At 33.7% G+C, this 72,089-nt stretch overlaps 1 long non-coding RNA gene across 1 annotated transcript; it reads right to left on the bottom strand.

Moving 5' to 3' along the window:
* Positions 1-21,094: 21,094 nt before the first annotated feature.
* LOC134808145 (uncharacterized) lies at positions 21,095-63,425 on the bottom strand. The gene is made up of 3 exons (XR_010150533.1): positions 63,379-63,425; positions 60,725-60,812; positions 21,095-22,622 (listed from the first exon to the last, which is right to left on the bottom strand). It is a non-coding gene; the product is annotated as an uncharacterized LOC134808145 (long non-coding RNA).
* Between the last annotated feature and the right edge of the window lie 8,664 nt (positions 63,426-72,089).

Raw genomic sequence — 72,089 nt, 5'->3', positions numbered from 1 at the left:
TTCTCTGTGTCCTTGCCTTCCAGAATTTCAATTATATGCACATTACACCTTCATTTACAATATGTATTTAATATCATGTTTCTGAATTGTATTTCTTTTATGTTTATATACTTCAGTTTTAGTATATTATAATGACTCTTACTCTCACCAATCCTCTCTTCTGTTATGTCAAATCTCTTATTAAATCAATACATTACATTGTAAATCTTATAATTTCAGTTCTAGATTTTTCATTTGACTCTTTCATATAGATTTTCATTTTCATTGGGACTTCATCATTTCCTATATTTTGTTGAACATGTTGGTATTTTAAAAACCCTTTGATATATCTAAAATTTGGATTACCTTGGTTGCTTTGTTTTTGCTTTGTTTGTTTTAATTATGTTTATTTCTGTGATAATCTATCACTTGGTCATTTCTCGTGATCTTCAATTGACTGCTATAGTTTATATGTGAAAAATTATTAATGCTCAGGTTATAGTAGTATAATAGACTATTAGAAATCCATCTTGATGTGTAACCACCCAATAGGTTCTCCTTGCCCACTGCCTACACAGAGCCAGTTTATCAAGACAGGGGAATTGCAATAGAGAAAGAGTAATTCATGCAGAGTCAGCCACATGGGAGACTGGAGTTTTATTATTACTCAAAGCAGCCTCCCTGAGAATCTGGGGATTGGCGTATTTAAGGATAATTTGGTAGGTAGGGGGCCAGTGAGTAAGGAGTGCTAACCGGTTGGGTCAGAGATGACAGCTTCGACTCCCTGTGATTTCCTCTTGCACGGAGTCAGTTCCTGGGCAGGGGGGCACAAGACCAGATGAGACCATTTATCAATCTGGGTGGTGCCAGCTGATCTATCAAGTACAGACAGGGTCTGCAAAATATTCCATCGCCGATTTTGAGTTTCTCAATGGTGATGTTATCCCCCGGAGCAATTTAGATATTGAGAATTTTGCAGCCTCCAGTCTGGACAGCTGGACAGTCAAGGAATCCAGCTACATGACTCCTAAACCATGATTTCTAATCTCATGGTTAATTTGTTGGTCCGGCAAAGGCAGTCTAGTCCCCAGGCAGAAAGGGTTTTATTTGGGGAAAGGGCTGTAATCATCTTTATTTCAAAGTTAAACTATAAATTAAGTTCCTCCCAAAGTTAGTTTGGCCTAAGCCGAGGAATGAACAAGGACAGCTTGAAGGTTACAAGCAAGATGGAGTTGGTTAGGTTAGAGCTCTTTCACTGTCATGATTTTCTTAGTTATAATTTTTGCAACGATGTTTTCAGGTACAGGTGAGCATGGTTTTTGTACTTTGTTCAGACTTACTTCTGTTGATTTTTTCCTACCTTTGGAAACCTCTATTCTTCTAGAGAATTTTTTCGGTTCTCCTGTGAAAGTAAGTTTCTGGTATTACTAGGATTCCTGCCATTTACTCATACTTGAACTCCAAATTCTGCCTTCTCAGAATGACAAAACTGCTGAAATCTTTGTCGGATTTTAGCCTCCAAGAGGTGTTGGTTAGCTAGCTTTCATAGAGTCTTATTTTACACACCTTTGGCATAGGCACTAGGAAGCCTTGAAAGTAAAATTGCATTCAGAATTTTAGTCATACTTTTCTGGAGTTCTCTCTTCCCCTTTAAGTTTTAGTTTCCTTGGGAGTTCTGAACTCCAACCCATATATCAACTCCCTATGAGATGGCAGCAGGTCTCACCACTTTCTGTTTGTCTTTTATTCACTGAACTACACATTGGAAAAGCCTATGTAAAAAGGATGGAATGGAATGTGGGTCATTGTGGTGCTCAACCATTCTCTCTGAGACTTCTAGACACCAAAGTCATAATGTCCTGCTTTTTCGCTGAAGTCCTCAAAAAGTTGTTTCCCATATTATTGAGGTTTCATAGTAGTTTGGCGTACAATTGTTTATCTAATGCTAGCTCTTTTGTCATAGCTGAAACTAAAATGTCCCAAACCCCAATTTTTGTTACCTGAGACTCTTGAAATTACTGAGAGTTTTCCCCAGATTCTCAGAATCACAAAGCTACTTAGGCTGGGGGCAAATAACAATCATTTGGTCAGAGATTAAGTTAATTTGAGTATCAAGATTATCATTTATAAGACCGGATCCATTTACAGTTGCCGTTACTTTTACCCTTTAGCCTTGTAGATTGCAACTGAAAGCCTAAGTAGCCCACAGACTTACAATTTTTTTTTTTTTTTTTTTGACACAGAGACTCGCATTTTTGCCCAGGCTGGAGTGCAGTGATGCTCTCTCAGCTCACTGCAAGCTCTGGCTCCGAGGTTCACGCCATTCTCCTGCCTCAGTCTCCCGAGTAGCTGGGACTACAGGCACCCGCCATCACACCCGGCTAATTTTTTTTTTTTTTTGTATTTTTACTAGAGACGGGGTTGCACCGTGTTGGCCAGGCTGGTCTCGAACTCCTGATCTCAGATGATCCACTTAACTCAGCCTCCCAAAGTGCTGGGATTAGAGGTGTGAGCCACCACTCCCTGCCCACAGACTCTTGATATTGTTACAAGAATTATGATTTCTGTCTTCCCTGCAAAGCACTGTTATGTTTCTCAGATTCTTTTTTTTTTTTTTGCCTTTATTTATTTTTTTAATTTTTTTATTATGCTTTAAGTTCTAGGGTACATGTGCACAACGTGCAGGTTTGTTACATATATATACATGTGCCATGTTGGTGTGCTGCACCCATTAACTGGTCATTTACACTAGGTATATCTCCTAATGCTATCCCTTCCCCCTTCCCCCTCCCCCCACCCCACAACAGTCCCCGGTGTGTGATGTTCCCCTTCCTGTGTCCAAGTGTTCTCATTGTTCAATTCCCACCTATGAGTGAGAACATGCGGTGTTTGGTTTTTTGTCTGTGCAATAGTTTGCTGAGAATGAAGGTTTCCAGCTTCATCCATGTCCCTACAAAGGACATGCACTCATCATTTTTTATGGCTGCATAGTATTCCATGGTGTATATGTGCCACATTTTCTTAATCCAGTCTATCATTGATGGACATTTGGGCTGGTTCCAAGTCTTTGCTATTGTGAATAGTGCTGCAATAAACAGACGTGTGCATGTGTCTTTATAGCAGCATGATTTATAATCCTTTGGGTATATACCCAGTAATGGGATGGCTGGGTCAAATGGTATTTCTAGTTCTAGATCCTTGAGGAATCGCCACACTGTCTTCCACAATGGTTGAACCAGTTTACAGTCCCACCAACAGTGTAAAAGTGTTCCTGTTTCTCCACATCCTCTCCAGCACCTGTTGTTTCCTGACTTTTTAATGATTGCCATTCTAACTGGTGTGAGATGATATCTCATTGTGGTTTTGATTTGCATTTCTCTGATAGCCAGTGATGATGAGCATTTTTTCATGTGTCTATTGGCTGCATAAATGTCTTCTTTTGAGAAGTGTCTGTTCATATCCTTTGCCCACTTTTTGATGGGGTTGTTTTTTTCTTGTAAATTTGTTTGAGTTCTTTGTAGATTCTGGATATTAGCCCTTTGTCAGATGAGTAGGTTGCAAAAATTTTCTCCCATTCTGTAGGTTGCCTGTTCACTCTGATGGTAGTTTCTTTTGCTGTGCAGAAGCTCTTTAGTTTAATTAGATCCCATTTGTCAATTTTGGCTTTTGTTGCCATTGCTTTTGGTGTTTTAGACATGAAGTCCTTGCCCATGCCTATGTCCTGAATAGTATTGCCTAGGTTTTCTTCTAGGGTTTTTTGGTTTTAGGTGTAACATTTAAGTCTTTAATCCATCTTTAATTAATTTTTGTATAAGGTGTAAGGAAGGGATCCAGTTTCAGCTTTCTACATATGGCTAGCTAGTTTTCCCAGCACCATTTATTAAATAGGGAATCCTTTCCTCATTGCTTGTTTTTATCGGTTTGACAAAGATCAGATAGTTGTAGATGTGTGGTATTATTTCTCAGGGCTCTGTTCGGTTCCATTGGTCTATATCTCTGTTTTGGTAGCAGTACCATGCTGTTTTGGTTACTGTAGCCTTGTAGTATGGTTTGAAGTCAGGTAGCGTGATGCCTCCAGCATTGTTCTTTTGGCTTAGGATTGACTTGGCAATGTGGGCTCTTTTTTGGTTCCATATGAACTTTAAAGTAGTGTTTTCCAATTCTGTGAAGAAAGTCATTGGTAGCTTGATGGGGATGGCATTGAATCTATAAATTACCTTGGGCAGTATGGCCATCTTCATGATATTGATTATCCCTATCCATGAGCATGGAATGTTCTTCCATTTGTTTGTGTCCTCTTTTATTTTGTTGAGCAGTGGTTTGTAGTTCTCCTTGAAGAGGTTCTTCACATCCATTGTAAGTTGGATTCCCAGGTATTTTATTCTCTTTGAAGCAATTGTGAATGGGAGTTCACTCATGATTTGGCTCTCTGTTTGTCTGTTATTGGTGTATAAGAATGCTTGTGATTTTTGCACATTGATTTTGTATCCTGATACATTCCTGAAGTTGCTTATCAGCTTAAGGAGATTTTGGGCTGAGACGATGGGGTTTTCTAGATATACAATCATGTCATCTGCAAACAGGGACGACTTGACTTCTTCTTTTCCTAATTGAATACCCTTTATTTCTGTCTCTTGCCTGATTGCCTGGCCAGAACTTCCAACACTATGTTGAATAGGAGTGGTGTGAGAGGGCGTCCCTGTCTCAGATTCTTGACCACCACTTGTGATTTGCTTCAAGGTGAAAAGCGGTTCTGAATTTAGTGCTTGCCTATTTGTGTTCTATGTAATGATTATCACCTAAAGTTATTGCTTTGTTGGGTTGACAAGGTTGTGTTTTATTTACTAGATAATTATTTTTTAACATAACAAAACAATTGGAGTTGGATTGCTAATATTTTTGTATCCCTACAATCTCCACTTTTATTATTGGTTATCAGTTTTACAAAATAAAAAGAAAAAGTCATTAAAGCAAATGTTTCCATTTACAATTTTATTAAACAATATTTTTCTGTTCATACATCACATTATATTTGTAGCAGATTAAATTCTGAAAAAGGCTCAGAAGAGATAATATGTCTTAAATTAGTTAAAAGATTTTAAGTTAAAAATATATGCATATAATATACAGTATGAGATGTGTGAATTGGAATTATAAAACAAAAACATGTAATTATTTCAGAGAGATTAATTATGAGGCACCTGAAATATTACTTATTTACTAATACTTTAAAATTCATGTCATTTCATTGTATGCTTAAAAATAATGAAATTGTGGGAACTTAAAATTTATACAAACTTCATGAATAACAAACATTACTGCTATGTCAATATTATTTTTCGTTGTCATTATTTAATTTATCATCCAAAACAGAAAATTTGTGAGTATGAAAAGGGGTGCTATTAATAATTTCTGGGGCCACAGACTCAAACCAGGACTATATTGGGAAAATTGAAAAAAATTGCACCCCCTCATCTTATACTATGTTCTACTGCCGAGTGAAGGTTTCAAAGGAAACTATCACTATTAGCCTTAATAAAGAGTAAGATTTGAATATGTTACAAGAAGAAATTTTAAATGGAAGACTATGAAGATTAAAAGATCTGAAACTGAGAAGAACATTAGCGTATTCAGAGAATAGAAGCCATTAGCAAGCCTAAAATTATTCATAGCAATAGAATCAGTGTTGGAGAATAGAAGCTCAATACAGGAAGCTGAAACCTAGCTCCCTTTGATAGTTTTTCTGTGTCTTATTACCCCTTTAGGTACCGTCACAGGTTTCTAATATTCATTTCCCACTCTATGTATCAGTCCCTCAAGTAAAATGCCAGCAGCCTTTTGTCATAGGATGAATACATATTCTATTTAGATATGAAATGTATAGAATTGGTATCAATTTAATATCTATCTATATTATCTATCAAGTTGATATAATGGTCAAGAGTTGATGAGGGGCTAAACAGTCCCAAGTGTGTCCTTGGGACAAGATTTTGAGAAATATTGGTGAACATTTTTGAGAGTGTTCATCCCTAAGTCTTAGGCAAAGGTACACTTTGCGTAACTGTCCCTCTAAATAGCTTTTCTCACAGCTTACAATGACAAGTGATTTGTTAAATCAGTAGGAGGAAAGAAGTAACTGAAAAATGTTGCTTAACAAAAGATAGTGTAAACCAAAATCCTCTTTTTAAAAAAAAAATGTCCTGTTTTGAATTGAATTTGGGGCACTGTAATCACAACTACTGGATTCCTGAGATGAATGAAGTCTCCTAAGGATCCCCCAGTTACAGGAAAAGTGCAGGCTCATCCATATGGGTAGCAGCAACTGTGCCACCCAGAGCCAAAGGAGCATGTTTAATGATCTTTGAGATATTATTTGAAAATTTACCTTTGGGGAAAAATTACAGGGAATCTTGTTCCACATTTGAATTTAAAAAATAAAGTATCAGTGGAATCCTAAGAATTTCTGAGAGCTGTCAGACTACAAAATTATATTTTAGAATATTAATTTTGCTGCAGCACAGTAGATAGATGGAACAGGGAGGGAAGCAGGGAGTCAAAAGAAAAGTGAAAGATTAAGGGCGATTAATAGATTGAGTCATTTTAATAGATTGAGTCATTTTAAACTGTCTTTTCTGAGGATGAACAATTGTCAAATATTGGCAATTTAATATGGTTAAATGTAGTATTTTACAGATAATTGAATTGTGTAATAAAGTGATGTTAGTGAGAGTAAATAACATAAGAGACATAGGTGTAAGAATATTTCCAATTTTTAGAATGTTATTTCAGTGAAGGGACAACATGAACACATTGCTGGCTTTGAAGAATCCTAGGTTTCAACCATACACCCATGGCAATAGTTGATCCTTACTGTTCAAGACAAGCTCAACATTGGTTTAAGTGTCTTACCTGCATAAGCTCCTGGAATTTTTATAATAACCTTTAAGGTAGGAATTATTATACTCACTCAATAGATTAGGAAACAAAGGTAGAAAGAGTTATTTCCAGTTTGCTCAAGATAAACACAGTTAATAAGTCATTCCCTAGTATTTGAATCCTAGGTTAATGTGTAGTTCTTACTTTCAGTGGCTAAACTATAGTTTGGATTAAGTTAATCTCCATATTTACTCCACATACAGCACTAATTCTTATGTGTTTTTCTTAAGGACCTAGTTTAAGTAAAATTGAGAAGTATGCATAATTTGTTTTCTATAGCTAGAAATGATCAAATTTGAGCAACAATATCAAGATTCTAATGTCTTTAATATGTCTTTGGTACATCCACTAACTTCTCCATAGTTATTCTCCAAAATTATTATATTAAAGCTTGCTGTTTCATATTCTTTCTCATTTCAAGCTCAACCACTATGATCAAACATAAATTATTCAAAGGTACTTTCTAAATGATCATAATAGCTTTTATGTTTCTTTATAGAGAACATTTGCTTTTTAACTTGGCTTTGTTGGACTTAACCCAAAGAAGTAACCTATATATTAAGTTCAGAAAATATGAAAGAGGGTCACTTAAAGGCAGGCTATATTACCAAAATTATGGAATCTTGTAATAGAGATGACTGACATTTCCTTATAAAATTCTGCCCTTTTAGTACTGAATTTTCTAATTTATAAAATCAACCGTGATTTTTAAAATCGTGAGTATTTGAGAAGTAGCGTCCATGTGAATGCGGTTGAATAGATCACATGCCTGAGGAATCTCTGCCTTTCTTCACTGTATCTTCTCTCATAAGCACGAAAAAGAGGGGGGCTAACATGTGAATAGGTATATTTTAATAAATCACTTATAATTTATTTTGCAACAGAAAATTTTATTTATAAAAATATCAGGTTTTAACTGTAATTACTAATGTAAACAGTAACATAATTAAGAAATTTCAACTCATAAAAAAGAGATCTTCATTGTGTGTCAATTCTTACTGTCCTGTAGATAACTCCATAAGTTATCCTTGGTATTCTTTCAATTTTAAGTTTTATGGAGAAATCACTATTTGTTTTAATTCAAATCTATGCAACTAATCATTTGTTTAAATACTAACAACTACACTAGACCAGGCATATTCCAATTAGAGTTACAAGAAATCTGATTACAGAAGGATCTTTAAAGTTATCTTCAATAATTGCTAACTGAGGATTTCAACAATTTAGCCCAAGCAATGTCATCTTTGTGTTGTTAGTAATAAACAGCATAATTTTAGGTGTAGATGTTATGACATGTATAAGAACAATCAAGTTACCAACTTTAAGGAGAATTGAAGATAAAAATGTAATTTATTTTTTAGTCTCTTTGCTAAATGATACTTCATAAAACTATTTAGGCAAACTGTCTGAATAAATGCTATTTCACACAGTTAATTTAGCAGCCGCTGCTAATGTGAATGCGTGATTGTAAAAAATATTCAAAGCTATAGTTCTAAGGCTGTTCCACACTTGCTTAATTTTTGCTTTACCAAACAATTACTCATTATATTATTATTAATACATTAATAGTAGTAGTAATAGTAATAATAATAGAACAGACATATTTGTATTGAATGTTATGGCTTATGAAGCATTTTAACTTAGAAATCATATAGCATTTTTTGTAAATAAGAGACAATGATTGACAGTACATACAGAAGGCTCTTACTGGTTCCACTATGGTGCTAGTGACTAGAGAGAAGAAAAACCTCTTTTTTTTTTTTTTTTTTTAGAGAATGTTAACAAAGAAGATGGTGAGACACAGCTGTTTTAGTTGCTAACCATCCTCAGATTTCTACTCTGTATTAGCCTTTCGGTCACTAATTTTCTGCTATTGATAGCCATAAAATTGAAGTCATTATTCATATCTTCCTGGAGAAACGGCAATAGCCGCTGCTTTTTATAGGAAGGCCCAATGTGCCAGCCTGGAAAAGGCAATTCTTCTTTAGACTTTGAGGTAGGGAGTGGATTAGAAAAGAGCTGAGTCAATTAAATTCAACAAGCATTTAATGAACTCTGACTTAATGTGAGACTCCTCATGTCAGGAACCATGCCCCCCAAAAATATGAAAAAGACAGGCTCTTTGGTCCTCAAGCAGAGACGTTTTAGAAGAAGTTAAGAAGTGTTAGTTCTAATCTTTGCTCTGCTACCTAATTATTGCAAAGTAGTTGGAAAGATAAGTATTTGTCTTATTTGTTAAAGGTAGGGGATTGATAATGATTTATTTTGGGTTTTCTGAGAATTAAAGTGAAATATAGCAGTGTCATCCTATTTTAAAAACATCAAAAAACAAATGCAGAAATATTTTTAAAAATATGAACAGAAGGAGAGAAAACAACAGGGAGAGAGGAGGAAGAGTTAAGAAAATCTTAATGCTGGAGATGCAGCTTGTGATTCATGGGTAGAATGTGATGGTAGTAGTGGAGAAAATGTATTCCAAATATAAAAATGTTTAGAGATACAGGAATACACAGCACATCTGAGCAATAAGAAATTAGTCTGGAATGACCCAAGATAGTTTATACTCACAAATCTATGAGTTTATATTAATAAAACTCCTGCATATTCATCCATAACTTTAGAAATTGTTAACTATCTGCATTATGCTAAATGGCTTTCTTTTTGTCATTAAATTATTTCACTTCCTATCCCCGTTGTCTGGTATGCTTTAACTACATTAAACATCTACTTATTATTTATCATATCGCTTATAAGATTTTTCATTACCATCTCAGGCATAATGAGGTAGATTCATTCCATCCTGTTCTACTATAATACTGTGTACCCACACGTATTACGGAAGGCATTATAAGGACTTTAGGAAATAATGGCAAACGAGGCTGATGTAGAAGTGTCCCTTTTCTACTACAAATACACACAGTTATAGAAAATATCCTGAAACTTCAACATATATGTCAAGCACAAAACAAAGAAATGGAAACCTCTGTGGCAAAAAATATAAAAGAACGCTGTGCCACATTAGTAAAAAAAAAAAAAATCTAAGTATTTCTGGACCACAGGAGTATTAGATACAGATATAACTGATTGGAGGTAAACATTAGGATTTTAAAGCCTCCTTGACCTAAGATTTTTAAAACTTATGTAATGGGTGTTAGAGAGCTACAACTAACATACACTGTGTGTAACACTGGAGCACTGACGTATTTTCCAGGGTAAATAAGCGGGTTGGGAGATAAAAGGACAATGGCCAGGACTGCAGCCCAAGGTTTGCTATTTTCCAACTGTCAAGGTAGACAAAAAAAACTACAGAAAATTGAAATCTCAAACCGGTGCAAAGTATAAGGTTGATTTCTGAAATAATATTTTATCTTTGCTACGAGAAAATGCAACTTAACATTTAAAATAAAATATAGCCCAATTAGTGTGTAGCCCTTAATCCCTAACAAAAACATCTTCAAAATTCTTGCATACAGGTGTTTTTGTACCCAAAAGCATATAGGATAAAGTTGAACAAAAAATTAACAATTGGAAAGCACAATTGCAAGTTAGAGAAGAATTATCAGCATAAGTAAATGCAATAATTCGCACTCAAATATACTGAAAGCAAATAGAGCAACATGATACTCGAAAGCATATATTCACATTTAATTGACTAAATGATTACAAAGATAGAAGGTTTATGAAATATAAAAAAAACATATTCAGCAAATATTACTAAATCAAAGGAATTTTAGCAATGTCATTGGGAAGCTGGTGATCCGATGAATGCATTCATGTTCCTCTCAAGTCTTCACTTCTGAAGGCAAGAAGCTGCTACCGTAAACAAGAAGCTAGGTATTCATTTACTGCAAGAGTAATGCCCAGAAGAATGGTCAATTATAAAGGGTTCTTGGGCAGCCGCGGTGGCTCACACCTGTAATTCCAGCATTTTGGGAGGCCAAGGTGGGCAGATCACCTGTGGTCAGGAGTTGGAGACCAACCTGGCCAACATGGCAAAACCCCATCTCTACTAGAAATACAAAAATTAGGCGGGCGCTTGTAATTCCAACTACGCAGGAGGCTGAGGCAGGAGAATTGCTTGAACCTGGGAGGCGGAGGTTGCAGTGAGCCAAGATCGCCCCACTGCACTCCAGCCTGGGCCACAGAGCGAGACTTCATCTCAAAAAAATAAAAATAATAATTAAAAAAAAGGTTTCCATGAAAGTTCATTTCTCTTCCACTCTTCTTATTATCTTCTATTAGAAACCAATGTAAAAAAGGTTTTTTTCTATTTCTTATTTCTAAACCGTTCTTTCATGTTGCATTTTTTTCATGATTTCTTCATGTGAATCTCTCAGTTTACTCACAGAAACGCATTGTGTGTGTGTGTATGTGTGTGTGTGTGTGTGTGTGTGTGTGTGTATGTGTGTATGTGTATTCCTTTGCCCATTTTGAAATTGTTGGGGTTGTTCTTGAGTTTTAGGATTTCTTTATATATTCTGAATGTTAATCCCTTACTAGATACATGATTTGGAAATATTTTCTCCCAAACCATAGGTTGTGTTTACTTTATGCTGTTAGCATCCTTTGATATACAAGAGTTTTAAATTTTGATATAGTCTAATTTATTATTGTTTTATTATGTTGCCTGTGTTCATGGTGTCATATCTAAAAAATAATTGGCAAATTCAATGTCACAAAACTTTTCCCATATTTTCTTCTGAGAATGTTATAGTTTTAGTTTGTATGTTTAGGGCTTTGATGCATGAGTTAGTTTTTATATATGGAGTAACCTGAGTCCAACTTCACTCTTTTGCATATGACTATCCAGTTTTCCCAATACCATTTGTTGAAAATACTGTTTTTTGCACACTGAGTCATCTTGGTACCCTGTTAAAAATCATTTGAACACATATGTGAGGGCTTATTTCTGGGCTATCTTGTTCCATTGGTCTATATGCCTGTCTTTTTATGCTAATATGACACTGTTTTGATATCTGTAGCTTTAAAGTAAGTCTCAAAATCAGAAAACATGATTGTTCTGATTGTCCTTTTTCAAGATTATTTTGTCTATTTGGGGTTGCTTGAGGTTCCACATCAATTTTAGAGTAATTTTTTTTTAAATTTCTGCCAAGAAAGTGCAATTGAGACTGGGGCTGAAAGCAGAATTTAAATAGGGCCTATTATGTAGAAGAAAAAAAAGACAATGTGCAAATGCAGATTAGAGTCTGACAATTATTGCAGGCTTATCTAGCAATTTATAATTGGGATTACAATAGATAATGGACTGAATCTGTAGATTACTTTAGGTAGTATTGATATTTTAACAAATTTGTCTTTCAATCCATAAACATAAGTTGTTTTTTCATTTGTTGATGTCTTCTTTAATTCTTTCAGCAATGTTTTTTAAGTTTTCAGTGTACATTGCCTCCTTCAGTTTATTCCTAAGAAGTTTGTTCTTTTTGATGCCATCGTAAATGGAATTGTTGTTTCAATTACCTTTTTAGAATTATTCATTTTTAGCATATAGAAATGCAACAGATATGAGTGTTATTTTGTATCCTGAAATTTTGCTAATTTTTAAAATTAATTCTGACAAGCTTTTGTGTATTTGTGAGGGGGTATGAAATATATGTATTTTTACAATATATAATATAAAGTAATCTGTGAACAGAAGTAATTTTATTTTTTCCTTTCAAATTTGGAAGGCTTTTTAAAATTGCCTAGTTGTTCTGGATAGGAATTCCAATGCTATGTTGAGTAGAAGGATTTAAGATGGTCAAAATTGTTTCATTTTCAATCTTAGAGAAAAAGCTTCCAGTCTTACGTTATTGAGTATGATGTTGGCTGTGAATTGTCACATACAGCCTTCATCATGTCGACATAGTTTCCTTCTATTCCCAGTTTGTTGAGCGAATTTATGATTCGATTTTGTTGACTTTTATCAAATGTTTTTCTGGATCATTTGAGATGTTCATATGTTGTTATCGTTGCTTCTTCCCTTTACTAAGTTAATGTGGTGTATTCCATGGAATGAGTTTTGTTTCTTGCACAATGATGGCATTTTAGGAATAAATCTGACTTAGCCAACTAATATTGTCTTATAGTCTACAAAATTTTCTGTGTATTTCACACATTGAGTTCCTGCATTCAATTACTAAATGTTTCACTTCACAATATTATATTTTTCTCTTTTTCAAATCTGCTGAGCAAATTTTAATAATTGTTCATTCTTAGTGATAATATTGATATTCTTTTTTACTTCTATCCTTTTCTTTTTATTTGAAATTCTCCAATATTTGTTATATATTCACTCTCTGTGCATCCAGTTTTGTAATTTTCTTTGTACTGACTTAGGTGACATTATTTAAACTTTATTTATGGTAATGTGTAAGAATTGTGTTAAATTCCTACATGCGTTTGGACTTTTCCATACTACCACCTCAAAACTAATTTAAAATATATCTGTTGGGCCTGGCGCAGTGGCTCACACCTGTAATCCCAGCACTTTGGGAGGCCAAGTTGGGTGGGTCACCTAAGGTCAGGAGTTTGAGACAAGCCTTGCCAATATGGTGAAACCCCATCTCTACTAAAAATACAAAAATTAGCTGGGGGTGGTGGCACATGCCTGTAATTTCAGCTACTAGACTTGTGCTAGTTTCAACAACAAGGTTGAAACAGCATAATCACTTGAACCCAGCAGGCAGAGGTTGCAGTGAGCAGAGATTGTGCCTCTGCACTCCAGCCTGGGCAAGAGAGTGAGACTCCATCTCAAAAAACTAAATAAAAAAAAAAAAAATGTATTATATATCATATATAAAATATATTTATTAAATATATTTTATATATGTTATATAATATATATATTAAATATATTTTATATATAATATATTATATATATTTTTTATATATGGCTTTATTGTAGGGGAAGGGGTAATGGTTTGTACGAGCCATCTGAACTCTTTTCCAGTGTCATTCTGCTTTTGTCCCTTTATCTCATCCTTTTTTTTCTTTCTTTTCTTTCCTTCTTTTCCTTCCTCCCTTCTTCCTTCTGTTTTCCTTATCTCTTCCTTCTTTCTATTTCAATCTATGAACAGTCTAGGTTGCAAAAAATAACTGTAACTTTTTCCCTCTGAGAGTCCTGTATTTTCTTTGTATTCACTTAAACTGTTAGGTGAGCCTGAATTAATTGTTGAACTCTAATCTGCAATTACATACTGTCCTTTTTTCTTATACATAATAGGCCCCATTTAAATTCTACTCTCAGCCCAGAAATGATGAGCTGTCCCCAGAATAAACACCAACTTCAGAAATTACCAATCTCTTTGTCCCCTCTTTCTCATAAATTTAGGCATCCAGTGCATTGTTTAAGTATCTCCAGTGAAACTATATATTACAAACATATTTTAAATATTTGTTGTTACAAGAATTTTGCTAGATATCTTGTGTATCACATTTCTAGAAAAATACACTATTATATTTTTCACACTATAAAATAAATGTGTCTCTAAAAAAAAGATGACAGTTGATAAGACAATGGAAAAGTAGATTTGAACATTCTTATTAATAATGAGAAAAAGAGAATAGCAACTTTACCCATCCAAAAATTACAAGGACATAGTATTTAAAAAGAGAACAGAAAGACTATTCATACATTTATATCAATTGGATAGCATTTAGCTATAAAGTCATAAAATATTAGACTTCTATCAAAAAGCATACAAATTTTTATTTCTCATATGAAAGTATTTCGGAGGTAGGCAGTTTGTTGTGTTGTGATGGCTACATGGTGTTAAGACTGCGACCCAGGAATGAGCCAATCCTTCAAGAAGAATCCTAAGCGGCTAACTGAGTCTAAATTTAAATTTGAATCAAATGGCCATTTGCTGACTAGAGGTGACACTCCTACTTTGAGTTCCTAGAAAATCCACAGGCCTGCTAAAGTTTGAGGCTTTCGTAGCTGCCTTCTCTTGTTTTCACCACCTAAACCAATCAATAGACTGTGATCTGTGTCAGTCAATCAGAACTCAGCAAGCATCAATCATTCAGAACTAAGCAAGTTTGCATGTTTCATTTGCATAAGCAGACCTGAGTGGACACCTGGGCAGAATCATTTCTGAAAAAGAGAAATCCTCCCTTTGTTTTCTGGACTGTACCTTTATTTTACAGGCTGTGTATCTCTGGTTTGCAAGCTCTTAACTGAAATAAAGTCTATTTCCTCTAAATTACTTTCCAGAGAACTTTTATTTACAGGACCCAGGCTCTCTCTTTCTTTCTACACTAATGTTTCCAATAATGTCATAAGCCAAGATGGCTGCTGGATCTCCATTTTCTACCTGTACATGTAAGAAAACAGGAAAAATAGCTGATAAGGGCACTTCCCTCAAATTTTAGGGATTTTTTTTCTAGAATTACATAAAGACACATCATTTTACATGTCATTGCCAGAGATTTAGCTAGATAGGGAAATCTGCTGGCAAAGAAATCTTAGAAATTTTCAGCAACATAAAGGGTTATGGTACTAAAAAGACAGGAGAGACACAGATAATCAGAGAAAACTATGAAACTCAGCCACAATTGCAGTACAATATAGATGAATAAACTCATAAATTGATATGCTTTAAACAGCATAACACCCAACTGACTCCCTGCTCTCCTTTTCTGTGTGTGTGTGTGTGTGTGTATATATGTGTGTGTGTGTGTGTATGTGTGTGTGTGTATATATATGTATATATGTCTGTGTGTGTATATATATATATGTAAAATTTTCACAATGTAACTGAACATAAAAATGAAAGGATATTTTGATAAAATTATATTTGGTTATAATAATGACTTCAATAAATCTATTATTTGTTTTCTATTCAGAAACCACTCTTCACTCCTTTTACCTCAGGAAAAGTGATGACAGTGCTCAGCTTGGGGGAATAAATCACAATTTATTTGAGTCTGTCATGAAAAATGGTATTTCTCTTGCCAGACACTCAATTTCTTGATTGCCCTTCCAGTAGAAGAAATCAAATATCCTAGTTCTAGTCTAGAATAGAAAACAGGAAGTGTACTGTCAACTTCTATTAAATATTTTATTGGTTTAACAAAAAGAAGTCAATTTCCATTCTCATTTGGAAGAAGGGATTAGATATTTTAGTGATTTGACATCTCATTTGAGATAAGAATAAACCTACACTATTTTCTTTTTTTTTCTTTTTCAAGTAAATGCATACATTCTATGCTTTTGAAGTATAGAGCCATGTTCTATGAAGTTCGTTGCAAAAAAGATAAACAAGCCTGGATTGTTGCAAATAGTTAAACAAGAGCTAAGAGCTAAGAAGACAAAAGGTGCTGTAATGGCCTGTGAGGGGTGGGGGTGGGGCACAGAAAAATTAAAAATAAAAATATAGTGAAGTGTAAATTAAAAGTTATCTCTTATTACAGAATTTAGATATTCTTATCTTATTTTGAAACAAATTCATATAAATCAGGCATGATTTATATGTGAAGCAAGTTTATAGCAATTTCATTCACAAACATTTCCCAACTGGAAAATAATTTTCAAAGGTTAAGTAACCTTTAAGCATATATAGAAACATTAGAATATAAAACATTAGAATACAAAAATTAGCTGGGCATGGTGGCACGCACCTGTAATCCCAGCTATTTGGGAGGCTGAGGCAGAAGGATGACTTGAACCTGGGAGGCGGAGGTTGCAGTGAGGCGAGATTGTGCCAATGCACTCCAGCCTGGGCAACAGTGTGATACTCTTTATCAAAAAAAAAAAAAAAAAAAGAATTCATAAGAATATAAAGAAACCATATAAAAAGAAACTGTTTTCCTAGTAAATAAAATGTTACTATTTCATTACTAGCAATGAAATTGGTGTCTCAAGAACTGAACTTAACATAGATACTGTAAACTGTAGAGGCATATACATACACAAACAAAATGCCAAGCCTCTCAACCCATTTTCCTCCATCCCTTTTCTCTGTGTAACATGTCGTGTTCATCTGCCTCTTAGTTTCTTTTTAGATATGGCACTTTCTCTCCTCAATTTAATCATGCATCTGTATATAGCTTTTTATGAGTTTCTTCATTTGCTTGATTTAGCTTTTGGTCTTTTTCAATCTTTCATCCCTTGATATTTTACTTCAGAATTTTAAAATTTGCCTAAATATGGTTATTTTTTCTATGTCTATTGCAGAAAAAAGCAATATTTTGCAAGTCTTGAAGGTAAAGGAAAAACAAAACATAAAATGAGCTACTTTTAATTTACTTTGATCCTACCTGTGATTAACCTAGATAAACTAGTAAAAAAAAAGTCCTTAAACATTAATATATACAGTTAAACTATGGAATGTATAATGTAATTATATATTTGACATAAAAACCAATATTTATATACTGCTTTAGAAATTCCAAGAAGATGGTCACAGGCACTTTACTTATAATTTATCTTAACAAACAGAAAAATTTGAATTTCTCCCCCACATCCAATGATTGCTATATAATTGGTTTCTGTTATTATTTTCAAAAGAAGTATCATCTAAAGGATAGAGTCTAACCTATTAATTTTATTTACTCTTTAGTTTTGTTTATTTTTCACTCTTACCCAACCAAATGTCTTCAAAATTTTTAGAATAAGGATTTTTCTTTTCAATGCTATGTCTTCAGCAGTCAGAAGCATATTGGTACATAGGTAGAGATCAACCAATAGTGACTGAATAACTATAAAATAAAATTATCTCAAACTTGACTTTATGAATGAAGGAAACATATTCAGAATATACAGTTTTGGCTGGGCGTGGTGGCTCACGCCTGTAATCCCAGCACTTTGGGAGGGCGAGGCAGGCGGATCACGAGGTCAGGAGATCGAGACCATCCTGGCTAACATGGTGAAACCCCATCTCTACTAAAAATACAAAAAATTAGCTGGGCGAGGTGGGGGGTGCCTGTAGTCCCAGCTGCTCAGGAGGCTGAGGCAGGAGAATGGCGTGAACCCCCGGGGGCGGAGCCTACAGTGAGCCGAGATCGAGCCACTGCACTCCAGCCTCCTGGGCGACAGCGAGACTCCGTCTCAAAAAAAAAAAAAAAAAAAAAAGAATATACAGTTTTACTAAAGCTATAGAAATATGAAATCACAGAGACAGTAGTTGAACTCATGTCTCTTGCTTCTAAATCCAAAGTCTTTCCAATAAGTGGAATTGCCCATCTGTTAATTTTTTCATTTAAATGATTAAAAATGTATTTCTCAAGATGGCGAAAGTTATCTCTAGTTAATGAAAGTAGTTGAAAATAAAACACAAATAATTTTAAGTATTTTGTTTCCACTAGAAGAGATTTCACAGTTACTAAGAACTTGAGTCATCTTTAGAAATCATTCTAAATTAAATTATAGAGCATTAAAATACTGATAAAAAGAAACACTTGAAATTTGCTGAAGTGACAGATGGAACATAATTTCCAGAAATGAGTTGTAAGTTCCATAAAAGTGCAAAGTCTTTCTGTTTTATAAGTGCTAAATTGCGATTGAGGCTCTTAGAATGTAAAACTCAAATAAGGAACAAATTTAAGACAAAGAGGTATAGATTTAGTAGAGAGCTTAAATGAGTCAAATGTATTTTAAACATTTCATAAACAATGAAAAGAAAGAATTATGCATGTAACGCAATCTGCTATGCAAAATTTAAACTATTTGACTAAATTATATGTAAAATGAGCATATTTTGAAAGAAAATAGCACATGCCATTCAGACAGTTACCAGTATGTAACTGCAAACAGAGTATCCAATTCATATTCTAGAAAAATATTATACTTGTAAACTAAGTATACCCCCCACAGCCTGTTAAATTGCGCACTACCAAACTTCTTTTATAGTTTTAGAAAGTGACAGAAAGCAGACCATTGAAAAGCAAAACTAATTTTAAACATCAGCCTCCTTATTAAATTTTCTACATATAAATTTTAGTTACATTATGATTGTAATTACTATCAGCCTTAAGAAATATAGCTTAGTATATCAGAAACTACTTCTATGTTTAGATAGTATATTGCCTGTAGGAATATTTGGTTGATATTATTGTGAGCCTCTTGGTTGAACAGAAATTTATTTGTCAGATTTCCAAATCTTGATTTAATGAAGAATATTAAAATATTGTGATCAAATTTAGTTTATAAAGTCAAGTTTTCATGATTCTTTGCAATAATATTATGATATTTTTAAGTGAACATTACTATGGGTGCATTAAATCTACAGTGTTGCTTTTGTTGTTTTAATCACCATAAGAAATAATCTTGCTATTGTCATTTTTGCCTGACTGAGAAATGATACGAATATTTTAGTTACGAAGTAAGTGGTAGAAGATTTGAGCCACCGCAATTTTGTGTTTTTCCTGTAGTTAAAGGACTTGCAAAGAGTTACTGAGAAATAAACAAATGAAGTAATACTTCCTATCTTTGATGAGCATCAGTCATTGAAGTATATTTTGTGCAGGCCTCAGTGTGGGGTTGTGGGTGAGTGAATTGTCAGAGGCAGAGATAGTGATAATATTTTTGGCATATTGAGATTATATGCAAAGGGAAATGCAAATATAAAGCCAAAGTCCTCCTTATACAGGTCATGCCTGAATAAAGTTTTATGCATTTGATTTCCATCTATTTCTCTGTACCTATTTATTCAATTAACATTTGCATTTCCCTTTGCATATAATTTCAATATGCCAAAAATTACACTGGCATATTGAGCCAATGTAATTGTATTAATTAAATTATATATTATATATATAATTGTTTCAAAACCATGCCTGTTTTTGTTTTAGATAAAACTTAAAAATAACAACCCTTATGATTTTATCAAAATGAATTGCTTTTGAGTTAGTACATACATATCCTGTTCTATGTTACTTTTATTTTTAGAAATTATAAACAGTGTACATTTATTGAATTGTTACTGTGTCTTGGGCATTTTTTCAAGCATTTGACATAGTTAAATGCTTTTGAAGCACATGATAAACATATTAAGTAGAAGTTATTTCATGTACTGTGTTTTCTCATAGAGATAGTTAATACCTTACTCTAGATCACACTGGTAGGAATTATCTAGTGAAGTCAGAAATTAAAATAAGAAATTTTAAAGCCACAAAGTTAAACAGCCCCTATACCAAAATCCCTTGAAATATTAAGATAAATATTCCCACAGTCAAATATTTTGATCATACTTATTTAATTAATACTTTATATAAGAACCAACTTAAATGAAATATACTTTTCTTTGGAAACTCTCATTTTCTAGTACTCTTCTTTGAGACCAGCAATTTGATACTGCTATCATATTTTAAAATATTATTATTATTTCTAAGACATTTAGGGATGATTTTCTATTCTGTGCAGTAATTTAATTCCCAAATAATGCCAGACTACATTCTCATTGTACAAATTTACACATTGAATATAAGGTCAAAGTCCTCTGGCTGTATAAAGCTTTATGCATTTGATTTCAATCTGTGTCTCTGTATTTATTTATTCAATTTTTATAGGCCTCCACGAAAATACACAATGGGGTTTTATGCATATGTATATTCGTATGTGAGATCCTATTTCAATATGTGTCTGGAATTCAATTCACCCTATTTGTTGTTTTGCACTAACCAAATTATCTTTTCATTCTAGGCCATATATTCTAGTATATTTTTAAATTGCTGTGTTGCGATTTACTTTTTGAGTCACCCAATTCTGTTTTTTTACTCTTTGTTTTTGTTCTTTTCTCTGTACCACAAAGCTGCAATATTTTCTTGTACATGCATTCTTTGCTTAACTCACTTATTTTAGTTATATACTAAGAATTGGCTTTGCAATATCATGGTGTTTTTACATGAATAAGGCGAAATTACACTTCAAATGTTGATGTGATAACTTTTGTTCACGATAGTCGATATAATCATTGTTAAATATTTTCCAAACTTTTCTATGTATTATTAGTTGTAATTATTTGAATGATATACTTTGCTTTGTTTTTGCTTATTTGCATTGCTTATTTATAAAGCATGAGCTTCCTTTTTAAATATTTTGTAACCAAGTTGCTCTTCTACATATTACCTCTTCATATGTTTTGCCCGGCTTCCTTTGCAGACTTCTACTTTTTGTCTTATAGATATGGTCAACATATTCTTTTTTCCTTCTTCCTTTTTTTTTTTTTTTTTTTTTTTTGAGATGAGTGTCTTTGAACTCCTGGGCCCAAGTGATCCTCCTGGCTTAGCATCCAGAGTAACTGGGACTACAGGTGCACACCCCCACTCCCATCTCACTTTTTTATCTTTTGCAGAGATGGGGCCTTGCTATGTTGCTCAGGGTGTTCTCAAACTCTGGGCATCAAGTGATCCTCCTGCCTCAACCCTCCAAATGGTTGAGTTTACAAGCATGATCCACCATGATAGGCAATGCCTTCTTACATAGGTGTGTATGTGTGTGTGTGTGTGAGCATGTGTGTATGATATATTTTCTTTTAGGTTGTCAGTAATATTTATTCTATTTGTATAACATCTTTTTAAGTACAGAAGTATTAAATATTTGGTTTGGTAGTTTTCTTTAGATTCATATTTTTAATGACAGCAAGGATAATATGTCTTATAAGTTTCTAGTGCTTATACTAACCTCCTAAACAAATTAAGCACACAAAATATATTTTTATGAATAAAATAATAACTGCATTAGCCTACATTTTTATAATTTCATGAATTTATTTAGCATTTATATTTTTAACTTACTTGGATTTTATTTTTGCAATTAGTGTGAAACAGAAATATTTTCTCCAATTGGATACCCAATCTTCTCATGCAATTTTATGAATAAAGAATCATACAATTTTATAGCTTTGTAATATCACTGCCATCACATACAGTTTCATTTGTCAAAGAGAAATTGCAGGAGAGAGTTAAGCAGGCAAGGAAGACTTCAAGGCTATTTCAGTTGCAGTCAAGTCTATCCTAATTGGGAGACAGAACCCAATTCTTCTGGAAAAAAAAATGCAGGAGAGTTTTTAAGCACCGAAGTGCCTTAGTGAGAAAATAACTGGAGGACATTAAAATGAGGGTTGGCCAGTGAAATTAGGCCAATGTGCTTGTTAATTGACATTTACTGAAGTTAGGTCCTTATCTTCCCACAGACGGAGGAAGATACAGGCTCTACTGTTCTTAAAGATTACATTTTAGAGGGATAATTCCAAGGTCCAAGGCATTCCTGGGTTGTAAAAATGGCAAGAGTTTTGGAGACAATTTACATCTCAATGTAGCTGAAAAATCATTACAGGTTTTCTAAAACCAGCGCTCAAAAAATGGAGGGACAGGGGCTTAGAGTCGGGAAAATATCTTAGTCAAGCCAAAAGGAGTGTCAAGGCTTCTAGTTCACATTAGAATTATAATTTTTCTGGACCATATTGTGTCATATTAATAAATGTTTATAACTGAAGCATTTCTCATTTAATTACTATTGCTTGCTAATACTTTAATAGCCAGACACTAAATACACATATGTGTTACCCTTTTTTTATTAAACATTTTTTCTTTGGCAATTTTCTTGTCTATAAGAGTTTTAACTCCAGCTTGTCAACTTCTAAGAAAGATTATTTTGAGATAATCATTGAATATAAAATAAATGGCCTCTTACCCACAAAAATGTCATTCTTCTCTTCTTCCTTGCAACAAAACCACAATCTTTTCCAGGGCAATAAAATGCTCAACTAGAAAAAATAAAGCAAAACATTTGTTAGCATTAGATAAAATGGTGGCCATTGAATATCCATAAATGATATTTGCTGAGAATATCTGGGATAATTTTGCTTTCCTGACATAAACGCTATTGTTTTCTCACCATTATTTCATTATATTTTCCCTTGCTAGGAAGGCAGGAGAAAAACTGAAGCGGAAATAAACAACAGCAGCCAGTGTGGAACCATTCAAAAATTCACACCACTACATCTACACATATATTGCTCTCAGCTATTAACCTACAAATATGAATGCTCCCATCAAAATCAAGTCGTTCTATATGTACACTAGATCCTAACTCCTTTCAGCTATGGAAGAACATCAATTAACACTCTTTTCTCTCTGCAACATCATGGATTTAGTTTTTACTAAAGATAGACAGATATTTGTCTATATATAGAGAGAAAGAGATAGATATCTATATCGATATAGTGAGAGATTCTCCAAGATTATTTCAGAGCTTTAAGATCTAATTACTACTTTGTTGGATTTCAGACTTGCATGGGGCCTGTAGCCCATTTATTTTGGTCAATTTCTTCTGTTTGTAACGGGTGTGTTTACCCAATGCCTATACCCCCATAGTATCTAGGAAGTAACTAACTTGCTTTTGATTTTACAGGCTCACAGGTGGAAGGAACTCATTTGTCTCAGAGAGAGAGAAAGGGAGGTTTCTAAATATCTACCCAGCTACAGCTGTATTTACTTGCTCCGCCTTGGACAAAATACTTCAAAAAATAAAATAATTATGTAATCTCACTGGCTCAAATCCCATTTTCATTCCTGTCTGAATCAAAACAATCTAGCTTTCACCAAGCTATCAAAACTATAGCTCTTGAAATTACCAATGAGTCAATGTTGCTAAAACCAATGGTCTATTTTTGATCTTCATTTTCTGCTTGATCTCACAGAAACATTTGACATGAGCTCTAAGTTTATCCTTTTTTTAATGTAACAAAAAAAAACAATAACATTCAATTTACCATCTTAACTATTTTAAGTGTTGTAAACCCCCAAAACTTGAGACGGGTCTCAGTTAATTTAGAAAGTTTATTTTGCCAAGGTTGAGAGGATGCACCCGTGACACAGCCTCACGATGTCTTGACGACATGTGCCCAAGGTGGTCGGGGCACAGCTTGGTTTTATACATTTTAGGGAGACATGAGACATCAATCAATCTATGTAAAAGTACATTAGTTCCATCTAGAAAGGGGGAAACAGCTCAAAGCAAGGCCCACCCCACTGCTGCCAACTGGGGTCTTCCAGGTCACATGTAGGTGAGAGACAGATGGTTGTGTTCTTTTGAGTTTCTGATAAGTCTTTCCAGAAGAGGCAATCAGAATATGCATCTATCCCTGTAAGGAGAGAGATGACTTTGAATAGAATGGGAAGCAGATTTGTCCTGAGCAGTTCACAGCTTGAAGGGACCCAAGATATTTTCCTTTCAGTTCACAGTTCAGTAGTAAGTACATTCACATTTTGTGCAGAAGAGCTGTATAATATTTTTCATTTTGCAACACTGAAACTTTGTACTCACTACACACTAATTCTTCTCCCTCTATCCAGACCTCAGTAATCATCTTTCTATTTGTGCTTCTATAATTTTTATGACTTTACATGCTTTATGGGACTGGAATCATACAGTATCTTTCCTTTTGTGACTGGCTTATTTCTCTTAGCTTAATGACCTTGAGGTTCATCCATATTATAGTATGAGACAAGATTTTCTTCTCTTTAAAGACTGAATACTATTCCATTTTATATATATATATATATAAAATATATATATATATAAATATATATATAAAAAACACATTTTTAAACCCATTCATTCGTCAGTGGAAATTTGAGTTTCTTTTGCTTCTTGGGTATTGTGAATAAGGCAATAGTAGACAAAAGTATGCAAATATCATTTTGGAATCTGCTTTGAATTACTTTGGATATATACCCAGTAGTAGCATTGCTGGGTATATTCTACTAGTGGGGCTATATCCAAATGGTAATTCTATTTTTAATTTTTAGAGGCACCTCAATCTGTTTCCTATAATGGCAGTACATTTTACATTCCCACCAACAGTACATAAGGGTTCCAACTTCTACACATTCTTGCCAACCTTTATTATTTTCTATTTTTATAGTGCCTATCTTGACGGGTGTAAGGTGATATCTCATTGTGGTTTGTGGTTTTTGAATTGCTTTTCTAATGATTAGTAATGTTGAGCATCTTTTCATGGGCTTGTTGGCCATTTCTATATGTTTTTTTGAGAAATGTACATTTAAGTTTATATGGTTTGGCTGTGTCCCCATCCAAATCTCATCCTGTAGCTGGCATAATTCCACATGTTGTGGGAGGAACCCGGTGGGAGATGATTGAATCATGGGGCGGGTCTTTCCCATGCCATTCTTCGTGAAAGGGAATGGGTCTCACAAGATCCGTTTTAAAAATGGGAGTTTCTCTGCACAAGCTCTCTCTTCTTGCCTGCTATCATCCACATAAGGTGTAATTTGCTTCTCCTTGCCTTCCACCACGATTATGAAACCTCCCCAGCCATGTGGAACTCTAAGTGAATAAACCTCTTTTTCTTGTAAATTGCCCGGTCTCGGGTATTCAGCAGTGTGAAAACAGACTAATACAGAAAATCCTTTGATAATTTTTAATTGAGTTGTTGTTTTCAAGTTGTAGAAATTCCTTATATATATTCTTTATGTATTATTACCAAATATATGATTTGCAATTTTTTCCTTCCATTGCATTGATTGCCCTTTCTTTGTGATAACTGCCCTTAATTCATTCTTTTCACTTTTTTCCAAATCACCTTATTCTCCTATGTTTTCACTTGATTCAATAGGCACTACTTTTAAGATTCTTTTGCTTGTTTCTCCACTCCTGTGCTAACTTATACTGTTGGACTCTTTCAGGGCTCAGTCCTTGGTCCTCTTTTCTGTGTGCATATATTCCTTTGAGGATAAATTTCAGTATCATTACATTAACTCACATCTGTGTATGATTATGATCCCAAATTACATCTCCAAAATAGACATGTGAGGCTTGTACATGCACTTTCCTACATAACTACTGATAATGAGCTACTGATCTACCCTATTTCTACCAGCATCTTATCAATCTCCGTTGATAACAACTCTGTTCTTCAAATTGATACTCAAAAACTTGTAGTTATTGATATTTCTCGCTTTCATTTATAGCCGCATATCTCGTGTTCAATAAAATTATGTTTATCTTCAAAATATGTTCATGCTAAGATTAATGCAAGAGAAAGATAAAAGAAGCCTGAGATATTGATGAATTCATTGAGTAGCTTCACCAAGCCATGAAGGTTCTGACCAAAAATTTTGAATGAGTAAAATAGACCCTGATGTTAATATGTTTCTGTGTACACATCGGTTTGGCTGTGTCCCAACCAAACTCTCATCTTGAATTGTAGTTCCCATAATCCCTATGTGTCATGGGAGGGACCAAGTGGGAGGTAATTGAATTATGGAAGCGGTTACCCTCATGCTCTTCTTGTGATAGTAAGTTCTCATGAGATCTGATGGTTTTATAAGGGGTTCCTCCTTCACTTGGTTCACATTCCTCTCCTTCCTGACATCACGTGAAAAAGGACATGTTTGCTTCCCCTTCTGCCGTGATTGTAAGTTTCCTGAGGCCTCCCTAGTCATGCTGAACTGTGAGTCAATTACATCTCTTTCCTTTATAAACTCTCCAGTCTCAGGAATATCTTTATTAGTAGTGTGACAATGGACTAATACAGACATCAAATCCAGTTTTAACTGGTAGAGATAATTGTCATCTGTACAATATTCAGTGCAAATTTTCATGAATGTCTTATGTTGTTGTTTAGTAACATTTATGCTTTTCTGTATGTTCTAGTACAAATCTTATAAAAATTATCCCTTGAAATCTTATAAACATTATGACTGTGAATATATATTTTGTTCACTGTATTTTTTTCTGTTAGATTTTTTTAAGTAGTTGATAGTATACTGGTAAGGTACTAATGGTTTTGCTTTTATCTTTCAGCATAATATTAAATAGAAACTTCTGTAATAGAAACTTCATAATATTAAATAGAAACTTCTGTAATTCTGAAGTAATTAATTACAGAAGTAATTAATTAATTATAATTAATATAATAAATTATAAATGTAGGGGCCCAAGTGCAGTTTTGTGACATGAATATGTGAATAGTGTACATTGTATCCCTAAATTTCTCATCCCTCACCCTTCTCCCACTTTCTCACACTTCCAAGTCTCCAATGTATAGTATTCTACACTCTATGTCCATGTGTACATATTATTTAGCTCCCACTTATAAGTAAGAAGATGCAGTATTTGACTGTTTCTGAGTTATTTCACTTAAGATAATTGACCTCCTGTTCCATCCATGTTACTGCAAAAGACATGATTTTATTCTTGTTTATGTCTTAGTACTATTCTATTACATATGTATATATCAATTATTCTTTATCCAGCCTTCCAGTGATGAACACTTTTAGTCCATACTATTGGTACTATAAATAGTGCTACTATAAACATACTATCTTTTGATACTATACAAGTATCTTTTTAATACTATACAGGTATCTTTTTGACATAATAATTTATTTTCCTTTGGATAGTTTCCCAATAATAGCATTGCTGGTTCGAATGGTAGATCTATTTTTAATTCTTTGAGAAATTTTCATACTGTTTTCCAGAGAGGTTGCACTAATTACATACTCCAAGATAGACCATCTGTTAGGCTACAAAACAAGTCTCAATAAATTTTAAAAACTCAAAATCAAACCAAGTATTTTATCAGACAACAGCAAAATAAAACTAGAAATCAATTTCAAGAGGAACTCTTGAAACTATACAAGTATATATAGTTTAAACAAGATACTCCTGTACTGTCTTTTAGTCAACAACAAAATTAAGACAGAAATGTAAAAAATAATTAATGAAGATGAAAATATAACATACCAGAACCTCTGGGATACAGCAAATTCAGTATTTATATTATTTAACTTCAAAGATATTACGTCTGATATTAATCACAATGCTTTGTGTATCAATACTTAACCAAATTAAGATTTCTTTTACTAGCTAGTTGTATAATATTTTGTTTTCTTCAATTAATTTGGAATATTTAAATTAAATAGTTTTTTATACTTTAAGAGAATTACAACTTATTTTTCTTTATCCTATTCATAGGATAAATACAAATTACTATCTTTCTTCTTGAGAGTTACTTACTCTCAATTATACTTTGAAAATAGTAATCTCAAGAGATAACCTGAGTATGCTTATACTACTTTGGATTGAAGTTCTTTATCCAAATGTATTGTCAAAAGAATCTAGCATACATGCATTCTCCTCTCTTACTAATCATGTATTCTGCCATTGCCTTAAGGATGGAACAGTGGAAGAAAACTCAGTACTGTGGAGGACGGCTTAGAAGTAGAACCTTATCCCATCCCAATTCACTAAGTGAAATACTGGTGTCAGTGGACATATCTCTTAATGGAAAATTGTTTAACACTTTACAAAATTAGGAATAAATTAGGATTTCTGTCTAAATGTCTTGCTAGTATTAAATATTCATGGATTGAAACCACATGTTCTTTGGTTGCTGATTGTAGACTAGTGCTAATGATAGAATAAATAACAATTTAGACAGTTATTTTTTCTCATGCCCCATTTATAGAGTTATCATGGACAGTATTTCATTATCTGCCTGACCCTTGCCACTTCACACTGGATCCATCCTTCCAACACTTTTTATGCCGTTTAACAAACAGATCAGACCCATCCTGTCTTTTACAACTGCCTGAATATAGAAATATAAGTATGTGTTATGTGTGTATGTGTGCGTGCCACATGACTAAAAGAAAGAGGTTTCTGTTTTCACCGCAAGTTCTTAGGATAATTTTAGTAATTTTACTTTTAACAAATTGAAGAATTAAGACTTGCTCTCAGCAATGAAATAAATTAATCTTTAGTATTTATACTAGACAGTATTAAAAAGTTTTGCGTATTTTCTTTTTTTGACTGTAATGAACACATGGATTTAACTTTGCTTCAATGAGAAATGCAAGCAGTTTCTAATGTAATTTTCCTAAACTGTTCTCACTGGTGCATAGTACCTCTCCTAGGGCTAGTGGTTTTAAACATTTCAAAGGCATGGAAATCTCAAGTGTAAATACGTCTCTTAGTAATTCAAAATTCTTCACTTTCCTAGTATCTTTTTCTTAAACTAACACTTCCTATATTGATGATTACTTTAATACAGCAGACCATTTGTTAGAAATTGAAACCATTCTGATGGGAAATAAAATGTTAGGATGTCTAAATTCCAATTAAATGCACTGCTGAACTCTATTCCTTTAGCTGAGAAACTGGAAATAAAAACTTCAGGCTGTGACTGTGACTTAAAAGATGCATTGATTGATAAGGCATGGTCCTTAATTTTTAAACATTTAACTGGATGAAAAGATATCAGAATAATAATCAATCTGTGCTTATAAAATGAAACACACTTAGATGTAAATGTGACTTGAATTTTTTTTCAGGAAACATATTGCATATTTAGTATGTTTAAGTTATTGGAAGATAATTCAGCAACCCAGTTTTGTTTTAAGCCTTATGATTAGAACCTTGCATTGCTAAAGTTAAGTTCTTTTACCATCAATGGAAAATGAGGTGGCTGAACCTAGTTGGTTCTTTCTTTCATTCCTGGAGACTTTAAATTAATTAACTCAAGGCCAAAATTGTTAAGACCACTGAAGAAAGATGAGACTTATTGGGTGAGACTTAGTGAGTAAACTGTGAAATGATACCAAAAAGAAAAAAAACCTTTTGATACATGATCTTTTAATTAATAATAAGCTATTAATTTAAAACTCAATCAAAACCTTAAAATAAAATTTAGCTTGAATACAAATTACTAATATTTAAAGAAAAAAGAAAAAAATTTTAGAGGAAACTGTCAAATTTCATAAACTAACTTTTAAAAGTTGTTTATTTTGATTTATCTTTTAAAAACATTTTAAAGACATTATTTTGAATATCTCATGTTGAAAAATTCTAATGGATATAAATCCTAAAATTCAATCACATGCAATTTGAGGTGATCTGCATAAAAAAGCATGCCTGTAATCCCAGCACTTTGGGAGGCCCAGGCGGGCGGATCACGAGGTCAGGGGTTCGAGACCAGCAGCCTGGCCAATATAGTGAAACCTCATCTCTACTAAAAATACAAAAAATTAGCCAGGTGTGATGGCAGGCACCTGTAGCCCCAACTATTTGGGAGGCTGAGGCAGGAGAATCATTTGAACCCGGAAGGCGGAGGTTGTGGTGAGCTGAGATCACACCACTGCAGTCCAGCCTGGGCAACAAGAGTGAAGCTCCATCTCGAAAAAAGAAAAGAAAAAAAGAAAAAAAAAGTATGCTCTTCACATCTCATGCTAAAAGTGAAAATTGTCTAACCAAAGCTTCTTGGCTAATAGTAGATCAGAATAAGAGCAAATGCTCAGCCAAATCAATCAGCCTCTTCATTTTTTCCCCTAAATTAACCTATCTTGTATTTCTGAAAATATTCACATCTAGGAATACTGAATTTGATATTAGATAGTCTTTCTTGTATTATTACATTTAGCTATGTGAGACCATTTTAATGAGCTCTATCCCAGTAATACATATGAGTGAATTGCCCATGGGTCTGTGTATGTCTGTGTGAGTGTGTATGCATTTAATTTTTTTGCCTTATCCTTTTATTATTTGACTGAAGGGGCAGTAGGCTGGAGGTTCATTTATGTTAGATTGTAGTAAACCCATACTTAATATATCATCAATTCAATATAGTTATAACAAGTTATCACTATTCAGCTGAACTCAACACATTTACTTATCACCAACATTTTGCTAGATGATTGGTGTCCAAAGAGTTTTTTCCTGGTGACTGGCTGAATTGATAAGTTGTTTAAGTTTGGCTTACCTCAACTATAACATTTATAGTTTTACTTATTTCATAGATGGAGAGAGATATAAAGTATAACTAAAATTTTTTAAAAATACAAAATTATTTTTGCTATATACTAAAATGATTTCTACAAAATTTTTATATTCTATAAAGAGCTAGCTTTTAGGAGTGTTGTACTAAGGAAATTTTGACTATAATTATCTAGGTATTTGGTGCCAATTATGCAATAATTTTGACCAAACCATTTAAATTTTCTCACAGTTCTGTTATGTATTAAAAACTATGATTTTAGCTTTCAAATTTACACTGCATGAGTTTCAAAGTTTTGGCCATGTGCTCCATTTTTGAATATACATTCAGTCCAGGCATGGTGGCTCATGCCTGTAATCCCAGCACTTTGGGAGGCTAAATTGGGAGCACTGCTTGACCCCAGGATACCAGCCTGGGTAACAAAGTGAGACCTTGTCTCGACAAAAATGCAAAAATTTAGCCAGGCATGGTGGCACGTGCTTGTAGTTCCAGCTGTCCAAGAGACTGAGGCAAGAGGATACCTTGAGCCTAGGAAACCGAGACTGCAGTGAGCCCTGTAGTAAAATCATGTAAGAATGTAAAAAAGTGTTTGCATTTTCCAAAAGGGAATTCCCAAAAGGTTTTCCACAAGTATTTTGGATTAAAACAACAATTTACCCCATGAAATGTGATTAGAACATAGATGCTTACAAAATTTTCAGCACTCACTTTCAGTGGGACTGGAATTCTTAAAAATGACAGGCTTCAACGAAATAGATAACTGTTCAGCCTCTGTTTTAGCCATACATATTTTCAGGAGAATATTTTTACATGTACATGTTTCTTTATTTATAAAAATTCATGTTCATCCATAAAAGGAGCACGATGTTTCTTATTTTACATTATTCTACAATATAGTATTAGTTAACTCTTAGTATCATTATTTATTGGTGTAAAATAAGTCATGATTGGAAGTCCCATTTTGTTAGTGTGAAAATTATTGGGCAAAATCTGGGCTTAGATGACAACTCTAATTTCGTTTAATACTAAGTAATATCTTTAGGTCACATAAACCCACTAAGCTTGATTGTCGAATGAGATTAAAGTATTTTGTTTTTATTTCACTTGGTTTTTTGAGCATCAAATAATGCCAATACAGATGAAAGTTATTTTCATTACTAGAAACTAAATATGCATGTTAAGTTTAGTTTAATCGGTGATGGAGTTCAGGACACACTACCCCAAAATATGGCACATTGGCATGTGAGAAAGCTGCAGAAGCCAGAAGGTGGCTCTCACCTTCTGTTTATCCTTTCTCTCCTGAAGCAGATAATAAAATGTGAGAAGGTCATTCTCTGACTTTCTCTCACCCTTCTCCTTTGAAACAGATCATAACAATGATATAGGAGTTAAGAAGGAATAACTTAGGCAAATAGCAAGGGCATGGGAATCCTTGGTAAGGCTTTTCTTTTTAATGAAAAGCAGTCCCAAATTATTTTTCTTTCTAACAAAGAGCAGCCTGTAAAATTGAGCTGCAGACATAGATACCGGCAGTTGTGCCAATCATGTTCAACAAATCATGTTCAAGATGGCAGCTCCATCTTCCCTTCTCTTTGTCAGCCACGTGTACAGTAAGAAGCAGACAAGATGGCACTGATCAACTGGAAAGCCCATTGCATAATAAGATTAGGGTGGGCGACCAGGCTTCCCCAAGCACTATGTAGATGTCATACCTGATTGAACCAATCTGTGAGCCCTACGTAAATCAGACACTGCTTTCTCCAATCTGCCTATAAAATCTGCTGCTGTCTGCCGCCTCCCACCTTTTTGGACATTCCTCTCTTACAAGGAGCTGCTTTCCTCTGTCCTTTCTTCTATTAAACTTTCCACTCCTTAACCCACCTACATGTGTCCATGTCCTGAATTCTTTCTTGGCACGTTACAACGAACCCCAGGATATATACCCCAGACAGCAGAGCAGTTTCAACACCCTCCTTCGAACAGTGCACTCACCATACCCAGAGGAAAGCCACATCCTGATCCCTGCAGACACAGGTACACAGAAAACTCTGAACAAACAGAACTTGCTAATTCCCATTAGTGTGTTATCATAACATCATGCCTCCTTTGTCCAATCATGCTTCCACATGACTGTCCATTCTTCATCAAACCTAGGCATAAAATTACACACATTTTCCTGTTTCATTGAGTCTTTATTTCCTTATGAAAGTTCCTGTGTCATACAAACCTTATATTAAATGCTTTTGTATGCTTTTCTCTTATTAATCTGTCTTTTGTTATAAGAGCCTCAACCATGAACATTGCAATGGGTGAGGAAAAACATCTTTCTTCTTCTATAATTAATACAAATTTTCCTAATAGATCATGTTTCAACTAGCAACACAGACACATACACATACAAATATTTTCATGAATTATAATTACTTTCAAAACATTGTTGGCAAGGTCTATCCTAGTTATAAGCATCAAACAGAGAAATACATTGGTGTTTACTGCCAAAAAAAAGTTCCCTTTGAAAGTGGCGGTGGCTCTTTTTCTCTCATGATGAAGGTCCCCTGGTGTCTGTGTCTGTATGTTGGAGTGAGGTCCAGGAAAAGCAAGGGAAGACTCCTCTTATACATAGATGTGCCTAACTCGCACCATTTTATCTCTCTCTCCAACTGTTTTTCTTGTGCAGTTTTTTCATTCACACCCAGTCTTTAATTTTAGTGCATACTTTAGTTCTAAAGTTGTTGATTGCAGAGAGGTTTCCCACTGCATCCACATAACACGAACACATCCCTGACACCATGGTGGATTCAGTTCTGGCATCGAACCTGGTCATCTATTTACTTGAATTAATTATTCCTAGGAATTTATTGATATTTTTTCTGTACTCAAATCCATGCTAAGGTTATCTCAAATATCAGAAATATTTTTATAATTTCAAACTTAAGGAGAGAAGTTAGCTAAAATTCTTTTTTTGTAGAAATTTTATTTTATAAGATTGTATATTTATCAGCCCCTTTTGGGCAAATTAGAAATCTACCTCCTGAAGGGTGAAGAGGTGAGATAAAATTTACAGTGCAAACACATCCCTGTAATATGTGTTTTGTAAGAGGAAATACATTTTCAGCCACATATGTTTTTCTCTTTGAATTTATTAAGAATTTTAAAACAACAGAACTATGGACTTTGTTTATATCCTTTCTTTCCCCCAAAGGCATATAAATGCATCAGAAAATAACCAACAATATTAAAAAATAGATTAGATATATGGTGCACATAAGAAAAATAAGATAAAGCCAGAGGTAGTGATAATATGCAAATCCTACAGTTATAAAACATTCTACATATCTGCTAAAATTGACAACAAATTTGAGTCTAAAATTTCTAACTGTCAAAGCAAAGATCCTTGCAGAGATATAGAATATCCTAAGGGGCTAACAACAAATGGTTCCTCAAGAAAAAGCACAGCTCTCCTGATTCTAAGACTGAAATAAATTTATCCTGTGATCTCCATAATTGAAGGCTCTTAGAAGTGGTAGAGATATTAGTGTTCAGCCAGTCCAAGAACCTATTCAATGCCTGTATTCATTCTACTCTATCCTTTCTAAAAGACCATATCTCTACTGGAATGAGTCCATTGGGCAGAAAGCTCAGCACTAATATGGCATTTTATTATTTAGCAGACAATTTCTAGTTTTTTAAAACAATGTATTCCATTTGTTTAGCCTCCTTTTATGTATAATCCTCTGGTCATAATTCTAATTCTCTGGAGCAAAGTAAAACAAGAGTACTCTTTATTCCACTTTTAAATAATTTAAGAATTATTGTCAATGCTTCCTTATTCATACATATTTTTATTTACAAATTTGCATTGTGTTGCTACAATTTACTAGGCACTATGCTATAAGTTCAGCGTATATAATTATGAACAATGAAAAACAGCTCTCTAAGTTGCACAAGATTTACAAAAAAAAATTTTTTTTTTAACATGTATCTGTATTTTTCAGTTTCTCCTATGGGCTAAATATCAAGCATCTCCCTCTTCAGAGGTGCTCTTTATTCTCCACTGCCCTCCTCTGTTCCTGGGTAGCCTGACTCTAATGGATTATATTAATGGGTCCTTTGCCTTTTGGGATTCTAAATGGTTGGGGTTCAGCCAGAGGTAAACAATAGAAAGGGGGAAAGACAGTTAAGTGATGTCATTTACTTCTTCAGTTAACTCCCTGTCAGGGCACCATCAGTTTCACCCATCAGCCAAAGGTCACAGCTTCTGTAAGGTAGTTTTGCTTCCAGTGTCTTATTTTTTTTTAATTTTATTTTTCCGTAAGTGATTGGGGTACAGGTGGTATTTGGTTACATGAGTAAGTTCGTTAGTGGTGATTTGTGAGAACTTGGTGCACCCATCACCCAGGCAGTATAAACTGTACCATATTTCTTGTCTTTTATCCCTCTCCGTCTCCCATCTTCCCCCCAAGTCTCCAAAGTCCGTTGTATCATTCTTATGCCTTTCCATCCCCATAGCTTAGCTCCCACATATCAGTGAGAACATGCATGTTTGGTTTTCCATTGCTGAGTTACTTCACTCAGAATAATAGTCTCAATTCTCATCTAGGTCATTGCAAATGCTGTTAATTCATTCCTTTTTATGGCTGAGTAGTATTCAATCATATATCTATATCTATATATACACATATATGATGGTATATATATATTCATATATATGATAGAATATATATATTCATATATATGATAGAATATATATATTCATATATATGATAGAATATATATATTCATATATATGATAGAATATATATATTCATATATATGATAGAATATATATTCATATATGATAGAATATATATATTCATATATATGATAGAATATATATATTCATATATATATGATAGAATATATATGATGGAATATATATATATATATATCAGAGTTTATCCACTCATTGATGGGCATTTGGGTTGGTTCTACAACTTTGCTATTATGAATTGTGCTGCTATATTATGAATTGTGCTGCTGTAAACATGTGTGTGCAAATATCTTTTTTGAATAATGACTTATTTTCCTCTGGGTACATACCCAGTAGTGGGATGATCTTCAACAAAGCAAACAAAAATATAAAGTGGGGAAAGGACACCCTTTTCAACAAATGATGCTGGGATAATTGGCTAGCCACATGTAGGAGAATGAAACTGGATCCTCATCTCTCAGCTTATGCAAAAATCAACTCAAGATGGATTAAGGACATAAACCTAAGACCTGAAACTATAAAAATTCTAGAAGATAACATTGGAAAACCCCTTCTAGACATTGGCTTAGGCAAGGATTTCATGACCCAAAGCCCAAAATCAATTGCAATAAAAACAAGGATGAATAGCTGGGACCTAATTAAACTAAGAGCTTTTGCACAGCCAAAGGAACAGTCAGAAGAGTAAACAGACAACCCATAGAGTGGGAGAAAATCTTTATAATCTGTACATCTGACAAAGGGCTAATATCCAGAATCAACAACGAACTCAAACAAATCAGTAAAAAAAAAAAAAAAACCCATCAAAAAGTGGGCTAAGGACATGAATAGACAATAATCAACAGAAGATATACAAATGTCCAACAAACATATGAAAAAATGCTCAACATCACTAATCATCAGGGAAATGAAAATCAAACCCACAATGCGATACCACCTTACTCCTGTAAGAATGGCCATAATCAAAGAATCAAAAAATAGTAGTTGTTGGCGTGGATGCGGTGATCAGGGAACACTTCTGTACTGCTGGTGGGAATGTAAACTAGTACGGCCGCTGTGAAAAACAGTGTGGAGATTCCTTAAAGAACTACCATTTGTTTCCAGTGTCTTATAATCAGTTTCTCTCTCCGTTTGCCACTCGGTTAGCCTAGGGTCTCCAACTCTTTCTAGTTCAATGGTACTGAACATTCCCTGTGGTTTTCTTATACCATGGGCATTTTAAAAAAATTGATTTAACTCATAAAATTAATTATTTTATTCTACTGTATTTGTTTCCTCATAGAACTATGACAAGAATAATTTGCCATACAGAAGTAATGCCAAGCATATAATAAATGTATCTAATAAATATCAAATAAAGAATGTTTTGGAACAAAACCCTAAAAGTTGATGATACAGAGTTCACCTTATTCTAGGTCTTTTCATCTTTCCCCTCCTCCTCCTCCTCCTTCCCCTCCTCTTCCTTCTTTGTTTTGCTCTCTCTGTATATTCTTTCATTCTCATACACAGAGAACCTTTGTAATTCTTGGAATCCAGATATTTGTGATTCATGAATTAATATAGCTTTATTAGGCAATTTTCTGTGTGCTTCTAGACTCAATAAATTTCACTTCTTATTGACATGAGGAAATTATAGAGACAACTAAAATAGCTCAAAATTATATTAATATAGTATAGTATATAGTATATTTATGTAGTCATAAAAACAATAACCTTTAAATTCTATTATGTATTTTTCCAGGAATACTTTAATTTGTCAAGGATATGATTAAAATGTGATGTCTAATGTTGTACAGTACATATATACTGAAAATACACCAATAGTTGTTTCATTGTCTTTATTTTATTGTAAATATATTTTGTAATTAGTTGCCATTCTTATTTTGATATACTAGCATAAATATGGCCAAACATGGTAAAAAAAAAAAAAAACATTTGTACTCAGACCAATGATAATGCCTTCTGATTGATTTCAACTTTCTTTCATTCACTTGTAATAGTATAAATTACTGAAGGAGATACTTCAGTTTTTCCCTACAAATATCAAATTACATTCTAGTTATTTAATCTTAACAAGTAATGTGATGGTTGTCGTGAGTACACAGCAAGTAACTTCTTTGTTATTAGTTCTTTCATAGTGGAATATCTATGTTAGATGAAGACATATGTGATGAAATTATAAGACACATTAATGGAGATACTCCCATGTTTTATAAGAGCCAATGTTGTATGCTATATACTCAGACTAGAATTTAGAATGTATTTTATGCTCTATAAATATTTTATAACTGATTCATTAATGAATGATGGATTTGTAAAATGATATCCATGCAGTGTGGAGGTTACTAAAAATATGGACTGCTCACTTGAAACAAATGAGGACTTAACAGTCGACCCTACCACCATAATAGTTTGGAAATGAACAACACACAGAGGGAGAGTAATATTGTCTGAACTTTCAAGAAAGCAGTAAGAGTGAAAAGCAAAACAAAAAATAGAAAATCAAGAATTGATATCTTATCCGAAAGAGAAAAGTAAAAGAGAATACCAATGTTATTTTCACTAATCAAGTAAATGGGAAGTCAAGAATTATGGATGTAAAATTAAAAAATTAAAACATATTACCCATTTCCAAAACTTTTAATTAGGATTATCCACTATTTTACCATAGGAAACCCCTAAACTGAGAACATTTTATTTTGATTGGTTAACAGCAGAAGCAACAGCCCTCTTGGCAGTCTGCTTTATAATGGTTTCATTACCATGTATGGAGAAGGTGATCGCATTATCTTTAGCAAAGCAAAGAAGGCTGAAATTTTGGAGCCTAGGAGATGGAAGAATCATTGAGAGATAGAATAACAGCCTTCAGGGCCTCTTGAACCTTGACCAGACATGCTTGAGGTCCACAACTTCTTCGCATTTTATGGAAATTATTTTTCAGACATGTGACCCAGTAGTGTCCTTGCTTTTTCTTTTAACCTAGAAGAGCCTGGGTTTTGTGTTATTTACAATTGGAAGCATCATAATTTATATTTGTGATCTCCCTATTATAAGCCTCTTAAAATTTTTTAATAAAAGAAAAAGCAAAACATTTTTTTCCAGGTATTAAATTTATATAATAATTTCTTAGCCCTTGAGGTTAATTGTACCCAAATACTATAGCTGCTATATAAGGGAATGGTGTTTGTCAAATGGGAAGCATCAACAAAATTTATGTTTCGGTGTCTATGCCTATAATTCATGCCACACATTCACTTGTTGCACTCTCAACTAAATAAAACCTATTCATCTTTTCCCAAAAGAAAACATCCCAACATTTCTACCTCTTACTAAATCATATCACCTCTTTTTGTTAGTTCCAGATGCATTACTTTATGGAACAGCTATGACTAAGTGATGTACACAAAAACATAAAAAAAAATACAATGGTGGATAGAAAGAGAGGTGACAGAAATAAGGATTACTATTTGCAGAAAGATCAGAAAAACTTATATCACACCTTACTTCAGGAATAGCAAAGGATTTTTGAATTAGAGTAGGCAGTTTTGAATTAGAATAGTTAGAATAGGCAGTTACGTGAGCTGCTTGGTTAGCCAAACCAGAGGTACTCAGGTATACCCTCTTGTGAGGTTCTTATATGTGGAGTATCCTCTGAATACCCTTTGTCCATTTGAAGCAACTGCTCTGTACTTTACAGTCACATTCATAACATCACTTTAGGGGTTTGTATAACCTCATCAGCCAAATCCATATTGATGATAATGTATGTGTCTTGGTAAATTTGTCTTTTAAAAATCTGTTTAAAAAGCTTCTGCTAGTATGGCCAGCATCTAACACCAGAACCCCTGCCTAGCCATAGTTTCTAGATTAGAAGCAGGCATAGATGTATCTCGTTGCATACGGAATTGGTCTTGGTGCCTTAGTGATTTGTCTGTTGCACCGAGAAATGGCTTCACATTTTAGTCAAATTCAATCTGTCTTGTGGTATGGAGACAAAGTTATATTTATTCTTTCTCTTAAGAAATGTAAGCATGTTATTTTTAGGTGTAGAGAGTCTTGGCATATGAGAATTTTCCTGAGTCTCCTGCTAAGCTTCTCACCTCCATGTGTGAGCTAGCACCAACTTCATATTTTATAATGCTTTTGTTCATCTGGATGAGCCAGATATTCATACACCATTGAAAAAGTGTTTTAATTATTATTAGTACAGAGAGTTTGCTTTTATTCAGATACTTTTGAAGATTATTCCTGCTTAAAACCCACTCACATCAATCAATATGTAGAACTGTGTGAAAGAAGGAGGAGTTATTTTGGGAGCAGAAGGGAATTTCTATAATACCTTGAAATTACACTAGTTAAAAAACTATAATGTCATGTTATAAGCTTAACCATGTTAAATAGAAAATGACATTTGAAACGGTGACAATATATCTTCCAACTTTGGAAAGCTCTTTTATGAACAGTTATTTTATTATATGGATTTGGCTTTGGAATAAGAGGTTCATGAATGTAGAGGATATGAGTTCATTTGCAAAGACTAATTTCTGTATGCGGTTAGACAGAAGTGAGTTTCTACCTCACAGGAGTGGCAACTTCACTGAAATATTAAATTCAGAGGGGACAATGACTCCTTTTTTTTTAGACGGAGTCTCGCTCTGTCGCCCAGGCTGGAGTGCAGTGACGCAAACTCGGCTCACTGCAAGCTCCGCCTCCCCGGTTCACGCCATTCTCCTGCCTCAGCCTCCCGAGTAGCTAGGACTACAGGTGCCTGCCACCACGCCCGGCTAATTTTTTTGTATGTTTAATAGAGACGGGGTTTCACCGTGTTAGCCAGGATGGTCTCGATCTCCTGACCTTGTGATCTGCCCTCCTCGGCCTCCCAAAGTGCTGGGATTACAGGCGTGAGCCACTGCGCCTGGCCGACTCTATTTTTCATAAAGTCAGCCAGTATGTTCAGACTAATATCACCTTGTAGTGTACTTGTTATAAAGCTAACTAAATAACTCATTAAACTGCTAAATGAATTAAAAGTCACAATCATAGTGGAGGATTATTCCTACACGTATTATCTGGTTATTTTACTATTTTTTGTCTTGCTTTAGGATATCCCTTTCAATAATGAAATCTGAAATTTTGGAACACTACAAATTATCATCCTGGTTGTCTACCTTTAAAAGTTATGAAATATACTATCATTACTACAAAAATAATTATTCATTTTGCTCACTTAAAATACATACTCATATATGAATGTTTTTATACTATTATGATAAATATTTTTTTCAAAAAGAGGCATTCTAGTTTGAATAAAATGTTATTATATAAGAAACAAGACGAGGATTAATGAATTTAAATTTTATTGGGAGCAGAAAGACAGAGAGGAAAATAAATTTGTAGTCACCACTCATTAAATGTTAAATCACTGGTTAATTATTATATCTTACTGAGTTTCATTTTCTTCCTTTATAAAATGGAAATTTTCCTAATGTTTTTGCAAGACTGTACTAGAATATTAAGTGCATTGTATGTTGCCTCTCACAAATATGTCTTTAATATATATGTTTTTCAGCTGTTCTCCAATTAAGTCAGAATCATTTGCAGAAATATTCAAAATAGTATTGCATAAATAAAAATGCATATCTTTATGTGTATTTAGAAATAATCACTGTATTTCTTGCTAGTCTTTTAAAACCGTATTTTTCACTAATTAATATGGCAGTGTTCAACCTTCAGTAATCATATGAATTTTTATTATGATTTAAGTGTAAGTATTTGTATCTTATTAATGCAGTAAGCAAATTGAAATCAACCAGCTTTTTAAAAATGGCTCACTTTACAATCTTTTATCATTATAACACTCCTTATGAAAAATATATTAGTCATTAAAATAATTGACAGTTATAAAATGTGCTCTTTATTGCCTAACTTATCACAAAGTTTTGATGCATTTTATAATCTATAAATATTTAAATTTCTAGTGACCCCTTTCTTGCAATGATTCATTGTTTATGCATCATAAAGTTGTTCTGTTATCTATCATTATAAAACAGACATGCATACTTTTTCAAGAGTTAACTGAGAGTCAGCTTGTAATAATCAATAATATTCATATTAGTCATTGTCAAAGAAAAGAAATATTAAATTCAAGAGCAATGTGATTTAGTTGAAAGAGCCAAGATATATAAATTACCTATCACGGATTGTGCTTCTGGTTTTTCAGCCAGAAGCAGAAATGAAAAGGATGTTAAATTTATCAAAATCCCTTTTGAAAATATGGAAATACAGGCCTAGTGGATAAGTGATAGCTCAGGATCCTAACAGAAATTATGAAAGCAGAATTTAAGTTTAACTTTTTTTCTAGCTATACAATGCTTTAAAAATTGTCTTTATAAAGTACATAATAAAACAAAAAACAAAAATTAAATGAGCTTCCTTCAAGCTCATGCATCCATCTAAGTATACTCCAAACTTCCTAAGCAAAGGATATTGAGCAAGTTCAACCCTCACTGTCTGTTGTTGTAGTCTTCATTTTTCAATTAACCACAAAATACAGATTTACAATCATACTTTTCCAAGATTGCTGATCTTTTCAATTCAAATTGTTAATCCATATGTAACATTTCAAATGTTTTTATCTGCTACTAAACTTGGCTCATTGTGACTTATATAAATCCTTACTTTTTATTTTTTCTGCTATTCTTTTTCTTTTCTAATCCCTCTACACAGATTATTATTTTTATTTATATTCTCAAAATGAGATTCTTACTACAAAGAACAAATTGGGAAAATGCTGCCAGGCAGACAACTAATAGTATTCTTCTACATAAAATTATTTCTGGATATTATCTTATTAGACATTTCTGCAGCATTTATTCATTTACCTCATTAAAATTCTCCCATTTCTGCAGCATTTATTCATTTACCTCATTAAAATTCTCCCATTTTACAGTAAGTGGTTCCATATGATCTTTCTTCCCACTTCCCATGTTGATCTCTGTAATTTTTTTATGGACTTTAATTTTCTATTCATTTCTAATATATTTTTCCCTGAAACATTTATTTTTATTCTTTTCACTCTTCATTTGTTATGAAACTAATTCCAATAGTTTCAGTTTTGTATGCTACATTTTTTATATTTACATTCTATATTCAGCCTATTCTTTTTCATTTGTTGGTTCCCTTACACTCAGGCAAGAGCATCTGCTGACATGGACCCCAAGCTGAAAAGGGCCAGTATATCATACACACGTGTATATGAACATATACACACAAATAGAGAGTAACACACACACACACACACACACACACAGAGACAGAGAGAGAGAGAGAGAGAAATAAATTGCTTGTTCTATTTCCTAGGAACGAATGCTGCCATAAGAATGCTGTGAAGAGACATTGGTTGTATCTTTGCCAATGATGTGGAAAGACACCACTTCAGAATTCAGGACTAGTTTAATTAACAAAGTGAAAAGACACTTATTTTAGCTTTTCAAATATTTCCTCTTAGAGCAAACAAATTAATAATTCTTGCAAAACAAAGTATTATTTTCCAGTAGAGTCAAGCATCAATTTTCTTGATTATCTCCATGCTCTACTTATTGGTTCCAGAGACACTCAATGAATGTAACATTTATAAACATTGAACATGATGGCTGGGAAAGATTTTGGAATTTTAAATAATTTATAAATATACATGTGTATATATGTGACTGTGTATATATACATATGCATATATATAGTTATTTGAGTTCTTTTCTTTGACAATTACATGATATTAAATACAAGAATTGTGAATAGTTTTATATTCAACAAATTATGTAATACATTAACATTTTATAAATAAATTACAATTTTAGTGTTGTTTAAATAAAAGTCTTTCAAATTGTATTAATGGCTCTAAGGGAGATGGTAATGAAAAATTAGTGTTTTAGTATCAGTTAAATTTTGGCAAAAAGTCCAGAAATTTTTTTTTTCATTGTCGGCACATAGTTTAAATTTGTCACTATGAGACATAAGATCAATAGATGAATAGCCATTGCAATGTTTATATCAATTAAAAAATTACATAGGATATTTCTGGACCCACTTACAGTCAGAATATCTTTATGATCACATCATATCTCAAAAATATTATAAAAACTCAGAGAGAGGATGCCTTTTAAATACTCTTGACTCAATAGGATTTACTTTAGATGAGACACTAAATAAACTAAAGGATTTAAGAAAAAAAAAACTATCCCTTATATGAAGAGAGAATTATAAGAATTCTAAATGAAATTGTCTTAGATTTACACTACTCAATTAATGACTGTGACGTAGTTTTGGAATATGTATATAACACATATATCATTTACATATATTATTTATACTATATATTTAATGATATAGAATATTATATTTATATATATGCTAAATATATTGCAATAGCTTAAAATGACTATTCTAATGTGGATATTTTAATTTTAAATAATTTTTAAAATATTTGTTAATCTTGTAGAAATTAAGTTTTTGTGAATCAAAAGAGTTACATATGAAATGTGCACCAAGATTTTATTCCAATAACATTTTTAAGAATTTAGAAAATGGCCGGGCGCGGTGGCTAACGTCTGTAATCTCAGCACTTTGGGAAGCCGAGGCGGGCATATCACGAGATCAGGAGTTCGAGACCAACTTGACCAACATGGTGAAATCCTGTCTCTACTAAAAATACAAAAAAATAGCCGGGCTTGGCAGCACGTGCTTATAATCCCAGCTGCTCTGGAGGCTGAGGCAGGAGAATCACCTGAACCTGGGAAGTGGAGGTTGCAGTGAGCCAAGATCATGCCACTGCACTCCAGCCTGGGTGACAGAGCAAGACTCCATCTCAAAAACAACAACAAAACAAAACAAAAACAAGAATTTAGAAAAGAAGCCAAAATGATGATGAAGGAGAAATTAAATGTAAACTAGACTGCAGTCTAGTTAGAAACTATATCTGAGCACTATAGATTAAGGTGAAATCTCAATGGGAAAATATTTGAATAAGTTGAGAAGTTTTTAAACAAATGAGTAATATAGTGCTATTATCTTTGTTAGAATAATGATTAAAATATTATAGAAGATAAACCTAAGGGATACTATATAGATCTAAATAATCCAGTTGTCTTCACAATTTTGCCAGCTTTGGCCATATACCAAAAGCTTATAACTCATTCTTTCTATTTTCTTTATTTTTGTGTGTGTATACAGCAGGTATATAGATTTATGGGGTACATGAGATACTTTGATACAGGCATGCAACATGTAAGAATCTGGGTAAATGTTTTGAGGCATTCTGAACAAAGGATAAATGATATCCCACCATGATAAACAAGGTATCCATCCCCTCTAGTACTTATCCTTTATGTTGCAAACAATTCAGTTATACTCTTTTAGGTATTTGAAAGTGAACAATTAAATTACTATTGATTATAGTCACTCTGTTGTACTTTCTATTTTTCCAGTGCGAATGTATGGTTGTCAAGTTAGGAGAGTAAAACAAATATTATTTAGTTGTTGATTAATATGCAAATTTTAAGCATTTAGCACGTTATATTTTAAACACTATTTGAACTCTTGCCCTAGTTAAAAGTATAGAGATACATACACATTTCATAAGGATGCCACTTTTATAATACATCTAAATGTGAGTTTATGTTTATTCTTTCCAGAATTTTCTTCCTGTGTATCTTGGTCCAGTGAATGGGGCCATTATTCATCTAGTTAAGTGAATCTGAAAGATTGAATTCATGTGACTGGTGCACTATACATCATCCTCTCTTACTGATTCAAAGACATTGCTTCAACAGTTTTTCCTTCTCACTCCCTTGCATCTTAATTTTTTTATTAACCACTTTATCTTTTCCATATGCACAAAAAATTGTATTCTTACTCATATTTTACCAGAGAAAAGGCATTCTCTTAACTGCAGTTCCTTTTTAAAGGTCCCACTCCATTACTTTTCTCCCCATTACAATAAATTCTTTTGAAAGAATTGTCCATATTTCATGAGACAAACTCTTCTCCTCTTAAAACTTTTAACCTTAATGTTATTTACTTGTTCTTTGCTTTTGTGCCTGTATTGCTTATTATTTTCAAATGTATTATTGATTTCTATCTATTATATGTATTATCTGTATTTCCCTAAAATACAACTCTCATGATGTCAGCGATTTTTTTTCTATCTCTTGTTTATTCATGGTCACCATGTGTCTACAAAGTTAATAAGCATAAAATAGGAGTTCAACAGATATTTGTTGAAGGAATTAATAAAGGAATTCATGATTTTCACCTGTCCCTCAACACCCTGATGTGCTTAATATTCAATATCTGTGTCAGATCTCTTTATTCTATCCACTTCTTTTTATTCTCACTGACTGCACTTTCCTCTAAGCCACTATTATTTTTTGGCCTAGTTTATTTAAAGTGTTTCCTAATTGCTCTTCCTATCTTAATCTCGTCTTTCTCTCATTCTATCTTTACATTGGAGCATGAGTGACCTTTCAAAAACACATGTTTTATCCACTAATCTTTGTACGTAAATATAGAATACTTAACTGCTGTCTATAAAATAAAATTTCCTGCTACGTTGTACAGGGAACTTTTTGACATGGGCACTGCTACCCTTTTTAGTCTTAACTGTCACGTGCTCCACATGTCATTATGAGTCTCACCAATTCCTGCTGTTCGACACTTACTCAGTTCCCTTTTCTGTTTGAAACTAAAAAGGTATGCTTGAAGTTACCCATCCTGTCTTTGCTCACTTCAGAAAAGAACACATCCAGGTCTACTCATTAAAGAATCTGATAAATTAATAAAATAAATATTTGTGATGAGAATATAGTTGTCTTAGCAGCTTTCTTCACATTTTCCCTTTTTTTATTTTTCATCTCACTGCAACCTCCACCTCCTGGGTTCAAGTGATTCTCCTGCCTCAGCCTCCTGAGTAGCTGGAACTACAGGCATGTTCCACCATGCCCGGCTAATTTTTTTGTATTTTTAGTAGAGACAGGGTTTCACCATATTAGCCAGGATGGTCTCAATCTGACCTCATGATCCACCTGCCTTGGCCTCACAAAGTGCTGGGATTACAGGCGTGAGCCACCGCGCCCAGCCACACATTTTCCCATTTTCTTAAAGAAACCCATAGCGGTTTCATTCATCTCTTAAGCAGTTGAGTTGATAAAAATCCAGTCAATATTTCAAAGGAGATATATTCAATTACTTACAACCACCAACTGGAAGATTAACCATTACTTTTGAAGCATGGTTAGGCAGGTGTCTGTATGGTAGCCAAGTAAACAAGACTTCTATGTAAGGTATGCTGGTTCTGGATGCTCTCCTGCCTAGCTCTTGTTCTGATGTTCCATGATACAACACCTTAGCTGGTCATTTTCCTCCAAGAGCCACTGGATGGTCTCTTGATTGACTTTGCATTGCCCTGTAGCCAGTCCTGTTAGAAGGCCTCCAAGCTCTTGAATTGTTCGGAGCCCAGCCTCAGACCATGCAGACAGAGTCAACAAAACCATAAATATTTTTGAATAAACAAATGGTTCTTTGACACATAAATTTTGTGCTTAAGTGCCACATAAATGATTGGTTTATATAGACAACATATATTAATGTTTTCCACTACTATTCTTATTATATTAATTTTGCTGTATATTTACCTTTATGTTTCCTCTTTTCTGTTAAATTTAATTCCCTTTGCACTTGTCTCCATCGAATGCGCTATACTTCTCTCAGATAGTCCTGCCTAAATCTGTACATGTTTTACTTCTTTCTTTTTAATAATTTCAACTTTTATTTTGGATTCAGGGAATACATGTGCAAGTTTGTTACATGGGTGTATTGTGTGACACTGAGGTGTTTGGGGTGTGAATGGTCCTGTCATGAAGATAGTGAGCATGGTACACAATAGATACTTTTTCAGCCCTTGCGGCCATTCCTCTCTCCACTTTCTGGTACTCTTGATTGTCTATTGTTCCCATCTTTATGTCCATGCCTACTCAATGCTTAGTCCCTACTTGTAAGTAAGAACATGAACATGCAATGTTTCCTTGTCTGTTCCTGCATTAATTTGCTGAGTATAATGGCTTCTAGCTGCATCCATGTTGCTGCAAAGGGCATGATTTTATTCTTTTTTATGGCCGCATAGTATTCCATGGTCTATATATAAGCAACATTTTCTTTTTTATCCAGTCTACTGTTGATGGGCACTTAGATTGGTCCTATTTCTTTGCTTTTGTGAATAGTGCTGCAATAAACACACAAGTACATGGTCTTTTTGGTAGAACAATTTATTTTCTTTTGGATACATAATCAGTAATGGGATTGCTGGGTCAAATGGTAGGTCTGTTCTAAGTTCTTTGAGACATCTCCAAATTGCTTTCCACAGTGGCTTAACTAATACACATTCCCACCAACAGTGTGTAAGTGTTCCCTTTTCTCTCCAGCCTCACCAGCATCTGTTGTTTTTTGACTTTTTAATAATAGACATTCTAATTGGTGTGAGATGGTATCTGATTGCAGTTTTGATTTGCACAAAACAAATGATTAGTGATGTAGAGCATGTTTTCATATGCTTTTTGGCCACTTACATGTCTTCTTTTGATAAGTGCCTGATTATGTCTTTTGCCCAGATTCTATATATTGTTTGCAACTATCTTCTCTCATTCAGTAGGTTGTCTGTCTACTCTGTTGATGGCTTTTTTCTTGTTACACAAAATTCTTTAGTTTAATCAAGTCCCGCTTGTGAATTTTTGTTTTTCTTGCTATTACTTTTGAAGACTTAATCATAAATTATTTTCCAAGGCTGATGTCCAGAATGGTGTTTTCTAGGTTTTCTTCTAAGATTTTTACAGTTTGAGGGCTTACATTTAAGGATTTAATCCATCTGGAGTTAACTTTTGCATATGGTGAAAAGTTAAAGTACAGTTTCAGTTTTCTGCATAGGGCTAGTCAGCTATCCCAGCGTTATGGAATAGGGAATTCTATCCCCATTGCTTATTTTTGTCAACTTTGTCCAAGACCAGATGGCTGTGCAGATCAGATGCAGTGTTATTTCTGGTTTCTCTATTCTGTTCCATTGGTCTATGTGTGTGTGCTTTTGTTTTTGTTTTTGTTTTCTACCAGTACCATGCTATTAAACCTGTTTAAAACTAAGACCATTTGATGTAGTTTTGCTAATATGAAATTCTTCTCTACTTTTCAACAATACTAGGTGCTTAAGTATGATATATATACATATATTTTAATACATTCACTGTTTCATTTACTTATCCTTACCCTAAAAGGCACAATTGAAAATCTTTATACATGCATTTTGTAGCTGAAGATAAACTTAGCCAAGCAATATTTGTTGTGTAGAAGTGTGACATCCCAAGTTTCCCAAAAGAAACTATTATTAACATTTAAAAAGATGAGTAGCTTCAGATGAAGTAAGATATTGTATTTCATTGCCTAACCTACTTGTCACATTATATCATCGTGGCGTACCTTCAAGCACTATAATCTTTATGGTGTCTTAGAGATTGAGTTTGATACATAGCTCTGAAAATTTTAGTATTTTATTTTAACTTACATAGGTTTATGTTTCTAATATATGAAATTGGCCTCTAATGAGTACTGACCCCATCAGTTGTGATATTACATGAACTAATTCACACCAAATGCTTTCACAGTACCTGATACTGAGTATGGGCTATACATTTTAGCTATTAATATAGGCCTATATTCTTTCAATCTTTGAATAATTTTTTTCACAAAGACTTTGAAAGTATGTATATGTATATGCATATCTAATTTAAAAATAAAAATAAAAAAGCTTTGACTACACAGGATATATAAAGCCAGATTTTGTATCTCATACTTCTACTAAACTTATAAATAATATTGAGGTGTAAGACAAAATTAGAGTGTTGCTTAGGAGAAAAGAGAAGAGATGGCTGTGCTTTCCTACCTAGGGAAATTAAGAAAAATTTAGAGATTATTGGTTATAGGGTTAATGTCATTATACGATTAATAAATAATACAAATAAGGGTTTGTACATGAAAATTTTCAGAAGAAATGACAAAAATTTGTACTCTTTTACAAACTAATGTACACACATACATACATACGCACCATCAATTTTCAAGGCATGTTTTGGCATGTGATTCAAAGTCTCATGTGCCATTGTTTTGTCAATGTGTGTAATAGCTTCAGGTAATAGCCCATGATACCTTGGGATTATTTATGGAGTAGCACTCTAGAGATAGACATTGTCAAAGATATTCCAGATTAAAAACTGGATTATAACATCCTGTTACAACTTTATCAAAACAAACTTCATCAATGCATGAGGTTAATATGCATTTTAAAGGTTGAAGGGCAAGGGTTTAGAGCAGACATCATTGAAATATGGACCATATACCGATTCCTGTCTGTTGCCTGTTTTTGTAAATAAAGTTTTATTAGACCAGAGCCATCCTTATTGGTTTACAAGCAAGCAGCCATAGACTGCTTTCCTGCTGCAAGAGAGTGTTAAATACTTTCTGCAGAAACCATAAAACTCACAATTTTAAGATATTTACTACTTAGCTACTTAAAGAAGCTTGTTGACCTTTTGTATAGAAGGCCTGTAACTTCTTATGGTTTGTGAGGAATGTGTGCCATGCCAATGTTTTGGAGACTTGGTGAATGTTTTGAGGCATTCTGAACAAAGAATAAAAAGAAGCTTAAACAAACTTATTTAATAAATTAATTCCCACATGCAATTTAGTTAAAATAATTTAATAGTTAAAAATTTTTAATTAATTTTTGTGGGTACATAGTAGGTATATTTATGAAGTACATGAAAACTTTTGGCACAGCCATGCAATGTGTCATAATCTTATCAGGGTAAAAGAGGTATCCATAACCCCAAAAATTTATCGTTAGTGTTACAAACAATCTAATTACACATTTTTAGTTATTTTTAAATGTACAATAATTTTTTTTTTACTGTAGTCACCCGGTTTTGCTAGCAAATGGTAGGTCTTATTCATTCTTGATAACTACTTTTCGTATCCATTAACCATCTCCACTTCCTTCTCGCCACCACCACAATACCCTTTCCCAGCCTCTGATACCCATCCTGTTACTCTCTGTCTCCATGAGTTTAATTATTTTAATGTTTAACTCCCAGAAGCAAGTGAGAACATGTCAAGTTTTTGTTTCTATGGCTAGATAATTTCACTTAACATAATGACCTTCAGTTCCATCCATGTTGTTGCAAATGACAGCATCTCTTTATTTTAATGGCTGAATAGTACTTTGTTGTGTCAATGTAACATATTTTCTTTATGTTTCCTTCTGTTGAGGGACACTTAGGTTGCTTCCAAATCTTGGCTATTGTAAACAATGATGCAATAAATATGGTAGTGCAGATATCTCTTCATGATATTTATTTTCTTTTTTTTTGAGTATATATCTAACAGTGGAATTGCTGGATCACATGGTAGCTGTCTTTTTAGTTTTAAAGAACCTCCAAACAGTTCTACATAGTAGTTGTACTAATTTACATTTCCACAGTGGATGAGGGTTCCCTTTTCTGCACATCCTCACCGGCCTTTGTTATTGCATGTCTTTTAAATAAAAGCCATTTTATTTGAGATGATATCTCAAATGATATATCTTTTTGAGATATATCATTTGAGATGATATCTTTTTGAGATATATCATTTGAGATGATATCTTATTGTAGTTATGATTTCCATTTCTCTGATGGTCAGTGAGGTTGAGCACCTTCTCATATACCTGTTTGCCATTTGTAGCTCTCCTTTTGAGACATATCTATCAGATATGTTGCCCATTTTTTAAAAAATCAGATATCTTTTTTCCTATACAATTGAACTCCTTATGTATTCTGATTATTGATAATTTGTCAGATTGGTAGTTTGCAAATATTTTCTCTCATTCTGTGGGTTGTCTCTTCACCCTGTTGATTGTTTCCTTTGCTATGCAGAAGATTTTTAATTTAATAGGATCCTGTTAGCCCATTTTTGCTTTGGTTGCCTGTGCTTGAGGTTGATTCCTCAATAAATCTTTGCCAAATCCAATGTCCTGGATAGTTTCTCCAGTATTTTCTTCTAGTAGTTTGATGTCTTAGATTTAAGTCTTTAATTCATTTTGATTTGATTTTTGTATAGAGAAAGAGATAGAGGGTCAACGTTCATTCTTCTGTGTATAGATATCCAGTTTTCCCAGCATCTTTATTGAAGAGACAGTACATTCCCCAATGTTTGTTCTTGGCACCATTGTCAAAAATGAGTTTACTGTAGATGTATGGATTTATCTCTTGGATCCGTATTCCATTCCACTGATATATTTGTCCATTTTTCTTCCAGTACCATGTCGTTGTGGGTACTGTATCTCTGCAGTATAATTTCAAGTAAGGTAATATGATTCCTTCAGTTTTTTTTTTCTCCTTTGTTTAGGATAGCTTTGGCTATTCTAGGTCTTTCATGGCTTCATATAAACTTTAGAATTTTTTTCTGTTTCTGTGAAGAATTTCATTTTTTTTAATGGGAAATACAATAAATCTATAAATTGCTTTGGGTAGTATAGATATTTTAACAACATTGATTCTTTCAATCCATAAACATGGAATATCCTCCCATTTTTGTGTGTTGTCTTCAGTTTCTTGCATCAATGTTTTATAGTTCTTACTGTAGAGATCTTTGACTTCTTTAGTTAATTTCTAGAAATTGTATTATATTGCAGCTATTGTAAATAGGATTATTTTCTTGATTTCCTTTTCAGATTGTTTGCTGTTGGCATATAATTAGAGCTGAAGAGAAAGATAGACCTCAATTTAAAAAAATATCTGGAGATGTCAACACCCTGTTTCATCATTCTGTAGGTCATCCAGACAGAATATCAACAATGAAATATTAGACTGAATCAGCCCTACAGACTAAATGGACCTAATAAATATTTACAGAACATTTCATCTAATGGCTTCAGAATACTCATTCTTTCCCTCAGTACTTGGACCATTCTCAAGGCTAGAAATCCTACTTATTTTTGTTCATTGAATGGTATCCTGCAACTTTACTGAATTTATTTATTAGTTCTAATTGTTTGTCTTGGTAGAGTCTTGAGGTTTTTTCAAGTATAAGATTATATCATCTGCAAACAAGGATAATCTGACTTCTTCCTTTCCAATTTGGATGCCCTTTATTTCATTCTCTAGCATGTTTGCTCTAGCTAAGACTTCCAGTCCTATGTTGAATAATAGGGGTGCAAGTGGGCATTCTTGTCATGTTTCTGACCTTAAAGACTTTCACTTTTTCTCCATTCAGAATAATACTAGCTATGAGCCTAATAAAAGCCGGGTGTGGCTTTCATTATGTTGAGATATGTTCCTTCTACTCCTAGTTTTTTGAAGGTTTTTATCATGAAAGGATGTTGCATTTTATCAAATGCTTTGCAGCATTAATTGACATCATATGGTTTTGTCCTTATTCCTGTTGATATGATGTGACACATTAATTGATTTGTATATGTTGAACAATCCTTGCATCCCTGGGATTAATCATACTTGGTCATAATGAATAATCTTTTCATTATCTTGTTGAATTTGGTTTGCTAGTATTTTGCTAACAATTTTTGCATCAATATTCATCAGGGATATTGGCCTGCAGTTTTATTTTTTAATTATTTTTGAGGTGTCTTTTTTTGGTTTTGGTTTCAGAGTAATACCAGTCTTGCAGAATGCATTTGGAAGTATTCCCTCCTCTTCTATATTTTGAAATAGTTTGAGTAGAATTGGTATTAGTTCTTCCTTAAATATTTGGTAGAATTCAGCAATGAAACCATCAAGTCCTGGGCTTTTCTTTGCTGAGAAACTTGTTATTATAGCTTTGATATTGTTACTTGATATTGGTCTGTTTAGGTTTTGAATGTCTTCATCATTTAATCTTGGAAGGTTCTGAGTGTCAAGGAATTTATCCATTTCCTTTAGATTTCCCAATATATTAGCATATAGTTGCATATATTAGCCACTAATGAGTCTTCGAATTTCTGTGATATCAGTTGCTATTTCCCCTTTTTCATCTCTTAATTTATTATTTGGATCTTCTGTATTTTTCTCTTAGTCTCACTAAAAGTGTGTTAATTTTCTTTACTTTTTCAAAAAAAAAGTTTTTGTTTCATTTATCTTTTGTATTGTTTTCTTCATTTCAAATTCATTTATTTCTGCTCTGATCTTTATTATTTCTTTTCTTCTACTAATTTCATGTTTGGTTTGCTCTTGCTTTTCTAATTCTTTACAATGCAGTTAGGTTGTTTATTTGATGGTTTTCCTGTTTTTTGATGTAGGCCCTTACAGCTATTAACTTCCTTCCTAGTATTGCTTTTGCTGTATCTCATAGGTTTTGGTATATTGTGTTTCCATTATAATTTGTTTCCAGGAAATTTTCAATTTTCTTTTTAATTCTTCATTGACCCACTGGTCACTCAGGAGTATATTGATTAATTTCCATGTGTTGGTATACTTTCAAAAATTGCTCTTGCTATTGATTTCTAGTTTTATGCCATGGTGTTTAGAGAAGATACTTGATATTATTTCAGTTTTTTGGAATGTCTAAAGACTTGTTTTCTGGCCTAATATATAATCTAGCCTTGAGAATGGTCCAGGTACTGAGGGAAAGAATGAATATTCTGAAGCCATTAGATGAAATGTTCTGTAAATATTTATTAGGTCCATTTAGTCTGTAGGGCTGATTCAGTCTAATATTTCATTGTTGATATTCTGTCTGGATGACCTATAGAATGATGAAACAGGGTGTTGACATCTCCAGATATTTTTTTTAATTGAGGTCTATCTTTCTCTTCAGCTCTAATTATATTTGTTTTATATATCTTGGTGTTCCAGTGTTGGGTTCATATATAATTACAATTGTTACATTCTCCTGCTGAATTGACTCTTTATTATTATATAGTGACCTTCTTTGCTCTTCTAATAGTTTTTGTCTTGAAAACTGTTTTGCATAAGTATAATTATTCTTGCTGTTTTCTGATTTCCATTGGCACAGAATATCTTTTTACGTCTTTTTACTTTCAGTATATATGTGTTTTTATAGGTGAAGTGAGTTTCTAGTAGGCAACTGATCATTGGGTCTTGCTTTTTATCCATTTGACCATTCCGTCTTTTGATCTGAGAGTTTAGTCTATTTACATTCAATTTTATTATTGATGAGTAAGAACTTACTCCTGCCATTTTGTTATTTTTTTATTGTTTTGTGGTCTTCACTTCTTTTTTTTCTTCCCTTCATGTCTTTCTTTTAGAGAAAGTAATTTTCTTTGGCAGTATGATTTAATTTCTTGATTTTTATTTTTTGTGTATCTGTTGTAAGTTTTTTGATTTGAGGTTACCATAAACCTCGCAAATACTATGTTAGAACCCATCACTTTAACCTGATAACAAGTTAACACTGTTTGTATAAAAAATAAACAAGCAAATAAACTAATAAAAATTGTACATGTTAGCTTTATTTTCCCAGTGTTTAACTTTTGTTGTTTCAATTTATATTTTATTGTATTGTCTATGTCTTGAAAATTCATAGTAGTTATTTTTGATTGGGTTATTGTTTACATAAGAATATTTTAGAAACTACAGTTACACTGTTGTACTATTCTGTGTTTTTCTCCATACTTACTATCATCAATGAGTTTTGTACCTCTGGTAATTTACTTTCACTTATTAACATCTTTTTTTTTTTTCTGATTGAAGTACTCTCTTTAGTATTTCTTGTTGAATAGTTCAGTTGTTGATGAAATCTCTCAGCTTTTGTTTGTCTGGGAAGGTCTTTATTTCTCCTTCATATTTGAAGTATATTTCCTGTGGATATATTATTCCAGGATAAAGAGTTTTTTTGTTTGTTTTCCTTCAGCACTTCAAACATGTTATGCCACTCTCTCCTGGCCTGTAAGGTTTCCACTGAAAAGTCTGCTGACTGATGTATTGGAATAGCATTGAAAGTTATTTGTTTCTCTTCTCTTGCTGCTTTTAGAGTTCTTTCTTTATCCTTGACATTTTGGAATTTGATTATTAAATACCTTGAGGTAGTCTTCTTTGGGTTCAATCTTTTTGGTGTTCTATATCCTTCTCATACTTGGATATTGATATCCTTCTCTAGGTTTAGGAAGTTCTTTGTTATTATCCCTTTGAATGTACTTCTACCCCTATCTCTTTCTCTACCTCTGCTATTAGGCCAATAACTCTTAGATTTTCCCTTTTGAAGCTGTTTCCTAGATAAGATAGGCATGCTTCTTGGCTTTCTTTTTTCTTTTGTATTTTCTATGTATTTTTAAGTAGCCCATGCTCAATCTCACTAATTTTTTCGTCTGCTTGACCAGTTTTGCTAGAAAAATATTCTGATGCCTTCTTCAGTATTTCAATTGAATTTTTCAGTTTCAGAATTTCTCCTTTAAACCTTTTAATTATTTTAATATCTGTGGCAAATCTATCTGATAGAATTCTGAATTCCTTCTGTGTTATCTTAAAATTTCATTGAGTTTCCTCAAAACAGCTGATTTGAATTCTCTGTCTGAAAGGTCACATATGTCTGTTCTCTAGGATTGGTCCCTGGTACTTTATTTGGTTCATTTGGTGAGTTCATATCTTCCTGGATGATCTTGATTATTGTGTATGTTCATCTATGCCTGAGCATTGAAGGGTTTGGTATTTACTGTGGTCTTCACAGTCTGGGCTTGTTTGTACCTGTCCTTCTTGGGAAAGCTTTCCAAATATTCAAAAGGAATAAGGTGTTGTGTTATAAGTTGTGTTTCTGTTGGGGGCCACCCCAAGCCCAGTTATCCTGTGGTTCTTGCACAGTCATAGAGGTACAACCTTGATCGTCTTGAATAAGATCCAGAAGAAATCTATAGATTGCCAGGCAGACACTCTTATTCTCTTCCCTTACTTTCTCACAAAAAAATGTTTCTCTCTCTTTCTGAGCCACCTGGAACTGGGGATGAGGTGACACAAGCACCCCTGTGGTCACTGGGACTGTGCTGGGTCATACCTGAAGCCAGGATCTTGCCCAACACCTGCTGAAACAACTACCTGGCTACCTGGGCAGTTATTTCCCCCAGGCCCCAGGTTAGTCATGAGGTGCTATCCACGAACCAGGGACTGGAGTCAAAATGTTAGCAGTCTATCTGTTGTCCTATTGTGCTATGGATGAGCTGACAAACAATGAGATGCAGTTTTTCTCACTTTTTTTCTCCCAGTTCCACAGGCAAAGGAGCTTTACCCACCACCGCAGGCCCACAGGGAGTACTGCCAGCCTACTGCCAATGTTCCCTTAGGGTCCAAGGGCTCCTCAGTCAGCTTGTGGTGAATGCTGCCTGGCCTGGGATTCATCCTTCAGGCTTGAGGTCTCCTCTCTGACCCAGAGAAGGTCCAGAAATGTCTTCCAAAATGCAAGTCCTGGCTTTGGAAATCCCAAGAGCCTCCTTGGTGCTTCATCCCACTGTGGACAATCTGGTACCTAAGGCGCAAGACAAAGTTCCCTTCCTTTTCTATCTATTGTCTCAGGCAACGGTTTTTGCTCATAGCCACCACAGCTGGGAATATGCTAAGTTTAACTTGAAGTCAGTTTGTCTCAGTTTTACCCAAGGTCCATGGTGTACTATTTAGGGGCCAAGGGCACTTTAGCCTGCAGGCAAAGAATTCTGCTAGGACAAAGTCCTTTTCCTAAAGGCAGTGGGCTCCCTTCTGGCCAAGGTGTATCTAGAAATGTCATCTGGGAGCTAGGGCCTGGAAAAGGGGCCTCATGACTCTGCCTACTGCTCTATCCTAATGTGGCTGAGCTTGTATCCAAGATGCAAGACAAAGTTCTCTTTATTCTTCCTTCTCATCTCCTCAGTTGAAAGGTAGGCATCTCCTTTGGAGGCATGAGCTCTGAAGCCTGGGTTTGGAAAAGGGGTGACATAGCACTCCCTCATCCACCCTGTTTGATGCCTCAGTAGTCACATACCACCCACATCCTCTGGCTCTGAGCCCAATTCAGCAGTAGGACTCATCTAGGACTTGTAGTCCTTGTGGCCTAGACTGCATTTGAAGTTTATTTAGGTCCCAGTGCACTTTTGACCATGGTGGCAGGTCTTGCTCAAACTCAAGTTCTGACTGCTGAGATAAACAATTTCCCTCTGTCTAGAGTTGATTTAAATACTCCCTCTGTGGGCAGGCATCAACTGATTTCAGCTTAGTTTTGCTTTCTACCATGACAGGGTAAGTTCAATGCAATGTCTCAGAATCCCTGTCCTCTCCCTCTCTCACACACACATTCTCTTTCCATGCCATGCAGCCACTGCTGGGGTGTTTGGGGCAGGTGGCATCAGTGATTCAAGACTCTTCAGATCAAGCTAACATAGCCATCACTTCGCATACTTGTCATTTATTTGTGATACAAATATTTAAAATTCATTCTTTTAGCAATTTGGAAACATACAATACACTATCATTAACTATAGTCACCATGCTGTTCAATCAATCACTAGGACTTATTCTTTTTTTTTTTTTTTTTTTTGAGACGGAGTCTCGCTGATCTGTCGCCCAGGCTGGAGTGCAGTGGCGCGATCTCGGCTCACTGCAAGCTCCGCCTCCCGGGTTCACGCCATTCTCCTGCCTCAGCCTCCCGAGTAGCTGGGACTACAGGTGCCCGCTACCACACCCGGCTAATTTTTTGTATTTTTAGTAGAGACGGGGTTTCACCGTGTTAGCCAGGATGGTCTCGATCTCCTGACCTCGTGATCCGCCCGCCTCGGCCTCCCAAAGTGCTGGGATTACAGGCGTGAGCCACCGCGCCCGGCCGGACTTATTCTTTCTAACTGAAACTTTGTACCCTTTTACCAATACTCTCCTTTCCTGTACTCTCCTCTCCCCCTTAGCATCTGGTAACCAACATTCTAGTCTCTATCTCTATGAGTTCCATTTCTTTACATCCCACATGTGAGATCAGGTGGTGTTTGTCTTTCTGTGCCTGGCTTATTTCACTTAGCATAGTATCCTCTAGATTCATCTGTGTTATCTCAAATGACAGAATTTCCTACTTTTTAAAGGCTAACTATATATACACAATGGAACACTATATATGTGTGTGTGTGTGTTTGTGTGTGTATATATTTATATATACAAAACACATTTTTATTCCATTCATCTATTCATGGGCACTTCGATTCTTTCCATATCATGGCTATTGTAAATAGTGCTACAATGAACATGTGAGTACACTTATCTTCTTGATGTACTGATTTCACTTTCTTTATGGATATATTATAACCAGTAGTGTAAATTTGCTGGGTCATATGGCAATTCTATATTTAGTTTTTGAGGAGCTTCCATAATGACTATAATAATTTAACATTCCCACCAACAGTGCGCAAGAGTTATCTTTTCTCCACATCCTTGCCAACACTTATCACTAATCACCAGGAAAGTGTGAGTTAAACAATAACTAAATATTACCTCAAACTGGTTAGAATGGCTATTCTTAAAATATTTAAATTTTTCTTAGCTTTTCCATTACAAAAATTTTTCTAAAATATTTTAAATTTAAAGAAATTCTTCAAAGTGTCTGGTGTGTATTACAGTTAATATTGGCTACATTTTAAGAGATGGTTAACACACTATTTCAGAAATAATTGAATATTTAAAGTCAAAATAGAGTAAGCTGTATATCCTGAATTTCAAAAATATGGAATTTATTATATTAAGAAACCTTTATATGTAACATATCTAAATGTCTATAAATTTTATTTAAACATTATTTTAGATAGCAATTATTGAACCTTAAATAGTAGAAGAGGCATTATGACTAATTACTCAGCTGTCCCACATTCTTATCCAGATGAATAAACTTGGGAAAGCTTTGGCATTATTTCAGTTGGGAAGGGTGTGAATGACACTATTTAGCTGTTTAGTGATGTTATGAGAGACGACGATGGTGCACAGTCTTTAGGTAAGAATTGGGAACCATTTTACGTTGAGCTTATTGCTCTAGAGAAATGAAATCCCTACCATCCCCACATCCCTCTTTGTGGCAATACTGCTCTGCAACCCATGTATTGCCTGTGATTCTTGCTGCTCAGGGCTTAATGTCTGCTAGTGAGGAATTGCCTTTTTCTAGCCTTTAGTGGCTAAAGTACTCTGGAAAAAGACAATAGGTATATAAAACAAAGATGGAAGACAATGAGAATGTAAGATAAGAGTGAAATATCTGGGTTTCTATAGAACAAATGATTTAGTAATATTAGTACATTTCCTGAATGCCCTATAATGCCAAATATCTATAGTGAGGAAGCATTAGTCACCTTTTCATTTATTATTTGCATTTCTTACATAGTAAAATACTTTTATACAGCAAGATAATTCTGGAACACATGGATACTGTGAAATACGTATACTCTTATATGTGTTTTGCTAGCATCCTAAAAATATTTCCATGTTCTGTTTGGGTTTTGATTCCCTAAAATAATAACTCTGCCTGACTGCTGAGGATGTGGTATGCTCAGGTCATTTTCCTACAAGGGAAGCTGCTAAAGATAAAGTGGATCACAGGGTGATGATGAAAGGACACAGTTATATTAGCATCCCTTAGGTCAAACTCTGTAATGTGTAGATCAAACTCTGTTTTCTTCTTTCATAGACCTTGCAGCAGGAAAGTTGACCATAGATAAAATATCTCTCAATTAAATTTTGTTTTTTGTTTTCTGTTTTAGATAAGGTTTGGAGGGAGTAATCTCTCGGAGAAATCATTTGAAAATGGATGTTATTTCCAAGACTTTTAGATCTTCTGAACTACCATTATAATTATTCCGTGATCACTCCAAAAATTACTTATTGATGCTAGGTGAATACAAACTCTATGCTGGGCAACACTATGAGGAAGAAACAGTTCAGAATATAAGAGGAAATATACATTTATAAAATATAGTATTAGACATCAGTATCAGATATTACTATCAGAGTATGAGTCTCCCTTTCAGAGTCATTTAAACACGAAATATTTATTGAGAACATTCATGTGCCTAAAGCTTTTTCAGAATTTAGGGTATCAAGGATTCCCCATACATAACCTCTAAAATTCATAACGTTATAGAATAGTGGGAGGGTATAGGAGAATAATTAGAGACTGAGAAAAGGATTATAGGAACCATACAGACACAACCACCCTATCATAAAGGCTACCATAATTACATCTATTTTACAGGTGAGGAACATGAGAAATAAAAGGAAGGTAACTTGCCCAAGGTCACTGGGCTACTAAATACCTGAGGTGAGCCGAGCAGTTTAGTTTCAGATTGTGCAATCTTGACCATTAAGCCATACTGCCTTCACAAGGATGAAACAGCATGCAAGCTGGGGAGTGGAGAGAGACAGAATTGTTGATAAAAGATCTTGAAGAGTCTTGTGAGCATAAAAAGGGACTTTGAATTTTGCCATAGTATCAGAGAAGCTATTGAAATCTTAGAACGACAGTTTTGTTATGCAACAAGCAGAAAAGCTACCCAAAAGAAGTGATATCCAAACTGAGCTTTCAAGGTTTAAGGGGGATAGAAAACAGGAATGCTTAGTATTTACAAATGAAGTAGTGATAAACTCCAACAGACAACACCCATAATAAGGAAGGGCAAGGGAGACCTATATCACCATCTTGATGTTCCATAGTATGGAATCCACAGAGGGACAATAACCCATGCCAAGTTCCCCCAGTTCTCCTATGATGCTGGAGCCCTACGTAAAAGAATTTGTTCCCATGGTTGTAGTTCCAGGAAAGTGAGAGAATATATAGAATATATTGGTTCTGTGACCCTAGGTGTGTGATGCCTTGTTTGCATGTGTGTGTGCATGTTTGCATGAGCAGCCATGTATGTGATTCTATACCTATAAATTGCTGAAAGCACAAAACTCTACAAAGCTAAATAAATAAATTCAAAGGACTTGTGCTTTGAGGGTTCTGAAATATTCATCTCTCCTCACTCAAATAATTTTAATCATTTTAAACACAGTTAACCATTTTAAAAATATTTAACACAAAGTCTTTTGTTCTTTTTTATTTTTTGTATTTTTGTATTTTGTGATTGGTAAAATGAGCTTGGCCCCAAGGGCAAATGGCTCCATTTGCTACTCTCCTTTATCCCAAGTCTGGCTTATAGGAAATGCCTCTGTAGGGATTTGGTACTGGAGGGAAAACACACACATATATACAGGTAGTTCGATGAAGAAGCAGAAATTATTAACAAATCTGTTGTCTTTAGATAAGAAAAAATAGAGTTTAGAAGAGAAATTTCTCACACATATCTTTCAAATATACACATTTGTGTTTTGTTTTGTTGTTTGTTTGATTGATTTTGTTGTTATTTTATTACATAAGGCCATGGAGCTAGTAAAATAAAGACCCAATTTGATTTTGCAGTATATATTGAAAAAATTTTCTAATCTGTTTAATCCCTAAAGTTACCAAAGATGTAAAAGAAATTCCGTACCTTTTGAAAAGATAAATATTTATAAAAAGGGCATCCTGTTTGAGGGTTCTATCAAATGCATTAGAATGTCCAGAACAGAAAGTTTTTTTTTGTATACTTTAAGTTCTAGGGTACATGTGAACAACATGCAGGTTTGTTACATATGTATACATGTTCCGTGCTGGTGTGCTGCACCCATTAACTCGTCATTTACATAAGGTATATCTCCTAATGCTATCCATCCCCCCTCCCCGAACCCCACAACAGGCCCCGGTGTGTGATGTTCCCCTTCCTGTGTCCAAGTGTTCTCATTGCAGAACAGAAAGATTTTCTGTTACTTACAAATTTCCTGAAAGACATGTTTCCTTTCTCTTCTATGTTAAAACTTGTGTTTCTAAGTAATTAAAAAAAAAAAAAAACTACATCCTTAGAAAAAGTTAAATTCAACTTCCCAAGCCATCATCTTTCTTATGAACATTTTGCTCACTAACCCCCAGCATCTCAATGCCCTAGGTTAACGGTAAATTCCAAATTATGCAAAAAAAGAAAGCAAGAAATGTATTTTCTCACATCATTCAAGGTCATAATGTTGGACACAGAACCCAGAGTTAAAAAGTTCAGATTATTCAGTTTTACATTGGCAAATTATTGTATTCCTATTCTTATTTCCCTAACTCTTAAGCATGGAGTTTAAAGATGTCATTAATATTTAACATTCTAATGAGACTTTTCTACAACTTCACTAACTTTCAAAAAAGGTTTTCTCCAAGTAATTGAAACACAAGGTAAATTTTGTTTTCAAACTGCATAGTAAATAAACTAATAGTAATAGTAATAATGCCATAAAAAGTTCTTACCTGATGTTTTTAGGCAACCAGATATTTTTAGTATTATGTCTATTGAAGTTTTATACTACACTACTTTCCAATAATCTGAAATGTGTCAGGAGTATAACTTACTTTGAAAATGAAGAATGTATTTTGAAACATGTCATAATTACCATGCATATTAATGCAGTCCTCTTCATTGCATTTTAACTATAATGTTGCTGTTGAATGATGAAGATATTTATGTACATATTAAAATACAGACATTCAAAGTAAGTTTTGCAACACAAGAAGTCATTTTTGCTAAAAAAAAAAAAAAGAAACTGAACACAGTTCTATATTAAATGAGATTAGGTTTTAATCCTTAATTTTGTTAGATGTGATAATATTATTAGTATGTATGAAAGATAGGTATGTTGTTATTGTTAAAACATTATATATTTTTATTAATATGTAAGAAAAAAGGTTAATATAGAAGAAAAAACATATTTGTGTATTAGAGATAAATATTTGTATGATGAAATTATTGGTTTGGCATTTACTTTAAAACACTCCAGAAAAGAAGTTTTAAGAGAAATAATTGAGACAAAAATTGTAAAATATTCATAATTATTATAACTGAGTTATACTTACATATGATTAATTAGTTATTTCCCTTCTTTTGTATATGTTGAAACTTTCTGTAATAAAAAATAACAAATTAAAAATAATCAGTTTATTATTTAGTCTAGAGAAAATTGAGGTTTCACCATCAATATAATATTCTTCTTATTTTAATTTTGGTTATTTTCTCCATTTCAATACAAAAGAGATGTTGTTCCATTAGTAGTGAATATCCTCGTTTTAATGGCTAAGTAATTTTTAATAAAATTAAATATTTAAAGTTGAATAACGATTTATTCAATATTAATATAGATAAGACAGTACACTTTCAAATACTAGTAAATTTAGTAGTTATCATAAACTACTACTATAGTTAGTATAATGTCAAGATAAAGTGAACTTTTACTTAGAGGTATAAATTGATACTTTCTTTAATCTTCTTCATGTGAAAAGTCAATCTCTCGGCAATTTATGTTTGCTCTCACCTTGTTCGTTTATTATCATTTGAGTCATATTTTAATATCACTTAAATATTTGCGAATAAAAATCATATATTTCCTGGAAAATTTTTAAGTGTAGACTGAAGAAAAATATGTCAGACATAATATCAAAGACATAAAGATGTATTGATTCTGAGGCAAATAAGATAGTCTCCCAATGAAATTAACTAGAAAAATATAACCACACACATAAGACTATACTCATTTATCTGTTTAATTTGTAAACATATTAAATGAAATATAAGAAATTAAATAAAGAATGGAAACTTCTTAGGAATGGAAGATAATTTAACAATGCAGAGAAATTAGCCATTTTTTTAGAATTGTAAAGAGCAACAAAATATAAAATTATATGTGACACTTGTGGTTAAAAATACTTTACTTTTATTAGTTTATTTTTTATTCAGAAACATAAAAGGAAAATAACACTATAATACATAGTTATGCTAGTAATAATAATATCATCATTAAATGGGGTTGTGTGGTCATTGTATTTGGGTTGTATGTTTAGTCCGCAAAATGTTATGTGGACTCATACACACTTCTTTGAACCCTATGTTGTATCAGCTTTGCACCAAACAGAATTATAAACCAAAGACATTGGAACAGTTAAAAACTGGAAATTATATACATGACTCAAAGACTGACTCAAGCTTCTTGAATTTCCATCATAAAGGGACAGGGAAATACAGTCTATTTTTACCTGTTCTTCCATAGTTACCTTCACATATCTCCATCACAGTAGAGTTATTGGAAGGGGTATTAGAGGGAAATGCAAAAGTCTGGTGGGAGATCTGTATCTTCTGTGTCACACCTCTCAAATGCTCACTTTGCTGAAGGGTGCAAGTAAAAGTTTTTTCAGACATCCCTGTGGAGCTTCAGCTCTGGACAATACCTTAATTGGGCTACACCCTACTCCATGGGCCTCTTGTGACAGTGCCCCAATGAAATTCCCTGCCTGCAATGCATCTCACAGCCCCTTAAGCTGGGTCTTCTTGCCCTCAGAGACAATCTCTTGGACTTGTATATTTCAAGACAGCTGAACCAGACCACGAGATGTATAGATTGCTTCACCCTTTCCTAGAACAGGCAGGTGAAGTAATGTTTGTCCCTTGATTAAACTCTAGTCATCCTCTGATTTCCAGATGCTGCATCCACAATTCAAATTTAAGTTTCTCCAATAAGAAAGCAAGGTTTAGCCTTCAACTGTGATCATCTACACTTCCAGGTAAACTTTGGGAGCCTTCGAAGGACTTTCTACCTACACTCAGTGCAGGAGGGAAAGGCTGTGAAATTTGGTAGGTCAACAAATATCAAGTACTTTCTAAAGACAGAGTCCTTAGTGAGTGTTTCACAACACTTGCTTTCCTCCCATTCGCTCTAGGGGAAGGAAGGAAGAAAATACAAAGAACTTACTTTTGATATTACTAATATTACTAACAGTTTCACATTAGTTTCTATTTCTAATTTCTTATGTGTATGTTAAAAGTGGTCATGCATAATTGGTAATCATTCCAGGCATGTTTGACAATATTTTAAACAGTATTAAGATAATGTAGCTGGTAGTGCCCTTTAAAAATGTGTGGGTACTTAGCAATCTGTTGTCTTCAGCCTTGAGGTTTCACAGAACTCAGAGGATAGAAAAGTTCATCTAACGTTAGTTCCATATTTTTAGTTTGTATATGCCATGTATAGATGCACAATGATATACATGTGTCTAATTGTGAGGAAGAATATATGTGTGGGTGTTTGAAGAATATAGAGGAGTTTAGAAATGTGTTGATGTGGGAAGACTATGGGCTTCCATTCAAGTCTTTTCAGAAAGCTTGCTTATATGAGACATTTAATTGAAATTATTTCTTTCTTGCAAAACATATAATACTGACTACAGAGGTATTTGTGATGAATTAATAACTTTTGAAAAATTTCTTTATGTACATTCTACAACATAGTAGGTGCTCAAATAATTTTAGTCTCCTAGTCTATGACGTACATTGGTAGCCTTGGAGATGAGATAAGTAGTCACAGAAGCACATCACAGGTGCATCAGTATTGATAATCTATTTAAAAATTACTGGAGATAGGCTCTAAAAGTATTAGAGGGATATCTCAGGATGAAGAGAAATAGAGGGGAGAGGTCTTAGAAAGATGCCAGAGATTACATTAGTATTCCTGCTTTTCTTTTTTTATTGTGATCTGTTTTTATTAACGATTTCATTAACAAGCTCTTCAGCTTTTTGATTCACTTTTCTCTTGCCTTCTTCTTTATTTCTTCTTCTTTATCATTGTCTAATTTTAGTTTACTATGCTTATGGTAACTAGAATGTTTTTATAAGTTTCAAAAAGAAGCAGAGTTCCTGACCATTCTGGGAAGTGCCAAACATATCGCTGTCTACATCAACATTGTCTCTTGGGGTTTTATGCAGAGTTTAACAGCTAAACATGGTTGTGCCAGCACAATATACTGTAAATACAAAAATAAAAATAAAACATAAATACACACACAAAAGAAAAAATAAAAAGATATTAAATAGGTGAATGAATAGTGTACTCAGAGAATAAAGCAGATCTCTGCAACAGGCATTAGGAGAATAGTTCCAAATAAATATTTGAAGGATAAGTAGGAATCAGTCATGGAAAAGTGCAAAAGAATAGCTACCATTGAGTACAGGAGAAGAGAAAAATAGAATATATGTTACAAACCATAAGTATTCTATTGTGTTTAGAATTTTGAAATTAATCTATAATAGCAGTCATTAAGAGAAAAGAAAAACAAAACCCAACAGAATCCCACATATCCAAAGAAAAGCTAAGACCTTACTTTTTTCCAAAAACACTCTGATATAGGAAATGATACCAAATTTTACCATGATAAGCCTAATAACATGTGAGTTTATAAATTGTCAAAGATCACATAGCTAATAAGTGAGGGATCTAGAAGAGAAACTTCCAGAAAAGGGCATAAGGAGAAGTTTGAAAATTGTGTCCAAGGAAATGGTGAAGCATTGAAGAAAAACAAGCTGAGAAGAAATGTATTTTATGTGCACTTTGGAAGGAATGCTTTGTAGACAATGTGTGGAATATATTAAGGGGATAAATTAGAAGTAAGAAAACCACTTAAGAAGCTTTAACATGAGTCTTACAAGAAATGATGAGAGCATGAACTAAGGTAATCACAGTGGGGCTTAGGAAATGAATTTGAAATATCTTATTTTTTAGCTAATTATGTATTATGAGAAAGAGAGGCTTAGAAAGAGTCTGGGGTGCTTCTCACATTTCTGGCTTGCAGGCCTTGAGCAGTATTGCCATTGATTAAGTCGGATATTGTTAGGGGAAGAAAAGATTTAAAAGAGGTATGTTGCAGAATAGCCACCCATCAGTGGCTATTAGCAGTAGTGGCAGCAGAGGTAGATGATCCAGAAGAGAGTAGCTGTCTCTAAATCAAGAGAAGAGAGTTTTCATGACTGACCAAGAGACATGTTTACTCTAAAGTATCCATTGTTTGGGGGAAATAACTCACAAATGACTGTGGCAAAGTTTCTATTGTGTGTCCAGATTTCATGGGTTAAGAAATTGAGTGTGAAGAAGGCTTCCATAGCAACTTCTTTTCTTAGTAACAGTTAAGAAAAGGCAACTTATTTAACTTAAGTTACAGGTGAGTTTTGCTTCAGACTGAAAGAATTTAGTAATATGTGCAGTTTGAAGGAAATGAAAAATATGAAATAGAGATTGAAGCCACAGCAGGTGGAATGATAAGAGTTGAACCAAGGTCTCACAATGGGTAAGAAAGTATGAGTTTCCAATGAAAGGTTATAGAATAAACCTCTTACAGGAGACGTTAAGATGTGGGAATGAGGTAATAATTACGCAGCACATGAAGTATAAATAGAAACTGGAAAGTTGAAGGTTTTAAATTATTATCTGTGAATAAAAATGAAACAATTATAAGGAAGGCATTTAAGAATATAGTTCAAATTTCGACCTAACTGCCGTGACAAAGCAAATGAAAATATTAAATTGAAAACATTGTGCAGAAACTTACAAAACTTGGATGAAAGAAATTAAAGAATATATGAAAATCGAGAAATATATCTCATGTTCCTCGGTAATGATATCAGTTTTTATAACATATGATTTAGAGATGTAACGTGATATTCAGCAAGATCACAACAAGCTATTTTGTCAATATTGACACACTGATTCTAAAATCTATATGGAATGACTAAGGAGGTAGACTAGCCAACATAATACTAAAGAAGAAAAACGTTAAAGGACTTACACTATCCAATTTCAATAATTTCTTTAAAAGTACAATAATTTAGAGAGTGTGGTGTTGATGAAACAAGAACTGCAGGTCAACACAATAAAATAGTCCAGAAATAGAAGCATACTAATCTAGTCAACAGATCAGTAACAAAGGAGTAGAAGTAATCCAATCTATACTATCTGAAAATAAGACAAATTAGACAATCTGTCTTTTTAACAAATGATGATAGAACTACTGGATATGATTAATCAGGAAACAATCTTTACACAAGTTTACAAAATTAGCTTAGAAGGAGTCATAAACTTGTTATAAAACATAAAACAATAAAACGTCTAGACAAAAGCATAGGAGACAATCTAGGCGGTTGTGCGTTTGACAGTACATTTTTAACCATGAGAGGTATGATCCATAAAAGAAAAAATGGCAAGTTGACTTTTATTAAATTAAAAACATCTGCTCTGCAAAAGACACCATTAAGAGAATCTAAGGACAAGCCACAGATGAAATATATATTTGCAAAATGTGAATCTGACACTATACCATTATCCGAAATATAAAAAGAACACATACGTCTCAATAATATTAAAATAAACAATTCAATTTAAAAATTGGCAAAAGGTCTAAACACCTCACCAAAGAAGATATACAGATGGAAATAAGCATTTGAAAAGATGCACAACATAATTTGTCATTAGAGAATAGTAAGTTAAAACAGCAATGAGATACTTATACATAGCTGTTAGAATATCTAAAATTAAGCAAAAACAAACAAACAAACAATAAGTGACAATGCCAATAACTGGAGCAGATTCAGAGCAACAAGAAAGCTCATTCATTAATGGTACTGAACAAAGTTAGTTACTTTTTAAGATAGTTTGGTGGTTTCTTACAAAACTATAGTATTACCATAAAATCTAGAAATCATGCTTCTAGGTGTTTATTCAAGTGATTTGAAAACTTATCCCACAAAAATCCTGCAAGAGAATCTTTACTAGATTTATTCAAAATCACAAAAAACTGGAAGCAACCAAGATGTTTTTAAACAGGTCAGCAGATCAAACTACAGATAAATTCCCACAATAAAACATTATTCAGTGAAAAAAGGAAATATGCTATCAAGAAATAAAATATTAAGCTATTAAGTTTTGCAAACAGAATAGCAGTATTATCACTCTTATATGCTGTGTGTATAGCTTTATTATTCTGGGACCCAAGTTAACTGAGAGATGTCTTCAAACTCTTCTAGTAAGAACTTCCATTTTGATGAAGTACAAACTAAAAATTGATTATTAGGGAAAATATGTTTGGCAAGATTTCTTCATATATGAATTTGCTCTTTTTTTTCTTGATTTTTCTCCTTACATTCCGGGCTTGAGTGTTTCCTGCTTCAGGGAAGAACTTTCTTACTGCTTGGAAATCAGCTTCATTCAGGGTCTTTGGTTTTTTTTTGGCAGGTTAAGCTCCTTACTAAAGTAGGGGGAAGTGCTATTTGGTAAAATCCACAGACTAGAAACTGTATCAATACCCCAAGAAGATTAGATTCTGAGACTGACCCCCTAGAAGCAATATAATAAGGTCAAGAATAAATGATGGATATGGCAAAGATGGGGTTTGCATAGAGAAAATGGACTGCTGTAAAGGGAACAATTCTGGTCCTTTAATTGTGTCTTATTACTAAAGTAACCCAGTTTTCAGATGCAAGCTAGGTCACGGTGATATTGCAGTACTGAACATTAAACGTGTTTTTGTCTACTTTTCAGGTGCTTTCCAAATTTCTTAGATTCTTATCTAACCCCTGAGCTGGGAAACCCCATCAACTAGCCACAAAATGACTAATATTAAATTTCTCAAGAGAACAAACACTTTCAATCATATTTTATTTAATTGTATTTATCATTTATTTAATTTTAGTAAGTAAAAAGCAGAAAAAATATTTTATATCTGAGTTTGTTAGGTAATATTAATACTAGTGCGCCATGACAATAGGGTGCTTTTTTTCTTTTGCCTCTCTCATCAGCGTTCCCTGACTTTTGCATTCATCTTTCCACCAATAATTCATAATGATGTTCTTTGTCATAATCACATGAACAACGTATAAGTTTGAAGTATGTGGTACATCATTAAAATTATTTTAGATTTTATTTTTTAAATATAATTTATGTAAAGCATCATAATGTACTCAAACCCTTTGTTTTTTGAGACGGAGTCTCGCTCTGTCTCCCAGGCTGGAGTGCAGTGGCGTGATCTCGGCTCACTGCAAGTTCCACCTCCTGGGTTCACACCATTCTCCTGCCTCAGCCTCCTGAGTAGAGTAGCTGGGACTACAGGCGCCGGCCACCACGCCCGGCTAATTTTTTTTGTATTTTTAGTAGAGACGGGGTTTCACCGTGTTAGCCAGAATGGTCTCGATATCCTGACCTCGTGATCCTCCCGCCTCGGCCTCCCAAAGTGCTGGGATTACAGGCATGAGCCACCGCGCCCGGCTCAAACCCTTTTTTGAGTCAGCATAATGTTATTTTGTCTTTTCTGGGGAGGAGGCTGGCTTCTCACTCCCCATTTCTTCCTCATTATTTATTCTATCAACCCATGTTGACAAGCAACAACCTCTATTGTAATCTCCGTGCTCATGTAAGTATTTGCAAATGTATATGTGCATATATTTATATGCATGACCAGAGTGTTATTTTTACTAAAATGTAATCATACCTCCACCTTTCCGCATTCGTTTTACATTTTCTCACCCAACAATTGCCTCTGCAAATGTTTCTGGTAAATTTTAAATTTATAATTTTTAACTGAGTAATGTATATTGATTGGTATATAAAATCATTTCATAAATTTTTTTGACAACCATTCCCTTTGTTTTGCAAGTTTTTGAAACTGTAAATCATACTACAATAAACATTTTGTGCATGCTAAAATATCTTATTTTTTACATTCCTGTGATTTCATTTCTAATAAAAAAATTTCCAAGAATGAGATTGTTAGATTAAAAGGGTATGCCTAATGTTACCCTAAAAATATTGTTGAATTATATTTTGTAATTCATATGTATATGTATACATTTAGATTTACACTTAAACTGTTCTTATTAGCTTACTAATAACTAATTTCACTATTATAATTGCCACAGCTTGTAGGTCAGTTGTTGGTGAAACAGATCTGTTAATTACATGATAACTTCAGCATTAAATTGAATTTATAGAAGCCCTTTCTAAACTACCAATTTTTAATTTCCCTTAACATTCTGTTATTTTTAAAGGTAGAATTACATATTACCTGTCCAAAGTCGGTATTATGTTAAATATTCAAAGAAAAAAAAAGACTTTTAGAGACTCATTTTGCTAGTAACTATTCTGAACGCTGAAATGGTTTCATTCAGTGAAATGTACACCTATCTTGCCATAATTAAATACAGCTTCCTTGGCTCTTGCTTCAGAAAGGATTCATTTTTAAAAATGTAATGACCATTCTTATACAGAATACAAGTTATTAAGTCGCCCACCAGCAATATTCTCTCAAGCTACCTAGTCATCATCCCTTTAAGCTTTTCATATCTTATAGTTCCAAGATTTGGATCATTAATTTTTCTCCCTTATGCATACATTGCATATTTTTCTACATCTTTTGGCCTTTAGACTTTCCATAAAAGTTAGATAATCTAGCCAAGTATCGCATAAGGCATTTTTACGTTTCCAAATGTTCTGATTCCAGTACTCAAAATAAAAATTTCTCTATCAACTGGAAGTAAGCTAATCATTTTTAAGAAGTGTATAATTTATTTTCATGAATCATTACTATATTCAATGAAATAAATAGAAAAAAGATCTCTTCCAACAAACCAAAGCTACTGAGTCTAGAAACTTCTGTGTAAATACTTGAAGGAACACACATTAAAAATAGAATAACAACTCTCTTCTTTCCCTTCTTTCCCTCTCTCAGTATTGCGATTCTCCAAAAGGTAGCTCACGGCT

This window comes from Pan troglodytes, chromosome 14, assembly GCF_028858775.2.
Source record: "Pan troglodytes isolate AG18354 chromosome 14, NHGRI_mPanTro3-v2.0_pri, whole genome shotgun sequence".
Taxonomy (NCBI): Eukaryota; Metazoa; Chordata; class Mammalia; order Primates; family Hominidae; genus Pan; species Pan troglodytes.
Note: the sequence above shows the minus strand (reverse complement) of the source record. Positions and strands in the feature narration are given on the sequence as shown.